The sequence below is a fragment of the Hylobates moloch genome, unplaced genomic scaffold, assembly GCF_009828535.3.
Source record: "Hylobates moloch isolate HMO894 unplaced genomic scaffold, HMol_V3 SCAFFOLD_12, whole genome shotgun sequence".
NCBI classification, from domain to species: domain Eukaryota; kingdom Metazoa; phylum Chordata; class Mammalia; order Primates; family Hylobatidae; genus Hylobates; species Hylobates moloch.
The window spans coordinates 6,083,104-6,155,192 of NW_026652287.1; the positions used below are offsets into that span (position 1 = coordinate 6,083,104).

General features: G+C 42.2%; 1 protein-coding gene across 1 annotated transcript; it reads right to left on the reverse strand.

Moving 5' to 3' along the window:
* Positions 1–1,338: 1,338 nt before the first annotated feature.
* Positions 1,339–47,092, reverse strand: LOC131380768 (splicing factor, proline- and glutamine-rich-like). The gene is made up of 2 exons (XM_058425165.1): positions 46,008–47,092; positions 1,339–1,397 (listed from the first exon to the last, which is right to left on the reverse strand). The coding sequence occupies exon 1, from the start codon at positions 47,090–47,092 to the stop codon at positions 46,229–46,231; it is 864 nt and encodes a 287-aa protein (XP_058281148.1). The 3' UTR covers positions 1,339–1,397; positions 46,008–46,228.
* Between the last annotated feature and the right edge of the window lie 24,997 nt (positions 47,093–72,089).

Below are 72,089 nucleotides of genomic sequence, written 5' to 3' on the forward strand. Positions count from 1 at the left end.
TGGAGTGAGCCGCCGCACCCGGCCTACAGATTATATTTTATATGTTCACTGACCATTTGAGTTTCTGTTTTCTGCTCTTGTGCACTCTCACTACCTTCCTCATTCTTTTGATTAGTAAGAGAAGAGATGGTTGATTGTGAGCATGCTTTCTCATGGCCTCTCCTCTTGGCCTTTGCTCTGCCTTTGGTTGCATTTCTGTTTTTATGTGCCATCTTGCTTTTTTACCTCACTGTGCAAATACACTCAAGGCCGCATCCAGACCAAAAATGTTCTTTTGATTTTGTCAATGTCATTTCTCTCTTAAGCCCTCTACTCTTGAACTTCCAATGACCAATACATGTACTAAAAAGGGCACAGGTGCTAGGCACTGTGTTAAGTGTTTTTATGTGGCTAATCTCATGTAATATCCACTTCAATTCTATGAGACGGGATCTCTTAATTATCTCATTTTGTAAATGAGAAAACTGTTACCCACCACTGTGGGTGAGGGCAGGCGTCAGATGGCCTAAATCAAGTATCTCTCTGCTGGGGCCAGTCCCGGTGTAGAGGCCCCGCCTTGTCCTCTAGCCCTCCATAGTGTGCCTGGGCTAATGTCAGTCACCTGGGAGCATAATGTTGGTTCTTTTCTTTATCTGGTTGGTAAACACAGGGACTTTGGGAGTTACCCCAGCCCCTCTGTCTAGTAACTATGTGCATCTAGCTCTACTCAACTCTTTGATGCCAAGAAAGCAGAAGGAGCTCAATGGGAGGCTGCTTCTACTTTCAGATTCCCAAGCTTTGGGGAGGACTCATCACCTAACCACCATCAGCTTACAGTACTGCATAGCCCTGATTGCTTTTCTCATCAACTCTCTCTTATCTGCCCTAAAGCATGTGGAATCCTTATTCCAGGTGAACAGGAGACAGTATCACCAGTAACATTGTTTTCTTTGCCTGCTGTTTAGATCACAACCTAAAATCTTAAATTCCAGGGAACCAAAACCTTGTAACTGAAAAACATTTATTTTTCCTCTTGAAAGCACTAGTTTTGTAATAACTTTCAATTCTATTCTGAATCTCAAAACCTGGCCATAGACTAGTTTGTTTCTTATGAGCATTTTTTTTTCTTTATGTGTCATCATTTGGAAAAGAAGCCAGAAATAGCTCAGCCGCTTAGTTGTGCATAAAAGTACAAGGAAATTTTGGGGAAAATACATCATATGTTGTTTATTATCTCATATCATCCCAATACAGACGTGCTTCTGTGGCTGCAGGACCGTAAGCTTTTGGGAAGCAGCCAGTTCCAACCACAATATTCCACAAACCCAAACCCACTGCTCTTAGTCTGTGTGGGGCTTGGTTGATTTCAATGGGCCCTCCCCCGGGCAGGAGTTGCTGTGGTTCTTAGAAGAATCATCCTATATAGAAAAAACCAGGATCACTCTCAGACAGAAGACATGTAATTAAACAAGCCTCTTCCTTCCCTAGCATGTGTAATATTCATTTAAATATTTACTTTGAGCAAATACATTTTAATGAATTTTGCATTAAAATTAAATCAACTCATTAAAGCACATTTAAGAGATCAGAAATGTAAAATCAGTGCTGAGAGCAAGTTGTTAATTTCTGAGTCTGACTGACTTGAACCTAGCGGAAAATGGTGCGTGGGAGTGTAGTGTTCCCTTTTCCTAGAACAGACAGCCCTTTACCGTTGCACAAGGCATGTTCACATCCACTAACTTGGTGAACAAAGCAGGGGTGCTCAGCTCCATTATTAACGTGGCCAAGTAAGACTCACAGATTTTAACAAATGTTGGGACATTCAGCCAGCAAGTAGCAGAAAGCAGAGGTGATGACAGAGGGGATCCAGTCCAGCCTCACTGCCCCAACAAAGTGGGAGACTCACTTAGTGCCATGGTCAATCTCCCTTTGCCAAACATTTCCTGCTTGGTTTATTTCCTGCCCCTTTCAGCTCTGTTCTGAGCTAGGAAAGGTTGCCCCCTCCCAGGATATCCTTGTCTTCTGACTTCCAACTGGAATTAATCAACGAACAGCACCAACTAGACCCAGGAGGGCAGGAGGAGAGAGAGAGCAGGGTATTTCTTCCCTGTCCCTTCTGTGGTTTGGTGCCAAGTCTCTGACCATCTGCTGCTGCAGGATTCCAGCTTTCAGAATGTCCCTCCTCCAGGGCTCCAGCCCTGGCATTTGGTGACCCTGATCCTTCCTTTCGCTCTTCAGGCCTAGAAGCCATAACAGCATCCTTCTGTCCCCAACCTCTGGAAGGTTTTCCGCTTCCGCCGTCTTCCCTTACCCCTGCTCACATCTGTGTAAATAGTCCTTTCATGGAAGTACCCCTGGTTGGACCCTCTAGGTAGATGCTGTTTCCTACTGGCCACTGAGACAGGTCTGGCTGCTGACCACCAGGTGGTCACTAGGCAGCAAAGAGCCTGGGGAACCAGCCATGCCATCTCTTCTTCTGCTTAGCTTGGTGCAGAGACCTCCAGGGGGCAGTTAAGAGGCTGGGTGGGGTGCTGGGGGATGGCTGGACTAGTGCAGCCCCTCCTTTTCTGGATTATGCAGCCATTCTGTGCGGTGCCAGGGATGTTCTGAGGGCCTCCTGCTCCCCCCAGGATTAACACAAAGTCAGTATCAAAGTGCAAATTGTTAAAACTTTTAGATTTGAGAATCCTTTTGAAATTTTTAAATTATTAAAATATTCCTCTTTTCTGTTATTTATATTTCTCTTTTCTGCTATTTATATATTATGAGTTCTTAGGATTTGAAATTATACACTAAAAAAGGAAGCATGTCTATTAATTTTATTCCCAGATAGACATAATATTTGCAGTTGGTGTATGTTTCTTTAGAGTTTCTTGAGGGTACACACAGGTGTGTGTGTGTGGTGGAGTTGGGGGGAAAATATACTCATATTTTTAACATAAAAATCAAATCATTCTTCACATATTTTTCTGTAATTTGCTTTTAACCAGTTATCAGTCTTTGTGATAACTTTTTTTTTTTTTTTTTTTTTTGAGACAGAGTCTCACTCTGTCACTCAGGCTGGAGCGCAGTGGCATGATTTGGACTCATTATAACCTCGGCCTCCTGGGTTCAAACGATTCTCCTGCCTCAGCCTCCCAAGAAGCTGGAATACAGGAGTCTGCCACCATACCTGGCTAATTTTTTGTATTTTTTTAGTAGAAAAGGGTTTCACTGTGTTGGCCAGACTGGCCTTGAACTCCTGACCTTGTGATGTACCCACCTTGGCCTCCCAAAGTGCTGGGATTATGGGCGTGAGCCACTGCGCCCAGCCTTGGACAACAAGTTTTTATACTAGAGTATGTAAAATACCTCTTTGAAAGACTGCATTGAATGCTATTTAAAAGACATCACATAGTTCATTTAACTCATCTTCTGAAAACAGATATTTGTGCAATTCCAGCATGTTTTTTCTCCATTACCAATGAAGAAAAATACAGTTTTATAATAAACACGCATATACACTCATATGTATGTGTATGCATCTATATCTCTTTAGACTTTTGTGCAAATATTTCTGTGGGATACGTTTCTGGAAGTATAATTTTGGGGTCAAAGAATGTAACATTTTTATTTTTAAGAAATCATACCATTTTGGCCTTCAAATAACTATAATTACTTATAGTCCCATCAGCACCCTAGGGAAAGGCCTTCTTTCCCAACCACTTAATGACACTAAATAATTTCATCTGTTCCATCCTGATAAAAATAAAGTTGTATTTTGATCAAATGTGCATTTCTATGATTATTAATGAGGCTGAGTATTCATATTCTTGATTTTTTATGTAAATTATCTAAGTCATTACTTTTGTATTGATTTGTTTAACTGTATTGTGGTTTTTTGGATATGAATATTAGCTCTTCATGTTATGCTTTGCCACTGTATTCTCAGCTTGATTTCTGTTTATGAATTACACTTTGATTTTCGAGTTGTTTTTGCCATATAAAGGTTTTGTATTTTATAGTCAGGTCTTCTTATTTTTCTTCTTTTTTCGAGATGGAGTCTTGCTCTGTTGCCAGGCTGGAGTGCAGTGGCATGATCTCTGCTCACTGCAACCTCCGCCTCCTGGGTTCAAGTGATTTTCGTGCCTCAGCCTCCTGAGTAGCTGGGACTACAGGCGTGCGCCATCACGCCCAGCTATTTTTCTGTATTTTCAGTAGAGATAGGATTTCACCATGTTGGCCAGGATGGTCTCCATCTCCTGACCTTGTGATCTGCCCGCCTCCGCCTCCCAAAGTGCTGGGATTACAGGCATGAGCCACTGCGCCCGGCCTATAGTCAGGTCTTCTAATGTTTTACTTAGTGGCCTCTAGATGATGTGTCCTATTTAAAAAGACCTTGTCAACTTCAAGTTTCTTTGTTTAACTGTTTCATGCATAGTTTACAATTTTTTGATCTCAGTTTGATTTTGGGGGAAAGAAGACAATAACAAGCAGCTTCTTAAAATCCCTCTTCCAAATACATAGTTGCCAGCTGAAGGAAAATTTGCTGATACCCTCTGCTGGTCCAGTCTCTCGAGAGGGAAAGCCAATGTCCCCTGTCCCCACCCTACCCAACCCCGTGGTCCCCAGTTACCTCTCTGACATCAGCCCCAGGACTGACCCCGCACTCCCTGCCCAGGCCCACTGGGCTCCCAGCTGTTCCTCTCCAAACTTGCCCACTTGCTTTTCCTAGAAAGCTCTTCCCCCAGAGAGGGACACTGATCACTCCGTAACTTGTGGCATCCACTCAAAGCTCATGTCTTAGTGAGGCTTTCACTGAGCTGCCTATTTAAAAAGGAATTCCTCTTCATCCACTGGAGGCCCTATTCCCCTCCCTGCCTCCTGTGTCCTCTCTAGCACTCGCTGCTTGCTGACGTGCCATGGACTTTATAATTTATCTTATTCACTTTCTGTCCCTGCCAGCCTCTTTGGCTATGGATGGGATAATCCCCTTCTTTCTCCCAGAGGCTAGAATCAGGATTCAGAGTCAGCCAGCTGGCCTCTGCTCTTATAGTAACTGAAAGATGTGTAGTCAGGGAGCACCTGTGTTCCTGCTGCCTCCATTCCATGTCCAGTGAGGCAGCAAAGGCCAGAGCCCAGAGCCAGCTGCGTGCCTGCCCAGTGTTTTTCTCAAACAGTCCCCTTTAGCTCAAGCCCCCTTGACATGGCTTCCGGGACTCAACCCAAGAGGTCTTTTTGACCAATACAGGAATTCTCAAGAAAAATACTAGTCAATCCTCCCAATTAACATGTCTGGAAGGCCAGTGTAATCCTTGTCTGTTCATAAACTAAGTACAACTGGTTCCTTTCACTTTCAGCACAGACAGCTCTTCTGCAGGACTCTGTTTCCAAACTTTCCCCTTCAGTTGGAAAAATCTGAGGGAAGCCGTTCATGAGACACACTCACCTGGGTGATTACATAATTTCTCAGAGAAGACCATGAGAATTTCTCCAAAACTCTCAATTCCAATGTGCAACTTCACAAATCAGAAGAATACAAGAGAGCCCCAAGAATCTCAGAGCATGGAGGCAGGGCAGAGCAGTGAGGCCAAGCACAGGTAGAGGTCATCTTCCTACCCAGCCCCATGGGTGGGAGGTGGCTGAGGTCCCCAGGGCAGGCACAGGGCATCTTTTTACCCAGCCTTATGGGTGAGGAGGTGGCTGAGGTCTTTAGAGTGGGCACAGGGCATCTTCTTACCCAATCCCATGAGTGGGGAGGTGGCTGAGGTCTCCAGGATCTTCCCACTTCATGACGTGGGATCACTGCTTATGTTGCTGTGGCCAGGAAAACTACTGATGGATGTGGTTTTCACAGGGAGCTTCCTTTGATGTCCTCTGCTCTAGAACATGGCCTTTGGGGCTGCAGAGTGCAATTGAACCATATTCATAGAAATCCTTGACAATGTCACTGTTTTAACAGAAATTCTGTTTACTTTGCAAACCATGCAAAGTCCAAGTTAATGAAAGAGGTCATTTGAAGAGTTTGATTCGATTCCCTGATTAGCTCAGACGTGAGCATCATTGAGTAAATGAAAACCATGCCAAACCAAAGCTCACACCAACTACTTTTTTCTTCTTTTGGCTTCAGAAGTCTGCTTATCCAGCAACTGCTCTTTACATAAAAAAAAGGGGAAATTATCAAAATTATTTGATGAATCAGTCACACCATAACTTATACCACTTGGTGAACAGTTTTGGAATATACATACTTTTAAAAAAATAATAAATACTGGAGTATAAATTTCAAATTTCTTATTTATATATTCATTTATGTGTTAATTTATGTTACTATATTGACTTTTTAAATATTGCAAACTAAGCAGTGACAAGAGCAATGGGGCTACCAAGATTTAGACCAAAGTTTCCCAAATTATGTTGTATCAGAATTACCTGGAGAATTTATTAAAGCAGATTACTGTGCTCCTGCCCCAGCGTTTCTGATATAGTAGAACTGAGGTGGGAACTGATAATTTACATTTCTACCAGTTTCCTTCCCAGTTGATGCTGATGCTGATGGGTCTGGGGGACTACACTTTGAGGATTATACTCTTAGAATGATCAGGGTGTAACTGAGTCACTTGAGGGGATGTAAGGCTTACATAAACTTGGTGGGGTTTAGCCTAATAAGCATGAGAGAAGACAGGAGTTTGGGGAGAGAAGGGTGTTAAGGGTCCCTTTCCTGAGAGTCTGTCCGCTGGAATCCTTGGGATTGTTATTCCAGCTCCTGGCTTGATTCCTCCTGTTTCAGATGATGCAGTCAGCAGCGTGTTCCAAGATCTCTTCTCTACTCAGCACCAGCAGCATCTTTACAAATATGAAGGTGATCATTTGGGGATGTTTCGGGTAGTTGAGATTCTTCATACATAAACTAAACAGCATTTCCATATATTGTGCTTTTTAGGTTTCTCTATTTTTTAAAGCTCCTTTACCTATCCTTCACTCATCACTATGATGAAACAGACTTAAAAGAAAGGTTTAGATGATGGGAACAGTCCTAGAGCTAACAGAAGGCTGGATTTGGCTTCTTCATCCCCAAACATGTACTATCTCTCACACACACACGTACACACTCATAAACACTCATGCACCACGCACACATGCACACACACTCCATGCACACACACATGCAGGCACACACTCTCATGCACATGCACACACATGCATGCACACACACACACTGACACACACATGCACACATATAAGCACAGGCTGGCTCCACAAATGGAAATGAACAGCCTTTGCCAGAAGGAGTGCTGAGCAGGCAAAATCCAACAGATTTTTGCAGCCAGGTCTATTTTTGTCCATTTTACAGACTTTTCTTTTTCTTTCTCCTGGATGTGTGGAATGTGAAGCTGCTAAATTACTCTAGATTGGACATTGGGCTGTTAATGGAGCTTGATTATTTGTGAGTCAATTCCACTCTGCCTTCCTTTGGGTGACTCCATCAGAAGAGCAGGAGAAGAAATTCCAATACCCAAAGAGAAGGTTAAGGACAGCAGCAAAGCCCAGGAATGACAGGTAAGAATGACCTTCCGTCTCCACCATCAACTCTGGTCCATTCGGGGCTGTTCTCCCTCTGGCCATCATTTCCTGGCTCCAAGCCACCCTCTACCCTCACCTGCATAGAGTCAGGACTGTGAAGAACAGATGTGTCCACTGCTAACTCCAAGTTCTGCCAACAGTGGGGACTGGAAGGAGACCAGAAGACTGAGGGCAAAGGAACTCGCACCTTCCTGTGTTGCTTTCTGTTCTGCCAGCAAGACCCTAGCGACGGCTGTTCATCCTATGAGCAGCTGTTGGTTCTAGTTTGCTTTTTTTTCTTTTTTCATTCTTACAGCTTTATTAAGGTACCATTGATATGAAAAAAATGCATGTATATTATATGTCCATTTTTATTATTGTGGACACACACAGGCACCCATAATAGCAGGAACACGATCGAGGTAATAAACATATCCATCACCTCTAAAGGTTTCCTGTGTCCCTTTGCTCTGCTCTTTATTGTTTTATAAAAATACTTATCATGAGGTCTACCCTCTTAAGTTTTTATCTGCGCAACACTGTGTTGCTAACTATGGGTACTACCTTGTACACGAGATTTTTGCAATTCATTATTCATAACAATCAAGATAGGGAAAACCTACGTGTTTTTTTGTTCATTTTTGATTTGTTCATTTTTCTTCTCACATGATCAGAACCAACCTCAACTCTCCTCCTCAGAGATACCAGCAGCAGACAGCCAGAGTTCCCCTGCCCCACGAGGGGTCTGGATTTCAAATCTGTGTGACTCTTCCTCCATATTTCCAGATTCTGATAAACTCGTCCTCTTCCATTTGTTTTTCCCTGGACCTAGGTGTATTAGTCAGTTCTTGCCCTGCAATAAATACCTGAGACTGGGTAATCTATAAAGAAAAAAGACTTAACAGGCTCATGGTTCTGTGGGCTGTATAGGAAGCATAGCGGTTTCTGTTTCTGGTGAGGCCTCAGGAAACTTCCAGTCATGGTGGAAGGTAAAGGGATAGCCAGACATCTCAAGGCCAGGGCAGGAGGAAGGGCAGCAGGGAGGTGCTGCACATTTTTTGTTTGTTTGTTTGTTTTTAATTTTTATTTATTTGATTTTTTTTTATTATACTTTAAGTTCTAGGGTACATGTGCACAACGTGCAGGTTTGTTGCATAGGTATACATGTGTTGTGTTGGTTTCCTGCACCCATCAACTCATTGTTTACATTAGGTATTTCTCCTAAAGCTATCCCTCCCCCAGGCCCCCACCCCCCCGACAGGCACCAGTGTGTGATGTTCCCTGCCCTGTGCCCATGTGTTCTTGTTCAACTCCCACCTATGAGTGAGAACATGCAGTGTTTGGTTTTCTGAACTTGTGATAGTTTGCTGAGAATGATGGTTTCCAGCTTCATCCATGTCCCTGCAAAGGACATGAACTCATCCTTTTTTATGGCTGCATAGTATTCCATGGTGTATATGTGCCACATTTTCTTAATCTAGTCTATCATTGATGGACATTTGGTTTTTTCCAAGACTTTGCTATTGTGAATAGTGCCACAATAAACATACATGTGCGTGTGTCTTTATAGTAGCATATTTATAATCCTTTGGGTATATACCCAGTAATGAGATTGCTGATTGCTGGGTCAAATAGTATTTATAGTTCTAGATCCTTGAGGAATCACCACACTGCCTTCCACAATGGTTGAACTAATTTACCCTCCCACCAACAGTGTAAAAGCGTTCCTATTTCTCCACATCCTCTCCAGCATCTGTTGTTTCCTGACTTTTTAATGATCGCCATTCTAACTGGTGTGAGATGGTATCTCATTCTGGTTTTGCTTTGCATTTCTCTGATGACCAGTGATGATGAGCATTTTTTCATATATTTGTTGGCTGCATAAATGTCTTCTTTTGAGAATTGTCTGTTCATATCCTTTGCCCACTTTTTGAAGGGGTTGTTTGTTTTTACTTGTAACTTTGTTTAAGTTCTTTGTAGATTCTGGATATTAGCCCTTTGTCAGATGGGTAGATTGCAAAGATTTTCTCCCATTCTGTAGGTTGCCTGTTCACCTTGATGATAGTTTCTTTTGCTGTGCAGAAGCTCTTTAGTTTAATTAGATCCCATTTGTCTGTTTTGGCTTTTGTTGCCATTGCTTTTGGTGTTTTAGTCATGAAGTCTTTGCCAATGCCTATGTCCTGAATGGTATTGCCTAGGTTTTCATCTAGGGCTTTTATGGCTTCAAGTCTTACATTTAAGTCTTTAATCCATCTTGAATTAATTTTTGTATAAGGTGTAAGGAAGGGATACAGTTTCAGCTTTCTACATATGGTTAGCCAGTTTTACCAGCACCATTTATTAAATAGGGAATCCTTTCCCCATTTCTTGTTTTTGTCAGGTTTGTCAAAGATCAGATGGTTGTAGATGTGTGGTGTTATTTCTGAGGCCTCTGTTCTGTTCCATTGGTCTATATGTCTGTTTTGGTACCAGTACCATGCTGTTTTGGTTAATGTAGCCTTGTAGTATAGTTTGAAGTCAGGTAGTATGGTGCCTCCATCTTTTTTTTTTTTGCTTAGGATTGTCTTTGCTATGTGGGCTCTTTTTTGGTTCCATATGAAGTTTAAAGTAGTTTTTTCCAATTCTGTGAAGAAAGTCATTGGTAGCTTGATGGGGATTGCATTGAATCTATGTTACCTTGGGCAGTATGGCCATTTTCACAATATTGAGTCTTCCTACCCATGAGCATGGAATGTTCTTCCTTTGTTTGTGTCCTCTTTTATTTCGTTGAGCAGTGATTTGTAGTTCTCCTTGAAGAGGTCCTTCACATCCCTTGTAAGCTGGATTCCTAGGTATTTTATTCTCTTTGAAGCAATTGTGAATGGGAGTTCACTCATGATTTGGCTCTCTGTTTGTCTGTTATTGGTGTATAGGAATGCTTGTGATTTTTGCACATTGATTTTGTATCCTGAGACTTTACTGAAGTTGCTTATCAGCTTAAGGAGATTTTGGGCTGAGATGAGGGGGTTCTTTAAATATAGAATCCTGTCATCTGCAAACAGGGACAACTTGACTTCCTCTTTTCCTAATTGAATACACTATATTTCTTTCTCTTGTCTGATTGCCCTGGCCAGACCTTCCAACACTATGTTGAATAGGAGTGGTGAGAGAGGGCATCCTTGTCTTGTACCAGTTTTCAAAGGGAATGCTTCCAGATTTTGCCCATCCAGTATGATATTGCCTGTGGGTTTGTCATAAATAGGTCTTACTATTTTGAGATACGTTCCATCAATACCTAGTTTACTGAGAGTTTTTAGCATGAAGGGATATTGAATTTTGTCAAAGGCCTTTTCTGCTTCTATGGAGATAATCATGTGGTTTTTGTCATTGGTTCTGTTTATGTGATGGATTACATTTATTGATTTGCGTATGTTGAACCAGCCTTGCATCCCAGGGATGAAGCCCACTTGATCATGGTGGCTAAGCTTTTTGATATGCTGCTGGATTTGGTTTGCCAGTATTTTATTGAGGATTTTTGCATCGATGTTCATCAGGGATATTGGTCTAAAATTCTCTTTTTTTGTTGTGTCTCCGCCAGCCTTTGGTATCAGGATGATGCTGGCCTCATAAAATGAGTTAAGGAGGATTCCCTCTTTTTCTATTGATTGGAATAGTTTCAGAAGTAATGGTACCAGCTCCTCCTTATACCTCTGGTAGTATTTGGCTCTGAATCTGTCTGGTCCTGGGCTTTTTTGGTTGGTAGGCTATTAATTATTGCCTCAATTTCAGAGTCTGTTATTGGTCTATTCAGAGATTCAACTTCTTCCTGGTTTAGTCTTGGGAGGGTGTATGTGTCCAGGAATTTATCCTTTTCTCCTAGATTTTCTAGTTTATTTGCGTAGAGGTGTTTATAGTATTATCTGATGGTAGGTTGTATTTCTGTAGGATAAGTGGTGTTATCACCTTTATCATTTATTATTGCATCTATTTGACTCTTCTCTATTTTCTTCTTTATTAGTCTTGCTAGTGGTCTATCACTTTTGTTGATCTTTTCAAAAACCAGCTCCTGGATTCATTGATTTTTTGAAGGGTTTTTTTGTGTCTCTATCTCCTTCAGTTCTGCTCTGATCTTACTTATTTCTTGCCTTCTGTTAGCTTTTGAATTAGTTTGCTCTTGCTTCTCTAGTTCTTTTAATTGCAATGGTAGGGTGTCGATTTTAGATCTTTCCTGCTTTCTCTTGTGGGCATTTAGTGCTGTAAATTTCCCTTGTAGGTCTCTATGGACTTGCTTTATGAATCTGGCTGCTCCTGTATTGGGTGCACATATATTTAGGACAGTTAGCTCTTCTTGTTGAATTGATCTCTTTACCTTTATGCAATGGTCTTCTTTGTCTCTTTTGATCTTTGTTGGTTTAAAGTCTGTTTTATCAGAGACTAGGATTGCAACCCCTGCTTTTTTTTTGCTTTCCATTTGCTTGGTAGATCTTCATCTATCTGTTTATTTTGAGCCTATGTGTGTCTCTGCACATGAGATGGGTCTCCTGAATACAGCACACTGATGCGTGTTGACGTTTTATCCAATTTGCCAGTCTGTGTCTTTTAATTGGGGCATTTAGCCCATTTACATTTAAGGTTAATATTGTTATGTGTGAATTTGATCCTGTCATTATGATGTTAGCTGGTTATTTTGCTCATTAATTGATGCAGTTTCTTCATTGCACTGATGCTCTTTACAATTTGGCATGTTTTTGCAATGGCTGGAACTGGTTATTCCTTTCTATGTTTAGTGCTTCCTTCAGGAGCTCTTGTAAGGCTGGCCTGGTGGTGACAAAATCTCTCAGCATTTGCTTGTCTGCAAAGGATTTTATTTCTCCTTCACTTATGAAACTTAGTTTAGCTGGATATGAAATTCTGGGTTGAAAATTCTTTTCTTTAAGAATGTTGAATATTGGCCCCCACTCTCTTCTGTCTTGTAGACTTTCTGCCAAGAGATCCGCTTTTAGTCTAATGGGATTCCCTTTGTGGGTAACCCAACCTTTCTCTCTGGCTGCCCTTAACATTTTTTCCTTCATTTCAACCTTGGTGAATCTGACAATTATGTGTCTTGGGGTTTCTCTTCTCGAGGAGTATCTTTGTGGTGTTCTCTGTATTTTCTGAATTTGAATGTTGGCCTGCCTTGCTAGGTTGGGGAAGTTCTCCTGGATAATATCCTGAAGAGTGTTTTCCAACTTGGTTCCATTCTCCCCATCACTTTAAAGTACACCCATCAAACGTAGATTTGGTCTTTTCACATAGTCCCAAATTTCTTGGAAGACTTGTTCATTTATTTTTACTCTTCCTTCACTAATCTTGTCTTCTCACTTTATTTCATTAATTTGATCTTCAATCACTGATATTCTTTCTTCCACTTGATCTAATCAGCTACTGAAGCTTGTGCATGCATCATGAAGTTCTCATGTCATGGTTTTCAGCTCCATCAAGTCATTTAAGGTCTTCTCTACACTGTTTATTCTAGTTAGCCATTCATCTAATCTTTTTTCAATGTTTGTAGCTTCCTTGTGATGGGTTAGCTTGTTTAGCTCAGAGAAGTTTGTTATTACCAACCTCCTGAAGCCTACTTCTGTCAACTCATCAAAGTCGTTCTCCATCCAGCTTTGTTCTGCTGCTGGCAAGAAGCTGCAATCATTTGGAAGAGAAGAGGTGCTCTGGTTTTTAGAATTTTCAGGTTTTCTGCTCTGGTTTCTCCCTATCTTTGCAGTTTTATGTACCTTTGTTCTTTGATGTTGGTGACCTACAGATGAGGTTTTGGTGTGGATATCCTTTTTGTTGATGTTGGTGCCATTCCTTTCTGTTTGTTAGTTTTCCTTCTGACAGTCAGGTCCCTGAGCTGCAGGTCTGTTGGAGTTTGCTGGAGGTCCATTCCAGACCCTGTTTGCCTGGGTATCATCAGCAGAGGCTGCAGAACAGCAAATATTGCAGAACAGCAAATATTGCTGCCTGATCCTTCCTCTAGAAGCTTTATCCCAGAGGGGCACCAGCCTGTATGAGGTGTCTGTTGGCCCCTACTTGGAGGTGTCTCCCAGTTAGGCTGCACGGGGTTCAGGGACCCACTTGAGGAGGCAGTATGTCCATTCTCAGAGCTCAAACGCCATCTTGGGAGAACCACTGCTCTCTTCAGAGCTGTCAGACAGGGACGTTTAAGTCTGCAGAAGTTTCTGCTGCCTTTTGTTCAGCTATGGCCTGCCCACAGTCATGGAGTCTATAGAGGCAGTAGGCCTTGTTGAGCTGCAGTGGGCTCTGCCCAGTTCGAGCTTCCCAGCCTCTTTGTTTACCTACTCAAGCCTCAGCAATGGTGGAAGCCCCTCCCCACGCCAGGCTGCAGCCTCACAGGTGATCTCAGACTGCTGTGCTAGCAGTGAGGAAGGCTCTGTGGGCATGGGACCCACCAAGCCAGGCACAGGAGAGAATTTCCTGGTTTGCCGGTTGCTAAGACCGTGGGAAAAGCACAGTATTTGGGCAGAAGTGTACCAATTTTCCAGGTACAGTCTGTCATGGCTTCCCTTGGCTAGGAAAGCAAAATTCCCTGACTCCTTGTGCTTCCCAGGTGAGGTGACGCCCCGCCCTGCTTCACTTCACCCTCCATGGGCTGGTGCTGCACATTTTTAAACAACCAGATCTAATGAGAACTCACTCACTATACCGAGGGGGGAAGGTGTTACATCATTAATGAGAACTCCACCCCCATAATCCTATCACCTCCTACCAGACCACACTTCCAGCACTGGGTATTACAATTAGACAAGAGATTTGGGTAGGGACACAGATCCAAATCATACCACTAGGGAACTGCTTCTGTCATTTACTAGAACTGTTACCTAAGTCTCCCTTTTGCCCATGCAGTCCATCAGTATCTATTTAACCAACTCTATTTCTGTTAAAGTAACCATCATAACTTCATTTTTCCTGATGGATCCAAACTGATAAACTCCCTTTAGCAGCCATCCACTCCCTACTCTGGAAAAGTCTCATCCCGCTTTGAAATAGGCTCTTCTCACTATGCTGAGCCATAACTTTGCTCCTCTGTGTAAGCAGACCCTGTGGAACCGACCTAATTATGTTACCTCCTTTTTCCCCTATGAAATCTGATCTTTTCTTCCCCACAGACCCTTTTTTTCATAGGGCTTGGCTTGAAGTGACCTGACTGCATGAATCAAAGCTAAAGACAATGTGGGATACGCAAATCTGTTCTCAAGGTATGGGGCCTTTTGGCTGCTTCATGGTGCACATTTGTTCTTTATCAGCAGTCCCTAAGCCCTTCCCTTTTCCCAGTAATAACATCTTAGTTTGCTGCAGGCAGGTCTCCTCCACTTTCAGATTATGGATTTGGGAAGCCTCCTCTGTCTTATTACATGGAAGGCTATTGACTCAGGTCTGATCAATTGGATTGTTCAGTTTCTCTGGTCCCAGTGGTTGGTTCATAGATGTCCATTTCAGAGCTAATCAGAGCTAACGAGTAATGATGGGTCCCTGTCTGGGAGTGTTGGAAGATGGACCTGTTCTTTTTAAGGGAACTGGAGTCAGGTAGAATGCAAAGTTGGAGATAATACAGCCATTGTGCCTTCAGAAAGGAGATTCGGTCTAAGAATTAAACCAGCAAGGGGAAACAATGCCAAGAGAAGAAAAGAAAGTAACCAGATGCTGGTGACATTAAAGAAATCCCTGATTGTATTAGTCTGTTCTTATGCTGCTAATAATACATACCTTAGACTGGGTAATTTATAAAGGAAAGAAGTTTGACTCACAGTTCCACATGGCTGGGGAGGCCTCACAATCGTGGTGGAAGGCGAATGAGGAGCAAAGTCACATCTCACACGGTGGCAGGCAAGAGAGAACGTGTGCAGGGGAACTCCTCTTTATAAAACCATCAGATCTCATGAGACTTATTCACTATCATGAGAACAGCATGAGAAAAATGCACCCCCATGATTCCCCATCTCCCACTGGGTCCCTCCCACAACACTTGGTGATTATGGGAGCTACAGTTCAAGATTAGATTTGGGTGGGGACACAGCCAAATCATATCACTGTTTCAAGCCATACCTGAAGGAGTCTCCTTTCTGTATATTTCAGTTATGATAAACATGAATAAACTTCATATTGTTGCCAATTTGAGATGGGATTTCTATCACTTTCAGTTGAAAAAGTTCTTTCTGGTCTTCTCGCTCCCCTAAAAGAGCTCTTGTATTTCCACATGAATGAGCAGAGTTTGTTGTTTCTACTGTGGTGGATTAGCAGCCTGGTCTCCCAGTGCTTTTGACATTTCCTAGTCATAGCCTCGCCCACTACATTTCTTCAGTCTGCATTTGATAGCAGCAGACTCCTCCAGGCCATCAGTTGTACTGAGATTGATTTAACAGAGCTGAATGCATAACACAGGCCTTGGTTACTTTTGCCAAGGAAACGTGGGCCTTTCTCCTTTGTTCTGCAGGATAGAGGGCCCTTCTTATTTATATCTCCAAAAAGAAAAGTAAATGATTAATGAACTGGACTAAACAATAATATAATAATAATATATATTGCACCTTTATGAATATTAAACATGTTAAATTTTTACATATTTTATATTCATTAACCCATTTATATCTCTCAAAACAATTCATGCATCAGATACTAACATCATGGTCATTACACAGATGAAGACACTGAAACACAGCAAGGATGGGCAACGTGCCCAAGTCACACCACTAAGCAACTGGCAGTCTCACCAGGAAGTCTGAACTGAGACCCTCTGTGTGCTAAGCAGATAATGTCTCCTCCCCCAAAGATGTCCTAGTTCCTCTAATCTTTGACAGTGTCACCTTATATGGCAAAACAGATTTGGAAGTGTGATCAAGCGGACCTTAAAGTGAGAGAGATTATCCTAAATTGTTGGGTAGGCTCAATAATAACAAGGGTTTTTCAAGGTGGATGATGGATGCCAAGGAGGGTCAGAGAAGCACACATCAAAGTGAGTCAATGTGGGAAGGACTCACCACCATTGCTGGCTTTACAGATAAAGGCAGCAATGAGCCAAGAATCATGGGCAGCTTCCAGAAGCTAGAAAGGGCAAGAAAACCAATTTTTCTCTACAGTCTCCAAAAAAGAATGCAGCCTTGTCCACATCTTGGTTTAAGGCAGAAAAACTCAGATGTATGACCTGTATAACATAAGACTATAAAGCTTTGCTGTTTTAAGCTAAGCATGTTACAGCAGCAATAGAAAATTAAGACATCTTATCATTATTTTTTAAAAACAACTTTGTTGAGGTATATTTGACCATTTGAAATTCATCCATTTCAGGTCTACAGTTCCATGATTTTTAGTCACTTTACTAAGTCTTGAAAGCATTACTATAAGTCAGCTTTAAAATACTCCCATATGTGGCTGGTCATGATGGCTCATGCCTGTAATCCCAACACTTTAGGAGGCCAAGGTGGGTGGAATACCTGAGGTCAGGAGTTTGAGACCAGCCTGGCCAACATGGTGAAACCCCATCTCTACTGAAAACACAAAAATTAGCCGGGTTTGGTGGTGGATGCCTATAATCCCAGCTACTTGGGAGGCTGAGGCAGGAGAATCACTTGAATCCAGGAGGCGGAGGTTGCAGTGAGCCGAGATCATGCCACTGCACTCCAGCCTGGGCAACAAAGCGAGACTCCATTTCAAAAAATATATATTCCCATAAGATCCCATTTACAATATATCCCGGGTCCCATCTCCAGCTCCAGGCAACTACTAATCTGCTTTTCCGTCTCCATAAATATGCCTTGTCTGAACATTTTACATAAATGGAAACATACAATATGTGTTCTCTTGTGTCTGGCTTCTTTCACTTAACATGGTAATCGTAGGTCCACCCATGACATTGTGTGTGTCAGAAGTCCATTCATTCTTATTGCTGAATACTATTCCACTTACGAATATATTGCATCTTATCTACATACCTATTGATGGAAATTTCAGTTGTTTCTACTTTTTCCTATTATGAATAATCCTATTATGAACAATTTGTGCACAAGTTTTCACATGGACATGTGTTTTCATCTTACCTCTTTTTCCAGAAGTGAAATTGCTGGGTCATATGGCAGTTTTACATTTAACTCTGTGAGGAACGGTTTTTCAAAGTGGCAGTGCCATTTTACATTTCAGTTAATATTACGGTACCACTTGTATTCATTTTCTCATTTACCATTGCCATTCTAGTGAGTGTGAAATGGTATTGCTTGTGGTTTTAACCTACATTTTCCTAATGACTAATGATGGTGAACATCTTTCCATATGTTTGTTAACCACTAATATACCTTCCTTGGTGAAATATCTATTCATATCATTTGCCTATTTTGGATTGTTTGTCTTTTTATTATTGAATTTTTAAGTGCTCATTGTAAACTCTAGATAAAAGTCCTTCATCAGATTTGTATTTTACAAATATTTTCTCTCTGTATTTTTTTTTTCATTTTCATCGCATTTTTTGAAGTGCAAGCATTTTGTATTTTCATAAGGTCCACTTTACCTTTTTTAAAAAAGAAACTATGGGACATTCATTTTGTTGCACAAAACTCTGTCATCTTCACCATTAGACTGCATGCCTCTCAAAGTAGCTCATTGTTTGATGTATTTACTAGCTTTGTTCAATGTTAGGTTAAGTATATCTAACATTCTAACTAACATTCAATGTTAGCTTAACTATATCTTAGAGTTCTTCAGGAGCTAAAGCACTTAAATTAGAATGTTGTTACTCCAATGCTCTAGCTAATTCTGCCAAGTCCCTGCAATGCCTGGAGACCACAGTTCAGGATATATGGGGAAAAGAAAGTTTTCACATTTTTTTCCTCAGTTTTGCCCAGGAATGGTCAGTGCCTAATGTCAAAATACATAGTCCACAACACAACAATATGAATGGACTGAATACCACTGGTATGTATACTTACAAATGGTTAAGATGACAAATGTTATGTGTACTTTATAATAATACAATGTTTTATTGAAAGAAATGAATTAAAACTCACTTGGAAAAATCACAGGAAATATGTTGTATGAAAATGCTAAGATATTTATAACAAAGACCTATAGGGAAAAAAAGAATGACCTGTGTTTTACCAGACCTGTTCATATATACACAGTTGTGATAAAGGAAAAATCACCACCGTATATATTGAGTTTCAAAAGCACACTCAGTGTGTAAGGATAAACATAATTTATCTCTGTTTACCTGATCTGAATCCAACAGGTCATAGTTCTGTCTCAGAGAAGGTCTTACAGAAAGTAGACTGATTTAGCACATTACCCCCAAGCCTAGTATAAGGGCCATAACATGTCATAGTGTTACCGGTGACAGGTATCCGGAGTTACACTGTGTTACCAGTGGCAAATCCCTATGCGTCTACAGCAACTTTAATTCTTGCCTCTTGAGAAGAAAGAATTTTACTAAGGGGCATAAGACAGAAGGAGAGACCGAGGCAAGTCTCAGAGCAGGAGTGAAAGTTTATTAAAAAGCTTTAGAACAGGAAGGAAAGGAAAGAAAGGCGAGAGAAGGAAAGTACAGCTTGGGAGAGGGCCAAGGGGGCGACTTGAGAAACCAAGTACACAGCTCGACCTCCTGACTTGGGCTATTTTTTTTTTTTTTTGACATGGAGTCTCACTCTGTCGCCAGGCTGGAGTGCGGTGGCGTGATCTTGGCTCACTGCAACCTCCGCCTCCTGGGTTCAAGTGATTCTTCTGTCTCAGCCTCCCAAGTAGCCAGGACTACAGGGCCATGCCACCACGCCCAGCTAATTTTAGTATTTTTAGTAGAGACGGGATTATCACCATGTTGGCCAGGATGGTCTCGATCTCTTGACCTCGTGATCCACCTGCCTTGTCCTCAAAAGTGCTGGGATTACAGGTGTGAGCTACCGCGCCTGGCTTGACTTGGGGCTTTTCTACATTGGCATACTTCTGTGATCTTATTGGGAAGCTGCTGATCAGTTTCAGTTGTTTTCTATCTATTAGGAAAAGGCCTTTTCCTGGTGCCAGCTGTGGCTAATCATTACTTTTGAGAAAGGGTTAGCAACAGCCTGACCATCACCTGTGGTCACACAACACTCCTGGCGTGTGTATGGTCAGGGGCGCCCTCTCCTGCCCTGCTCACGCCCGACCAGCCACTTCCTGTAACTATAGGAGGCAGCTGCTCCAAGGTGTGTATTTTGGAACACTTGTTGTTGGTTATGAAAGCTGTTCTCCTTTCATGCTGCATATGTCTGCAACGTGTAAGAAGGCCCAGGCTGCTGCTGTATTTCTCAAACAGGAGAATGTTATGCTGTCTACAGTCTTTGTATTTGTAGATCACATAGTAGGGAATTGCAGGCAGTTTTGGGTCAAACCAAGAGCTGTGGGTGAGTGTTGGCTTTTCCACATTCCAGCTGAGAGATTTGAGCTGAATTATTAATACCTCTGTATCCTGGTTTCTTTGTCTGAAAAATAAGGATTAAAAATGCCGATCGTATGGTGGTTCTTGGGAAGATTAAATAAATTCATATGTGTAAAGCCCTTAGCACAATTCCCAGCACCTAATCAATGTTTTTGGAAAATTATTAATATTTTTATTGCTGTTTTTTCATAAATATAATTATCATTATATTAATAGCGAGAAGCTAAGATTGGAAATGTGGACAAAGGTTGCAGGCAGGCGGTATCCTTATTGCAAAGCATTAGAATAAGTGTTGCATCCTCACCTCCCACATGGTAACAGATCTCAGTAGAGCAGATACAGTTGAGTACCCCTTATCCAAAATGCTGGGGACTGGAAGCATTTCAGTTCCAAGCATTTTTTCAGTTTTGGAATATTTGTATTATATTTATCATATTTGGAAACTGATTTTTTCAGTTTTGGAATACGTGTATTATGCTTATCATTGAACATCCCTCATCTGAAAATCTGAAATCCAGAACCCTTCAGTGAACATTTCCTTTGAGCACCAGTGCTGAAAAACTTCCAGATTTTGGAGAATTGGGGATTTTGGATTTTTGGATTACGGATATTCAACCTGCACTGGCTGCATTTGTTGACCTGGATGACAAGTGAGAAAGAAAGAGCTCCCTGGGCCGGGCGCAGTGGCTCACGTCTGTACTCCCAGCACTCTGGGAGGCCGAGGCAGGCGGATCACGAGCTCAGCAGATCGAGACCATCCTGGCTAACACGGTGAAACCCCGTCTCTACTAAAAATGCAAAACATTAGCAGGGCGTGGTGGTGGCCGCCTGTAGTCCCAGCTACTCAGGAGACTGAGGCAGGAGAATGGCGTGAATCCGGGAGGCAGAGCTTGCACTGAGCTGAGATCATACCACTGCACTCCAGCCTGGGCAACAGAGCGAGACTCAGTCTCAAAGAAAGAAAGAAAGAAAAAGAAGAAAGAAAGAAAGAAAGAAAGAAAGAGAGAGAGAGAGAAAGAAAGAAAGAAAGAAAGAAAGAAAGAAAGAAAGAAAGAAAGAAGAAAAGAAAGAAAGAGGTCCCTGCACCTGTGGGGAAGACATGGGTTGTATTTAAAACTGACACACTAAAAACAAGATCAAAGAGGAGGAATCATTTTGAGAAATTTTTGTGAAAGTGCATACTTTAGGAATAGATGTGATTTTCCACAAAGCCTTCAAGGATTGTATTTTTGTCTCCGGTTTTCAACGATTTCCCCGAAACTATCAAACAGTATCTTGTGAAAGGCAGGATGTAGAGGCCTCAGGGTCTGGGGTCAGATGAAGTTAGGTTGGATACCAGCTCTGACACTTAACAGCTGTGTGGACTTGAAAACATTACTTAGCCTCAAGCTATTTAAATTCTCTCAGTTCCCTTCTATATAAAATGGGTATAATGGTAGAACCTTCCTCCTTGGATTGTCATCAGAATTAAGTGAGGTGAAGCTTGTAAAATGCTGAGCATAGGGCCAAGAACATTGTGACAGCACCGTAATTGGGAGTGACACCCATCCTCGAACACTGCATGGTCCCAAAAATCTGCCAGAGTCTTGTACTCCAAGATCCTTAAGTCTGCTGCAAATGATACCTTACCAGATTTAGCTATAACAATCCTAATAAAGTTCTCCTAGAGGAATGTATTCTTTTAATGCAATGTCTTAGACAGGACTAGGATATTGGAAGTCTTTTCATACAAAAAAATTTATGTCCTTCAGTAAATTTGGGCCCAGTTTTAAAGTATAACCCACAGGCCAAAAATGAAAATTTTGCTCAATTACAAAAGTGTTTTATTGAGCCTTTTTTCTTGACCTGTAAGAGATTCAGAAAGGGGTAAAATAAGGATACGCCACAGGGAAGTTCGCAGTGTGATAGTAATAAGCCCTGTTTAGTTTCTGGGGTTCCTAGGAACACCTGCCTGTTCAGAAAGATTCACAGGGCTCTGCACATATTGTTTATACAGCTAAGTATTATTACCGCAATATTGGTCAGATATTCAGTCGAACCACAAGGGTTATACTGGTGGAGTCAGTAGGAATCCATGTGCAGGATTCTCATAATCTCTCTCCCACAGAGGTCACACAAAGCACACTCTTTCCCCAACAGTAAAAATGCTGAAACATGAATACTGTGTTTCAACGAAGGGAAATCTGTTGAAGACTCAGTGCCCAGGAGTTTGACTGTGGGCTGGTCATGTAGACACCCTCTGTCTAGCAGAGGGTATGGTTTATGTGAACACTTGCTTCTTTCTTTTGAGAAGTCCCCAAATTCCAGACTCCCCAGAGGAAAAGCAGGTGTTCACATAAACAATATCATTTGCACAAGCAGTTTAGGCACATTGGGCGCTCTTATCAGTGAACTATTGACATTGAGTGACAAGTTTCCAGATGAAAAGGGCCAACCTTGACAACAGGCCTTTCTACAGGTGACAGTTTCAGCCCAGCTGCTCTTTCTTTGCTGCACACCATGTGTCGGAGGCTGTCCATGAACCAGCCCCTTCACGTATGTTATATCATTAAATTTAATACATACACACACACCCCCATACACAGGAGCTTTCACTATTTCAGTAAGAAGCAGAACAACTTGACCAAGGTCACACCGCTAAGAGGCAGAGAGACGAGATTAAAACCGAGAAGACTCTTATTCTTATGTCCTCGTTTTTGCTGGTCGCAAAAACCTTCAGTGCGGCAGAAAATTTAGGCGAAGCTTCTCCCAATGTTTCTTTGTCAGCCCTGACAGCAAACTCCTCGTCTCGTTGGACTCCTCCTGAATGAAAGCCCAAGGTCTCTTCCCAGCTCTGAAATCATAGGTCATTTTTACCTCCGCATATGTTCACTGGGGAATGATAGTTAACTACTATTTGATAATGTTCTTGTGAATATTCAAAGTCAGAGCACAAGACCAGTTCCCTTTCCTTGGCCTTGAGGGAGTGTAGCAAAAAGCCAGAAATCACCTAAATTACCTTCTTTTTTGTTCTAGGGCTGAGGAGGAAGGCAGGAGCCAGACAGGCTGAGGTTCCCAAGCTGGGGGCCCTCCCATTCTCTTACCCAGTGTCTAAGCTGCAGCCACTCTCATCTAGAAGACAAAAGTCGAATACAGTGTTTCTAACTGAAGACTCACTTCCTAATGCCTGATCTCATTAGCAGTAGGGTTTAAAAGACCCAGCTCAACATAGCTTTGTTAATATTCGTACTCACCTACTTTGGTTTTAATAACATGTGTTCTTGTAACTTTCTCATGTAATGTTCATTTTTTATTGCACCTTTTAAATGATATTTTGATTTTATTTAGTTAGAATAAAAATGGCAGATACTAGGTCATTATTTCTGTTCAAGTTTCTCATTCAGTAAGATCTTAAATTGCTCTGGTATTTTGCATCCACAACAGAAATAAACAAAATGTGACAAACAAAATGTAGATTACATCAAGTATTTATGGCCCATAAAAAGTGCATCCCATCTAAAAACCTTTGCAGGTAATTATAAGGATGCGAAAATAATGTAACGGTGAGGCATTTGAGATGGAATCCATAGTAATCTCTTTAGAGCAGCTGTAAAAGCATTAATTTATGATTAAGTACACACAATACTCTGTGTGGCCTGGAGCTGAGGAAGTCAAATTCAATCTGAAAAACCCCTTATGAAGAACAGCATTATTTGAGAAGCAAGAGATTGTGGTAGGTCAGTGAATTAAAAAAAAAAATGCATTTTGAAAACTTAAGTCTAAACTAGCTATAGGGAGAGATGGTGGTGGGGTACCCCTTCCAGCTCAATGATTCTGAGACTAAAGGATTTGTCATTCCAGTTTACGCACACACATTTGATATTAGTGTCTCCTGCTCAGTGGAGAGGCCCACAATTTAATCAAAATTTTCAGGCAAAGCTAGTGAGAAACCACTGAATAATATTCTTCAGCTGTTAAAACATATAACAAACATTTCCCTAAAGTGATACATTCTTTATTTCAGTGTTCCTAGCACAAATACTGCCAAAACTGCTGTGCGAAAGATGAGTTTAATTTCCTTATTTCGGATACCTACTGGTGATCTCTTACTGAGTCAGTAAACATATTTCCCTAATCTACAGAAAATAAATATGGGGGCTTGTTGTAATTTGGTTCATATGTCATGATTCCAAAACTGTTATCCAAGCTAGAAAGCACAAGGCAAAATATGCTGCATTTTTAAAGATATTAATCAAGTCTATATTTATGAATAATTCATGGCTTGCCAGTGAAGTGGCAAATTTTGCATACTTTAGCATTAAAAATTAGTCATCTTGCTTCTGTCTATTGGTGTTCTTCAAAGTAGAATATTATCTGAGGAAGGGTTAGAGAGGACATTTAATTAATTTTATTTTGAGATTTAGTACATTATAAGTATTGCTTAATATAGAACAAAAGTCATCAGCTCAAGGGAAACAAATTTGGTTCATTCACTCCTAGAACTGCTTCCAATATACACAAGACATCCCACATGCATGTTGTCCTAGGGAGGTGGATTTGTGTCCACAGTCATGCTTAATCGAATAGTTTATTTTGGTGGTTTCACTGGTTTCCAAATATGTGTTTCTCTCATTGTATTGAAATGCTAGTTTTGTTTTTGTGAATTGCATTGCTTGGTAAAGTTCAGTCTCATATCTTTTTTTTTTTTTGGGGATGGAATCTTGCCCTGTCACCCAGGCTGGAGTGCAGTGGCACGATCTCAGCTCACTGCAATCTCTGCTTCCTGGGTTCAAGCGATTCTTCTGCCTCAGCCCCCCTAGTAGCCAGGACCACAGGCTACTTGTAGTTTGTAGTAGAGACAGGGTTTCACCATGTTGGCCAGGCTGGTTTTGAACCTGTCACCTCGTGATCCACCCACCTTGGCCTCCCAAAGTGCTGGGATTACAGGTGCGAGCCACCGCGCCCAGCTCAGTCTCATATCTTAACCTTATCAGAAGTCAGAAAGGATGAACCATGAACCATGGCTAATTTCATAAGTACTGTGAGTTCTATGCTAATCATGGCATAAAAGGTTTTGAGTAATTAATATTAGTTTCTATCTCTAAGGACAATCTCCTGTACCTGATCATTGTATGCCTGAGCCACTGACAGACAGGGAATCGAGTCTTCAGAGCTCTGTTTCTGCATTAATCCTTCCTTCCCCGCACAATTGGTGACCCTTTGAAGCAGCCGGGTCCAACCTTCTGTGCAGAGTCAGTCACGTGAATATTAAGCAAGACTCTAGGTCAAAAAGTTTCCTCCAACGCTGCATGGCATACTCAGTAAATTCCCAAAAGACTCCTATAGAAAAGTCAAGACTGCCAAACCCACACGCCTTAGCAGCCCAATTTAAGACATTTGGAAAAATACCCAGTATTACATTTAATGCCTTCTCTCTTGAGAAAAAAGTACCAGACATTCTATATGCTTTTTCTCATCATCTAATAGAGCCTCAGCAGAATGTCAAGAATACAGAATTCAGTAATGGAAGGAAAAAAGATGTCAAGAGTTCTCCTGTATATGTAGTTTTCGGAAGGTTCAAGCAGTGTAATCCTAAGCATTAGCAAGAGGGACTCTTTAAAAGTTTGTACAATACTTAAAATTGATGATGCCATTTCTTTTGTAAGTTAAATATGTCTTTTGATTAGGACATACAAATTCCCATTATAAAGGAACTGTTTTGTCATTTAAATTTAAAATTTTCCTTACAACTAAAGAAGAAAATATAAGTACCCAAAGCCCTGTATCCCTGAGATAAACAGTATTAACTTCCAGTAGTTTTTCTATATGTATATTTTAAACAAGATACCATTAAGATAATTTGTATTGCTTTTCCACTTAGTATTATGTCTTAAGCATTTGTGGGACCATTAAAATCTTTGAAAACAGGATTTTTGTTTTCCAAGTTTTAATATAAGTAATACACAATCATTGTAAAGGCAGAGATATGGAAATATACTGGTAAGTGATAAGAGCATCTGTATTTAATCTCCCAGACCCAGCACTGTTCATTAATCCTGATGGCTTCTCATTCGCACATATGTATAAGTGGCAAGCAATATCATTGTGATATTAACTCAAGTGTTAGGAGCACAGAGAGGAGGTGCAGCGGGATCAATCAAGGTCCAGCCACAGCACTATCCTGCAAAGGTTCCAACGTCCTACCCAGCCCAGGAGCAAAAAAGAGCGCATGGACCACGCTCACTGCTACAGATGAGCAGAGGCTTCTATACCTGTGCAGCCTCACCTGCATAAAATCCAGAGCTCTGGACAATGCTGCAGGGATGGGGCAGAGAGCTTCATTCTCAAAACAACACAGGCATTTTTTTTCCAAAACCAATTTTAGTAATGAAAGTTATTGTAGTATTGGTAAACCTCTAAGATTTTTGACCAACCTCTGCCTTTGATCCCAACTAGAATAAATGTATCACATAATAAATCTTGGGCCATTTTTTGCCCTTCCAAGCACTGATCTAAGCACTCTGTTAATGTTTACTTTTATAACCCTCATGGTAACAAATCACTATCATTACACCAGTCTTACAATTGAGGTGACAGTAAGAAGCACAGAGAAGTTAAGTAACCTATCCAGGTTTACACAGCTTGTGAGCAGGAAGTCAGAACTTCAGTCTGGACTATAGAATCCTGGGAGCCAGTGGTTTTTGGTGCCACAGAGCTCCAGCAGCCTCTTGCAGGTGGGAGGGGTGGAGGGAGGCTGGGGATTGAATGGCTTCTGGGGAGTCAGCGTCCCCTCTTCTTCCTCATAAGCTGATATTCTCTGTGTATCACCACCAGTTTTATCAGTACCAATATGCTTTTCACTATATGTAGTTAATTCATGTTAGTTTCTATCTCTAAGAGCGATCTCTTGTACCTGATCACTGTGTGCTTGAGCCATTGACAGACAGACAGTGAATCAAATCTTCAGAGCCCTGTTCCTGCATTAATCCTTCCTTCTTTGCACAACGGGCAACCCTCATAAGCTGATATTCTCTGTCCATCACCACCAATTTTAGCAATACCAATATGCTTTCTGCCACATGTAGTCAATTAATGTTCGCTTTTATCTCTAAGGACAATCTCTTGTACCTGTTCACTGATTTATGTATTTTATAAACAAATATTCATAATTTATAATAATGTTTATATTATTTTATAAATATTACTTTTATAAATATTTGTTTATTTTTCCTTTTTGCCTATATTATGATAAGCAAAGCATGAAACTGTTGTACTTTGTGGGCAATGCCCAATCATGTTTTCTGTTTTTTCCCTTAATATTTACAGTTCCTAGGATGCATACGATCCTTGCAAAACAGTTCACACAATACAAAGCCTCTATCCTCATTAACCAGTTACCAACGATTCTGTTCGAGTAATGGAAACTCATGCTGTAGAACAGCAGTTCTCGGTGCTCCCTGCACAAGAGAATCACCCGAGGATGGCTTACCTGCCCTTTGGTGATGCCCAAGACCCGCCTACAGAAGTTCTGAGTGGGGTGGCCTGGACTGGGGGCCTGGGAGTTTTAAAAGTCTCCAGGTGATTTAAATGTGTGCCCAAGATTGATAATCATATTAGAAAGAGAAAGTTCTATGGATGTAGATGGCTTCACTGACAAAAATGATTGTTCCTTGATTTCTTATTAGAAGAATTATCATGGATGAATCAGGGTTGTCCACATCCCTCTGAAGAAAGAAACCTGAAACCCGAGCTGAAGTTTTCTTTCCCGAAGGGAAAACTCGTCTTTGATGGAAAGTAATTAGGAGAGCTTAATTTCAGAATGTGCAGACTCTTTTTATTTTCCAGACAAAGTCCTGCTCCATTTCCCAAGCTGGAGGGCAGCGGCCCCATCACAGCTCATGGTGCAGCCTCAGACTCCTGGGCTCAGGAGATCCTCCTGCCTCAGCCTCTCGGGGAGCTGGGACTACAGGCATATGCCACCATGCCCGGTTAATTTTCCTATTTTTTTGTAGAGATGGGTTTTTGCCATGTTGCCCAGGTGGGTCTTGAACTCCTGGCCTCAAGGGATTCTCCCACCTTGTCCTCCCAAAGTGCTGGGATTATAGGCGCCAGCCACCACGCCCTGCTTCTGAATGTCTAGACTCTTGATTCTAAGTGGCTGGTGTTTCCCAGAGAGAAGAGGGTTGCAATTATGGGGAGTGGCCAGATTGAGGTGGAGTATTTCTTCCAATAAAGAGTTACACCAACAAATTATCTTGTGTACCTAAGCTGTTTTGAATTATATTTTCTATGTCACTCAAATATTTAGAAAACCTGAAAAATTTGCAGCCACAGGAGCTTTCTTGTACTCAGCGTGGTGGCCACTTAGAGTGTCTTTAACAGATGGAATCAGCATGTCTTTAACCATTTTCACACTTTCATTCATTCACCAAACGTTTACCCAGCAAGTACCATGGAGCAGGGACTACCCAAATCACCAGGAACGTAGAGCTAATTCGACAGGAACCCTGCCTCTAGGTCTTAGAATGCCAATGGATGGAGCAAATGTGCATAGAAACAACTTCAGTTCAAGACTTTATGGAACTGATTGTTGTAACATTTTAAAAATGGGGGGTTTCTCTGATCTGAGCTAATCAAATAAACATTAGACATGGAATTCAGGCTTTGAAGGATGGAATAAAATTTGGAAGAAAGAAATGATGAGTAGAATGGAGCATGCAAAGGGAAGAATGACAGGAAATGTAGATGATAAAGCACAGGTCAAATCCAAGACATGGTAGGTGTTCCAGATTCAGTAGCACTGGAGTGGTGCCCTTGAGTGGTAAGATGAGACACTCCCTTGAAGAGAGAAAAAATAAGTAGCATAAATTTTGAGAGAACAATCCATCTGGGGTTTGAATAGTAAAGGAAGGGGGTCGGGGGCCCAGTGATAGTCTAAAGTATAAGGAGCAAGGAGACTGGAAGAGACGAGAACAATTAAGGTGAAATCAGTTAATTCTTGGCTGGATCCTGGATCCATTAAAAGCTGCTACACCAAACAATTAGGGGACAATTTGAGAAATTTAAATGTGGACCGGGTGAAATGAATAATTTGCTAATTTTGTTAAAGATCAAAATAGTATTAGCTGATGTGGGAAATTCCTTATTTTTTGGAGATGTGTGATAAGGTATTTAGAGTAGAAGTATCATGCTGTGTGTAGTTTTTCTTGAAATGGTTCCAAAATAAATAAAGGAAATATGGTAAAGTCTAAATCTTCATTGAATTTGGGCAGTGCATGTGGTTTTGTTATAGTTTCCTTTAAATTTCTCTGTATGTTTGAAAGTATTTTCTAAAAATCAGCGAAGTTAATAAAAGGGCAACTGCAACTCATATACTGGATACTGGGAGTAGACAGACAAAGGGAGCTCTTGTAAGAGATCAAACATGCTCGGAAAGTCCGTTTTCTTTGCTCCACGAGCTTCTCTGGAACCTTTGCCTTGGCAGCAACAATTTTCTTCCCGATAGTCACTGTTTTTTCTTTATGGCTAAATTGCTTTTGCCCAGACAGTAATTTGCCCAGCCCCAGAGACTGAGTCATGCTTGGTCTGCTACAGCCCTGACTTCCCATTCCTCTTTGCCAAATGCTTTTCCTGCCTCCCTTAGAACAAAAGGTGAACAGTGATGCAATCCTGGCTTATGAGGCCTAAGGGGATCTTCTGGAACCACGATGCTCAGAGTGCTTTTTAAGGACCAGGAGCTTCAATGCCACCTCTGAGGTTGCTGGAAATGTTTAAGGACCAGGAGTGTTAATGCCACCTCTGAGGTTGCTGGAAAAACACAGCGTTGATCCCCACCACAGACCTACTAAATGTCTAAAGAATACAATAAACAGGAGTAGATGTGATTGTTTTATCACTCAATTTGTCAACAGATTTGATGTTGCTTGGTCCTGTCACTGACCTGTGTAGCTAATAAAGAATCAGCCCATGCCTGTGCACAAGAAACACGTCAAATGTGCTATATTGAGGCTCTCTTACTATAGAAAAAAATGCTGGTGTCATAGGAAGTTTGGTCATGCAACACATGATTCCTAAGCATTTGAATTGACTACAATCTGTGATAATTTTGTGACATCCTGTCCACTCATTCATGAAATTTAAAGTGATTCAAAAAGTACTTAATACAAATTCAAATATATATACATACATTAAAATATGTATTTGTATATTAAAGTACATATTTAAATATACATGTATACTTAATATATATTTAATATATATATTTAAATTATTAAGCACTTACATATATATTGCACTCCTTTAATGAGAGACACCTTGAAATGTTTCAAAGCAAGGTTTTGGAATCTCTGCTTTAAGGTGTTTCTCCCTAAAAGGCACAAGGTTGGATCTTAGCTGAAGTTGAAGACCCTCAGAGGTTGTCGTTTCCTATATCTACCACAGAGGGACTACGCCACAGGAGCTCTGTGTCTGAATTCTAGGCCCTTCTTAGCATTTCCTATCTATTAGGACTGAGTTTACTTTCCTTCAGACCTCAGACTGCTCTCCTGCCATGAGGATGTTGTATTTATACGATCAGGCAGACTGGTGGCTACCCAGAAACAAAAACTCAACCATCATTGTGCCTAGGATGCTTCCTGAAATCTCTTCCAGCAGCAGTCAAGACTAGGAAAAACCATCCGTATGTGGAAGGCATAAAACTCCATCCGCAAATTCAGATAATCAAGACGTATTATTTTATCTTGCTTTATTCTGCAATTCTACTTAAGCTCTATTTTTAACTTTCTCTCATCTCTGAGGAATGTTGACCTTACTCAATTTATGAGAGCTTGAGCAAGATTGACTTCCCTGTGATGGGGGTTACAGTAATGCACGCGCTAGAGTTGATGCGATGGGTGAATGAGTCAATACAAAGCATTTGCAAGAGTGCCTAGTACTTGTGGTTGCCATTGTCATAATGATTTAGGGTTGCCACTGCATCTTTCCAAAGCTGTATCTCTGTTCAAATGACTTAGACAGTATCATGGCTCATATGGTATCTTTGGACTATGCAGCCCTCTGCAGAGACAGCCTTTATTCTATCTTGTACTAGGTGACTGGGTCACACAGGTTGCCGCTGTATCAACTCTTGTTCCTTTCTGAGAGGCTGGCTCCTCATGCCCAGAAATTATCCTTCTTCATAAAACACTGCCCCTACTAAAAATACAAAAATTACCTGGGCGTGGTGGTGGGTGCCTGTAGTCCCAGCAACTCGGGAGGCTGAGGCAGGAGAATCACTTGAACCCAGGAGGCAGAGTTTGCAGTGAGCCAAGATCACACCATTGCACTCCAGCCAGGTGACAAAGAGAGACTCCGAAAAAAAAAAAAAAAGACACAAAAATCGCAACCCATAAAGGAGAAAAGATTGATAGGATTGACCACATAATCTCAGGTATCAAGTCATCATCCTTTTATAGAAATGAAAAGATATAGAATAAAGCAAGAATAATAAAATGTTAACAGTAGAATTTAGATGCTGGTAGGTATATGGTTCTTCACTAAAAACTTCTTTCAATTTTTCTGCATATTTGAAATTTTTCATAATAAATAGTTAGATACAATTATATAGGGTGAGCAGCCATGCATAAAATTAGTTCAACATGTGACCACAGATATTTTTTCTCATAGAGCACGTGACATTTTATTCAATTATTAATTTACTATCATTATTAGTCTTCGGCCACACAATTTTTTTTTCCACCAAATTGGAGGTTATTAGCAGGTCATTTGCTTCACTCTCCTGGTCATTTAGGAAAAAGGGTAGAATTTGGTGGAACAGAAACTAAGCTTTGTTACCTATCTCCCCATTCTCACAAGCAAGGCAGGATTCATCCTCTTTCTGTGAGAAACTGAAAACCATTAATCCAAAATTAGAAGATTTGCTATTCAGAAGTTATCCTATGAAAAAGATACTTGCTCATGCATGTTTATAGCAGTACAATTCACAATTGCAAAAATGTGAAACCAACCCAAATGCCCATCCGTCAATGAGTGGATAAAGAAATTGTTATTTTATATATATATATGATGGAATACTACTCAGCCACACACAAAAAAAGAATGAATTAATGGCATTTGCAGCAACCTGGATGAGATTGGAGACTATCATTCTAAGTGAAGTAACTCAAAAATGGAAAACCAAACATCATTTTTTCTCACTTATAATTGCTAGGAGTATGCAAAAAACATAAGAATGACATGATGGACTTTGGGGACTCAGGGGGAAATGGGAAGGGGGTGAGGGATAAAAGGTGACAAATTGGGTTCAATGTATAGTGCTTGGGAGATGGGTGCACCAAAATCTCACAAATCCCCACTAAAGAGCTTACTCATGTACCAAATATGACCTGTTCCCCAAAAACCTATGGAAATAATTTTTTTTTAAAAGTAGAAGATTTTGAGTAGCAGGAGCCAACAGGGTGGCTTTGTTCTTTTCTGTAGTTTTAGTTTTTTTAAACTAAAACTAAACTAAAACTAAAACTAAACTAAGTTTTAGTTTTTTTAAACCTTGATTTGTCAGGCCAGAAAGTGTCTCTGCCATGATTGAACCCTCTGGTCCCTTCAGGAAGCAAGAAGGTGTCCAGAAAACACTACAGGCAGAAATCTCAGCCCCAGCCCTACCTGGCAAAGATAGGAGCTAGGCCAATGACATCTATGATAGCTAAAAATCCAGGAGAGACACTCCCAGTGCTGGAGAAAGCTCAGGTGGGATCCAGAGCCAAACAGAACTGCATAATCTCTTGATTCCCCTTATTTATCTACTAAACAACAAAGGTTTTTGATAACTATGCCTGGTACTTTTATCTTCAGTATATAGATATCTGCCTTCCCCACTAACTTTATATAAAATAGCAAAGCATTTATAGATTTAGAAGCATATGAATTTCACTGGGGGTAAAGTCACTGAATCCTGGAAGAGGTTTTGGAGAGTACTTACAGCATTGTTTTTCAGGAAGTTCTAGACTCTTGAGCACTGAGCAGTCTCCAGGAAGTTCCACACCCTGCTCCCCTTCCTCTCCCTCCAGCTTTTTTAAGCTGGAGAAGTTGAAGAAAGCCCCTCCCTTTGCTCCACTTTCAGGTGATTTTGTGAGGACCAAATATTTGGAGCCTTGGCAGCCACCTTGTGCCGATGAGGAAAGACCAAAAGAATTGCAGAGAGGCCTTTCCTGAGCTCTGACCGGAGTCAATGAACCAATCCTAGAAACACCTGTTGCTTGTTGGGTGAGAAGTTTCCTGGTGATTAGACTCCATCCACTCAGGCATAGCACACAAGCAGATGGACTCACTGATTAGTGAAGAGGCAGTGGACAAACTAATAATTACTGCATGGGCAGAAAGTGCTCTCGTGGCAGTATGTCTAAGATGATGGGGGACATCTAATTCAAACTTGGGGATCAAGGAAGCCTTCCCAGAGGAGGTAAGCCCTGAGCTGTGAAACACAGGATAAGCAAGAGTCATCTCCATAAGGTAGGAGGTAGGGGCCTCAGACCACCTGCCCAGGGTTGAAATAGAGACAGAACACGCCAGTGTGGCTGCCGGGGAAGGAGCGTCTAACATAAGATGAGGATGGAGAGGTGGGCAGGGATCAGCCCAACCAAGAGCAATGGAGAGCCACAGAAGAATTTTTAACAGAAAATTAGATCTGTAATTTAGAATAATCACAGTGAGTACTGTTGAATTGCTGGCTGGATACAATAAGAGAATAGTAATAGCTAATATTTACATGACACTATGTGACAGACTCTAGGCACTTTATAGGCATTAGAACATTAGATTATTTAATCCATATATATTAACAATAGTAGTAGTTAATATATATGATTACTAACAATAGTAATTATGTGAGAGATATCATATATATTATTAGTAATTACATGAGAGATATATGTGATATATATTATATACATATCTCACATAACTATTGTTAGCAATCATGTATGTTAACCATTACTATTGTTACTATTGTTATATAGTATATATCTGTCACATGAATATGCTTGTTGTATATTTACAAGTATATATGGTGAGGGGCATATTGGGGATATCTCATCTCCATATCTCATATTCATCTTGTAGTATGTATATATAGATAGATAGAAGATAGATAGATAAATATCTCACATGATTTTATATGTATATACTCACAGGTGTCCCACAGCCCATAGCAAATATAGGGAGAGGTATATATCATCTGTATCTCTCTCACATGATTACTATTGTTATCCCCACTTGCAGATAAGGAAACTGAGTCAAGTGGACAAACAAGGATCACTGCCCGCCTGAGCCTGAGTGCTGCATGGCACTTGGAGGAACAGCAGTGGCTGGAGGCTAATTTCCTGTTTTCACTTTGAAGGCGACTCTCCCTGGTCAGAGACTCTGATGGGACACAAGTGTGGAGCCTGTGAGTTCTGATGCACAGTTTTACTTGGCAAAGGTTCAGGAAACGCAAGTGGCTGATTAGAAGATATATGATTTCTACTGAGGGCCAGGCAAAAGGCAGTGTCTCACGTATGAACTGAGTTTGCTCTTTTGATCCTAAGAACAGCTCTGTTGAATTGGGGAGGTGCTGTGGACATTTTACAGATGATGAAACTGAGGCCCAGAGAAGTTAAGTGACTCACTCAAGGCCCCAGTGTTACTAGAAGGTGTGCAGTGGTCTTCCAGGGAAGATCCCCTTGTATTAGATGGAAGAGATGATCAGTTCAGAGGGCCCAAGAAAAGACAAGGGCATATGAAAGTGATAGTTCTTCCGGGGGTGATCCTGGAGCACGAAGTGACAAAAGAGTCACATGTCAAGGCACCAATACGGGAAAAAAATACTGTGGGAAATGACAGTCAACCACAAACAGCAATTATAAATCTTTTGTGCATTTTTTCTTACTTGAAAATATTAAAACCATCAGAGAATACGGAAAGCACCACACCTCAACCCAGTGTCTGTGGTCTTTGAGACAAGTGGTGTATTTAAATGCAACAGTGAAGCAACATGTACCTTCCATCAGGCCCCCACGAGCACCAGCCACTCACCAGCTCAGGGGCAGGAGTCCCTGTGCATAAAACCTGTCGCTGCAGTGATTAATAACCATGGTCGCAGACCGTCATTAGGAGACCTCAGTCATTTGCTGCATGATAGAGACGCCAAGTCTAAGGAAAGACATTTCTAAACTGCCTTTGAATGTTTTGCTAAACTCCATTGAATTGAGGAAATATCTGGCATGCATAATCAGTTCTTACAGACCCAAGAACAAGAAAAATTCAGTGACAAATGTATTGAGTGTGCCTGAGGAAGCATCTATTTCACATCCACAAGAAACCATTCATTCTTATACTGCACAGCTTAGGCTAGACAGGAGAGAGATTGATGCTGATTATTTCTGTCGTGGGAGAAGGTCACATGCTAGGCAAGTTATGCCCACCAAAGTCACCCATCCCCTGGATACAGAGTTCTGATATCCATCCCTAGACAGAAGGGCTTTACCACGTCAGTTTTTTCCACTTCAGATCCCTGAGGAAAGAATCATGGTGGGAGACAATATTTGTCCTCCTTTCAATCAGGCAACAAATCATGAAAAATGTGCAAAACTAAAAACTCAGGACTGGCAGATGTCAAAGAGCATGCTAAGAGATAAAATTATCATCATGTCTCACCTCCTTGCTAACTCCAATCTAACTCCTTTAAAATATTCTGAGTTTACGACATGTGGGACACTGGACTTCCAAAGCACACATTGTCCATGTGATTCCTTTCAGGGATCCGCTAGTGGTGGGTGGAGAGTTTCATAGGTTTTGGCTTTGCTAATAGCTCTCTGATCACACTTCCCCTTGCCTGGTTTGCCACGTTGGAGGGGTCTTCAATGAGACTTGCGTGGTTCTAGTTTCACATGCAGAAAGTGCATATGGTCATCAATTCAAATGTGTATTTCTTTTGTTAGATAATTCACTCAGTAACCAGAGATGATCAAGAAGGTTAAAACCGGAAGATAATCAATTGCTGATAATGACACTCTTCAGGGCAGGTGAACCAGTGTACAGATGACCCAGGCTGGCTCAGTTTACCTGTAGTGATATAGTGATGGCCAAAGACAGGCAAGTGTGTGACAGTAAAGCCATCTCTATTGTTCATGAATTGCATCAAAGCATAGATCATCATATCCTATTAATGAGGGTCACTTTACTACTCAAATGTGAGTACAAGAACCCTGATAATTCTCTCTGTGCTTTTACCCACAGTTCTTCCACACCTGGATCCCACCTCAACTGAACCTTACAAAATCTACTTTGGATTTTCCAATGGCATGAGTTGGTAAATCATCTCATTTTTGCATAAGCAAGGGTAACTTGAGTTTCCATCACTTGCAGCTGAGAGAATACTTGTTCTTGAATTTTATTCACAATGAGGTGCTGGATGTTTTCTGTTTGCCCCATGAACTCACTCTCTGCCTTCCCTGTGTTGCTGTCTACCCTTACTGGTTCTTTTTTCCTTTCTGCCTTGGTTTCCAGTTGGCTCTGGCCAATGATAGAAGACGATAAAAGAGCGAGGGAGAATAAAGTCATGTGTTTATTTCTTCAGCGTTCTCCAAGCAGGGTTGCCAACTGCCTGGGTGTGTTTTGCCACAGATCTCATAGCTTCTCTCAAGGCAGCCTGCTCCATCTGATTCTCCCCCTCTGAATTATAACCAGTTTTCACTGAGCACTTACTATACTCAGGAACAGTGATAGCTATCTCGTATACATTAGTTCCCTAAGTCCACTTCTACAGGAAATGTTTGTTAGGATTATTGCTTTTTTATAAATAAGGAACTTGAGAGGGACAGAGAACTCTAGTAACTCATCAAAAGTCCTGTGCACCTCTGTGATCCCCTTAGAGGCTAAAAATCTGACTCCACCAACACCCAACTCCGGCTTCTAGCTTCATATTTCCCCAGTCCCCCTCACCCTTCACATTCCCTACTCAAAGTTACCCAATAGCTCCCAATCACTCACCAGATGCAAGTTCTCAGTTTTCTGGACTGACTTGATGAAGGCTGGTATTGGTTAGTCTCCTGCTCACCTGCCCAGCCAGCCTCATCTCCTGTCTCTTGCCTCATTCCAGTCCTGAATTTAATGCTCTAAGGATGAAGAATCATTCCTCCTTTTCCAGTACCCATTAGAGTTTCCAACTCTGAGCTTTTTTAAATTCTAGATCTTCTTCTTGCAATAGTCTATATACGTTGCTGTAGAGACCTTAACAAAGATAACGGCACTAAACTAAACATGAAGAGAAGGATGTGATAGACATAACTGATGGAGTATAGTATAGATGCTGATAGAATATAGAGCCTGCTCAACTGCAGAGGCAGGAAGGAAGAAAAACAGTGATAGGATGATGAAGTAACCAAAATCAGCATGGAGACTTGGAAGAAAAGATGAGATAATTGCTGCAGTTTCCTGAAGTGACTCAATTTTTCCTTTGGAGATGGCACACTGAATATCCGTCTTCTCTCTGTGATTGTCCAACCTCCCTGCAATTAGGTGGGGCTTTGCGACTTCTTTTGCTAGTGGGTTGAGCAGAAGTGAGATCTCTGCTGGGCTCAAGCATGGAAAGGCCGACTCCTGAACTTCCAGCTTCTCTTCCCAGTGGCAGAAAAGCAGAAGCCACAGTCAAGAGGGAGGAGCCACAAAATGGAACCAGCCTCAATTGCCAATGCTGAGCTCACATCTTATTTTGCAAAACAGAACTCAACCTGTGATAAGATAAACCAGTGATAGTTTGGAGTGTTGGCAATTCCAGCATGACCTTCCACTCCTGAACAGTACCTCTCCTCTAATAGCAGCAATTATGTGCGGAATTGTGTCCCCCTCCCTCGCTGAAATGTATATATTGAAATACCAGCCTGCAGTGCCTACAAGGTAAAATCCTATCAGAAGATACAGTCTTTAAAGAAATAATTAAATTAAAATGAAGTCTTCAGGGTGGGTCATAATCCAATACGACTAGTGTCCTCGTAAGAAGAGGAAATTTGGACAGAGGTAACTGTGCACACAGAGGAAAGACCATGGGAAGATGCAGAGAGAAGACAGCCATCTGGGAACCAAAGGGAGAGGCCACCAAAGAAACCAACCCTGTCTGCATCCTGATCTTGGATTTCCATATTATGGAAGCTTCCATGTTATGAGAAAATACATTTCTATTTTTTTTAGACACCCAGTCTGTGTTCTTTTGTTATGACAGCACCAACAAATTAATACAGCACCATTTTTTCCCTTTCGTTTTGGAGAAACACCACACCATATTCAGCCTATGCTGTCAGGTGGTGCTGACTCCCACCCTGGCTATGGGGTGAGCTAATGATCCAGGATGGCCAATCAGAGCCTCCCACCCTACTGTCAACAATGAGTGCTTCGGGAATGAGCCAGCAATGACATCCAAGTTAATAAGAACTGGTGAGCACTGCGTGGAAGACTTCATGTTTTAAGTGTTGGAATTAAGAAATGGTATCTCCTGTAGCGATGACCAAACTCATAGAATATGTCCAATATCACCAAGACAAAACCTTCTTGGGACTGAGGTAAATTATAAAGAAAGAACAGAACAAAAGAGCAAGGATACAAAGAGGAAAACAATTGCTGACCGAAGTGTTTCAATTCCTGGATCCCATCCTGACTGAACCCTCAGATCAATTCCTGGACATGAGGCAGTAAATTAGCTCATTTTGCTTAAGTAAGTGTTCTGTCACTTGCAGCTGAATGGATCCTGCCTGATTAATACAATAGAATTTCATGTAATGATAAGAACCAAATCTAAAATTCTTAGCAGACACTAAGCATTTTACATAGATTATTATATTTAATCCTCATAATTATTTAAACTATGGGACTACTATTATCTTCGTTTTATAGATAAGGAACATGAAGCTAGAGGAGATAAGTTCTCATTGGCTGAGCTGGAATTTGCATGCATTTGCCTCTAACTGCACAGACTGTCTTCTGAACCCCGTCAGACTTTCACCCTTCCTTTTTTGAAGCTTTACAGACCCCACAGGTTAATGTCAGTCAATACCTTTATTTTGTAGATTAGCAAACTTAATCATTTGAAAGTTAAATATCTTGGTAACAGTCAAGGTCTAACACAAATCTGGCAGAATTAAAAGTCCATTCATTGAGTCCACAGGAGACTGCTCCTTTAAAATTATAATTTTCCTGGGAAATGCTGAACTTGAGCTCTTAGAAGCTAAATCCTTCGTTGCTAATTCTCACTGCAACAGCAATCAGGACACTGCCCACATATGAGCACACACAGGAGAGGAGTGACAGCGATGACACTGGCTGCCAGCGGAATTTACTGAGTGCCTTCTGCATGACAGCCACTGTCCCAGTCATTCCCTGCACACTGGCTAATTGAATCCTCACATCTCTCCTGTGATGTATGTCATGTTAAGTCTCCCATTTTATGAATGAGAAAAATTGAGGGTAGGTAACTTGCCCAAGGTCAGACCACTGGTAGAGTGTGTGGAGGGGGTCATGGGGAGGGGAGAGGGTTGCCGACCTCCACTGACCCTGAACCCTTGGTTGTGAAAGGAGCACCTCCTTCCCCACAGCCCTCTCTCTAGTGCTGGACACTAAGAAGTCTAGTCTCCTGCCTGCAAGAGTTCCAGGCTTTATAATTGCCACAGAATCCTCAAAGCCTGTTCTATCTATTTCCCTTTATGGGCAAGATTATCACCAGGGAAATGTGGGAGAGGGGCTCTATGATCCCAGAGTGTCCCCAGAATGGATGGATGGCCTCTGTCATTACACACCAAACCCTGGGGTATAACATAAGCCCTAGCTGGGATGCTATTTTCCAGGCAGAGAGAACTGTCATTTCGGTGAATATTGTCTAAGCTCACCAGGGCCTCCTTCTGGAAAATGAATCTGGCCTCTCAGTTCCATTCCGGGTAGCAGCTGGTAGGACCACTTATGTGGAAGGCTGGCTGGGGGCATCACTATGACATGTGGCCCAAGAGAAGGTAAGGAATGAGGTAGGAATGGATGCCTGACACCAGATGCTGCAGCTTTTCCTTATCAGAGCAACAGCCCCAGGACACGCCACATTTAAAAGTGGTGATGCAGTTTGTCCCCTTTTTTCCCTTATCCTTACATGTTCTTGGGGATTATGGCAGCCATATAGGCTTGGGATTTGAGTGAAAATCATTTTCAGGCCAAAGTTGGTGACCTGAGAATCACTAGCCTCTCAACCCAACACTTCCTAAGACCATTCCTAATGAGCCACAACATGCTTTAGGTATACTTCATCTATACATATTGACAGACAAGGTTCATTTTAAGTCAATTTAGTTGAACAATTATGAGCCCCCTGAGGCAAAGGACAACATTTATCTCCTTACCACCCAAAAGCCATGGCCAAGAACAATCTCTCACATGTTTTGGGGGTCAGAGAATGGCAGAAAAATGAATATGCATTATAAAAAATCATGATCTATGGTATTAAGAACCTGGATAAAAATAATTTGTTCTTATATTTGTGTGTGTGTTGTTCTTTTATGTGTGTGTGTGTGTGTATCCTACTGTATATGTAGGATTATATATATATAGTATCATACATTTCTATCTATCTATCTATCTATCTATCTATCTATCTATCTATCTATCTATCTACCTAGTAAGATATGTATCCTACTATTAGGATCTAGGACAAAGAATAACATTCTAGCCATGAAAATACATAATAGGCAACTAACTCAAAATTAGTTATTTAATCACAGATTTAGTAGATATATACAAGATCAAACCTAGGGGAATAAACATATAACAGGAGAGTCAAAACGAATTTGTGTAATCAGGAAAATCCATTCAAGAAGTGATATTTGTTCTGAAATTTTTTAAAAATAAGTGAAATCAACTGGATGAGTGAGTAATCAGAACATTCTATAAAAAGGAATCAGAAAGAAGGAACGACACATGCCCCGGATGAGAAGTCCAGTGCTTTTCAAGAACTGACAAATAAATCACAATGGCCGCTCTGCAAAAACAAAATAAAACAAAGATTCTTAAGAATGAGGGTAAGGTGAGATGAGGCCAGAGAGGTCAGCAGATGCTGGGACATATTAAATCTTTTCAGCTATTGGAAGAATCAAGATTGTTTTAGAAAAGTAAGTTGTGAGCCACAGAAAGACATTAAGTAAGGAAATACTATAATCAGATTTGGGTGCTGTAAGAGAAACCCAGTAGGGAACAAAAGATGAATTGAGATGCACTGGTTAGTTTGAACTGGAAATTGTGCAAAAGGCTGTAATTGAAGGACATTTATGGGGTAGAGGCAGCAGACCATGGCTGGAATTGGTCATGAGATGAGAGAACTCTCACCGGAGAATTCCATTTTTTAGCTGAATACAAGGCAGAGCCATCCATTGATACAGGAGACCTGGAAAATGAGCACGGGGAATGTGATGAGTTCCATTATAGGTGATGTGTGATCCTGATTTTCCATGATATCCGTAAAAGATGGACATTAAGAAATAATTTGTAGTAGGATAGCCATGCACTCAAGTTACTATTTTCAACTACTTACTATGTTCAGGGCGCTGTTCTGTGCAAGATGAGAATGCCAAGACAACTTGTCCCTGGATTCTGCCCACAACAGAATACAGAAAGGGAAATGAGGCATGGATAGCACAGATACAAGATAAAACCATACAGATCTCCTGTGAGATTCCTTCCCTCTTCCAATACAATCAAATCTTCCAGTGAGAGGTATCAGAGGAAGCTTCTCAGGGGCAGAAGAGAGAAACAATAGAAGGCCATATATAAAGGGCTGAAAAGATAAACAGCAGAAAGCCTATATAAAATGCAGATTAACCGCCCTACTTCTTCTTGAAGAGTCATAAAGGGGTTGAAAATATTGTTAATTCACTGAGGCTCATGGAGAAGGTGAATTGACGGTTTAAATTGTCACACATGGTCCATCCTTTTCATCTGTGAAAGTTATTCATTTCTCAAGGTCAAGGAAAAGATTCTGTTCAATCTCTTTTATCTTGGCTGTGTAAACTAAAGGAGGAGTCAGCAGTTTAATAGAATAGTTGTTGGGTTTAATCAGCCTTTGGTGGCAAACTCAGTTTCCAATTATAGTGAACAAAGTTTTCCAAATGTAGTTTCCTGTAATAAACATTCGTAGTCTCAATAATAAAGCCAATAGTTCTTGAAGCAGTTAAAATGAACTTTCAATATAATAAAAAATTTATTTTCCTATCTAAACAGAGAAAAATTCAAAAGCTATAATGCCATGATATGGACCAATTAAGTATGGCATATATGTCATGATAATAAGAATAAACTATCTGGTAATCTTCCCTCTTCCCTATGTAAACAAAGGCTAAATATTAGTGAAGAAAATCCTTGAAAACACTTGTGTCAGTAACTTCTTAAATTTGGTCTCAAATGTTCTGTCCAACAAACATAAAACAAAATGTTGAGTCCTTGTCATTAGCTTGTATTTTAACCCAAGCTGAATCAAATACATTTGGGGTAGCTTACAGCAATGTATTGTTCTACTAGCTTATGCTGTCTCTAATCACTGCTTATTTTGTAAGGAGCTACCATATTTGTCAGCAAGCAAAACTCATCCTTACCAAAAAGCAACATATTTACCCCATGTCTAGTGAACTAAGCCTATTGAAGGCCCAACAGGGAAGGAAAGAGGAATAGTGGATTTATAGACCATGGTAATATCATTAGCCCCTGGTGGCAGAAAACGGAAACACAAACATCACAGAAAAGATTGGTGATTTCTATCCTTGCGTGCTTTTCTTTTTCTTTTGTTTTTTTCTTTTGAGGTGGAGTTTCACTCTGTCGCCCAGGCTGCAGTGCAATGGCATGATCTCGGCTCACTGCAACCTCAGTCTCACAGGCTCAAGCGATTCTCCTGTCTCAGCCTCCCAAGTAGCTGGGATTACAGGCACCCACCACCAGGCCCAGCTAATTTTTTGTATTTTTAGTGGCGACAGGGTTTCGCCATGTTGGCCAGGCTGGTCTCAAACTCCTGACCTCAGGTGATCCACCTACCTCGGCCTCCCAAAATACTGGGATTACAGGCGTGAGCCGCCGCACCCGGCCTGCTTTTCTTTACTTGAGAAATAAGGTATTAGCCACCCAGATCATCAGAGGTAAATTATGGGCTATTTTCTGACTAGATTTAAACTGATCACTGCCATAAACCATGGCTCAGATAGGAACAGAATTTCCAGGAAGCTCTTGAAACCATGGTTTAGGCTGGTTTCTATGACAATTATTTTCCCCTTTGCTGCTTGTTCATGTGCTCATAGCCAAGCAAATACTGGCTTTTCCTACATGCACGAGAATGACCATGGGGTACGTTTAATTTTTTGTTTTACAGGTTTTGTACTGATTTATACAAAAATATTGGCTTGTCAATATGCAACACAACCTGTGTGGGAATTCAGTCAAATTTATAGGTTTTTCTTGTTATTGTTGCTTGATTTCCTTTGCTTTCAAGTAAAGGCATTTGTTCTTATTTCATACAATTTTATGTTGAGACTTGCTTTTTAGTCACCAATATTTCCTGAACTGCAGTGCTGCCATTTGCTTTTATAGACCACAAATAAGTGATATGAATCTACTTAGCAGTATTTTTCTTGGCATTTTTTTGTCTGCTTTGAACCAGTATTTACTTAAGCCAATATATTTCTTTTAGTTATGTGATTTTTACGTTTCTCAGAGCTAATGGACTATTATTTTATATTTCAAACAGTTTTCTGCCACATTCCAATCTAGATTATGATGTGTCTGCATGGGTATAATAATGCATTTCCTCTATAAAACCTTTTTAATATCACTTTCAATGCATCCACTGTAAAAATTACTCAAATCCTCCTACAAATGTTCCACATTAAATAAGAATGTTTTATGTTCTGATATGCCTGGAATGCTAGCAACTCAAAAGGACAGCATTCCACAGACTTTCACAGCCCACTCTGCAGCTAGACCTGCCTACTCCCCATACACCCTGAAAGCTCCCACTCATACACCCAACCTCAGCTTGCTTTAGTGTTCGACGAGGGCTGAGTGGTGGTTTTCCTCGGGCCTTCCAACACTTGCCCTTGTGGCAGTCGGCCTGGGCCCTTTGTTGGTCAGGAAATCTGGCAATTGACAAGAAGAGCAGGATAAAGAATAAAGAAAAGACACTCGGCTAGTGTCTAATTTTACGGGCTCTTCTAATTAGGGGAATAATCATGATATTTTCTAGGAAAACAAGTAGGGATTTCTTAGAATTGGGATGCCACCCATTTTTATACTAAATATACATTGGTGCTCGTGGGTGTGTGATTTTGGATGGTAACGAGAGTACAGTTCGGTCTGGGGTAGGGCATAAGTCAAGTCCATCACCATATCAGATCCAGCTGGTCTCAACCAGCTTTGCCCTCCCACCTTGTTTGTTGGGGTCTTATCAGCCCAGGCTTGTCTTTGTCCTTGTCACTAATTCTAACAGCTCCTTTCCTGCAGTTATGTGAAATTGAAATTGCTGCTTCGTATTTTCCCGCTTCTCCTGTGACCACCCAGCATTCCGATTTAATGGGTGTTTCTTTAATTAGGGGGTTGAACAATCATTAGGTGTTCCAGAAAAAGAGAATAATATGGTTTGGCTGTGTCTCCACCCAAATCTCACCTTGAATTGTAATAATCCCCACATGTCAAGGGTGGGGCCAGGTGGACATAATTGAATCATGGAGGTGGTTTCCCCACACTGTTTTCATGGTACTGAATAAGTCTCATGAGATCTGACGGTTTTATAAAGGGGAGTTCCCCTGCACGTGCACTCTTGCCTGCAACCATGTAAGACGTGCCTTTGTTCCTCCTTGCCTTTCGCCATGATTGTGAGTCCTCCCCAGCCACGTGGAACTGTGAGTCCGTTAAATATCTTTGCTTTACAAATTTCCCAGCTTCAGGAATGTCTTTATTAGCAGTGTGAGATCAGACTAATAGAGAGGGGATTTCAGAGACCCCCCATGAATGCCCCCTTTCTCCCTTAATTGGGTTTGCCCGGAAGAGTCATGGGCCTGTCACCCTGACTGGGGTTTTGGCTGTTTTTGCTCTGTATTTTGGGTTTTCAGTTATCCTGGGTTTCTTTGTGTAGTTCTTGTTTCAGCTGTTGTTTGGGTCTTTCCACCCTCTGACTACCCAGTGCTATTCCTATCCTACCTTGGCCTGGCTGAGATGTTACCACGGCTGCCTTCTCCCCACTGCAGGCAAATGGAACTAACTTAGAAACCCAGTGAGCTGGTGTCAAGCTCCTCCTGGGACTAGAACTCTCCAGTATGCTGCATCGGGGCACACTCCCAGGATGAGTGGGTTGTCCAAGCCCAGCCCTCCTCTCTTAGTCCTGTTGAGGGTTATCTTCATGTGCCCAATTTTGGAGACAAAAATTGATTCTTCATTGCTAGCATCTCTCTCTTTGATTGTCATTTAATCACGGGAGATTTTCCTTATTCTATTTTCTTTTGAAATGCCTTCCTGGCTCAGGACGCCCTGGGGTGCTCCACTGAAGGAGACTGCTGTGACACTTTGCAAGCAAGCAGGCTTGCTTTCTGAGGTTGCACTGAGCCTAGGTGTGTGTGGGGGGGGACTGGGCCCTGCCTCCAGGGTGGGCAGATGCAGAGGGTGCTGCTCTGGGGTTTGGGCAGGGGAAGAGGCTGGTGTCTGAATGCTGTTCATTCACTGGAAGCAGGGTCAGGAGAGGGGTCAGGCTCTGACTCCCACCCCCTGCAGATCAGGCCAGAACAGAAATCATCTGTTTGGGCCGTGGCAGAGACAACTTGCATGAAAGAAGAGATAGCCCACTGGACGCAAATCAGCGGGAAAGGCTGGGGGAAGACGGAAAGTTTGGATTTCTCCTGCCCCATGGTGCAAAGCCCAAACCAAACCAACTAAGAACCTGCTGTTGCGGGAACAATCCTGCGGGGAAAAGGGGGCACTTCCACCTAAATAGTTAGCACAGGCTTATTGTGTTAAAAACTCAATGAGGCAATAAGGGTAAACAGTGAGCGATTACCTTTCTTTCAGTGATGAGTTTCTGGTGTGTTTCCGCATGTTTGAGTGTTTTCCCCTACACATTTATAAACGCAGGTGCACGTCCATTTATACAAACACTTGTATATCCCTTGTTCACACGGTCGTGCACGCTGCTGTTTTTCCTCTCAGTGTATCTGGAAGATGGTTCCGAATCAACTGGATGGGACTTTTAATTTCCGAAGGCACGAGCTCCCCCGCAATTTAGAGAGGAAGAGGAGCGCAGACCACCTGTCCCGAGTGACCGTCAGCAGGGAGATGGGGAAGGGCTGGGCCCCTCTCGGTGTCCCGGGTTCCCGGCAGAAGTCTCCAGGGCTGCGGGAGTCTGCAGACACGGAGTTTCCGCGCCAGAGGAGCCGGTCCACGAGGACAGGCAGTTCCAGCTCCTGGTAAGTGCGGCCCCATCTCCTCTCCGTCCCCGGCGCCGCCAGCAGCAGCCCGGGAGAGATTTCCCCTCCCCGCCGCCCGCGCTCTCTCTCCTCCTGCGCCCAGGCCGGTCTCCGGCTCCGGATCCGGGCGGCGACGGTGCAGATGGGGGCGCACAGGGACGGTCCTGGAGCCCGGGAAGGGTGGGAGATGGAGACCGCGGTTCAGAAAAGTTGTCAGGTCTCCAGCGCGGGCAGCGGCGGGAGCTGGAGCCGCGGGAGAGACGACTCGAGGGAACGCAGCCCGCCTGGCACAAACGGCCACGGGCGCGAGGGACTCGATGAGCTGGGAGGACGCGGCCCCGGCAGGTGCGGCGCGCTGGGGCCGGTGCTTGGCGCCTTCCCCGGCACAGGTGAGGCGGAAAGGGTATCCGTGGCGTGGCCTCTCTGGGTGCGGAGTGAGAGGACGCACTAAACGTGGGGTTTGGATCCGGCGGGGGCGCTGGATAGGCGGACACTGTGGGGCTCCGCGGACTGTGTCGCCTACCTGGACCTCCCGCGGACCACGTGCAGATCCGGCGCCAGGGGGGATGTGGTGGAGGGGTCGTGTCCCTTGCTTTCCCCCTCCCCAGGACTTGGCGGGACTATGAGGATGGGGACCCTGGTTCTTTGCACTCCTTTTTCCCCAAACATGGAGCTCCATGCCTCCCTCACTTCAGTTCAGTTAAACTAAGATTGGGAGGGTCCCAGGGAGGAGCCAGTCCCCCTGCACCTGTTTCCCTTCCAGCCTGTGGTCCTGAGAGCCAGGCTGCGCCCACCGGGGAGCAGGTGTTCACAGCGAAGCTCGCAGGGGGGCCCAGGTTGGCAGAAATGTGGGATTATCTCGACAGATACCTGAGATCCGGTCCAATGTGGTTTGAGGATTGCTAGGAGGGACTGGGGGGTCTCTGGCGAGTGGGTACAAGAATGTAGAACAGAACTGGGCTTTCCAGAAGGCCTTTCACCCCACTCCCCCATCTTTCAGCGCGGATTACTTCATCTCAGAGGGAATTTAGTGGCTACATTATGCACATAGCACAGCGCCTGAAGCATACGAAAAGCTTAGCAGCTGTTAACCACTGCCATAATCATCATGCCCACGTAGGGCCCAGGTAGAATCAAGCCGACCCACAGGAGTGGGAGGGGGAGGCTTCCAGGTCTGGGGAGAGCGACCCGCGCGCCCTTCTGCGTGGTTAGTGGCACGCGTGGTTAGTGGCACGCGTGGTTGCATGGATGGGGTGCCAAGTCTCACCTAAGGCTGGGAAGGCGGCTGCGCCTCTGTCCGGGATTCCAGGGCGCCTGAGAGCAGCAGCGCTAGGAGAATGTCATTTGCCTGTTTCCCGCGCGCGCCTGAGCTGTGTCCGCAGGGCTGGGCTCTGAGCGCAGTAGCGAGACCACCTGTTGGTTAAACTTACCCTGCGGTGCGGGGTCTTCTTAGGTCTCTGCTCTCAATGCGGAGAGCTCTCTACCTTAGCCCGCTTACAGACAGATCTTTTAAGCACAGGCTGCCTCCTGCCTAAAGCTCTTTCAGCTCAGCTGGAAAATCACCAGGAAGGACGTACTACCAATTTCAGTGAGAAAAAAAAAAGGTTTTTGCTTTTCAAAAGTCATGTGCAGCCTGAACTTCTGGGATATCCACTCTCCTTGAGCCTGCAGGTTCCCTCAGTAGCCAGATGGAACGTACGAAACATGTTTTTTAAATACTGCCATTTTCTTTCAAGGCTTCCAGTTAGGCAGAGGTGAGGGTGGGGGTAGCAAATATCTTCTCTTTTTTTCCTTTTATTTCAATTGCAAAACAGATCTCCAGTATCAGGGTGCAGAATAAAACTAGGTGAGGAGACAGAGTGACAGGGGCTATTGGCGGTGGGGTGGGCAGAGAAGCTTCCCCAAGGAGGTTTACTTGGGAGCAGATACTTGAATGAAGTGAGGGAAGAGGCCAGAGAATACCTGGGGAGGAGCTGTCCAGGCGAGGGAACAACCAGTGCAAAAGCCCAGAGGCTGGAATGAGCTGGGTACGTGGAAAGAAGAACGGCGAGACGGCCATGTGGCTGGAACTGAGTGAGGGTGGGAAAGGGGTCCGGGATGCATCAGGGAGGTGGGCAGAGTCCTGAAGCTGACCATGTGGTCCAGGCAGGCCACGTGTGTCTCAGATTGGAGCTGGCCCAGGTATCCACTCTCCTTTCTCTTCTTCAGGAGCAAACTCCTGATGTTTTCCTGTGCACGTGATCACCCAGAATAAGGACTGCCTTTGGCAGCCTCTTCTGCAGCAGGGTGTGGCTCTGTGACTGGGTCCTAAGATGTTTTTTTTTTTTTTTTTTTTGAGACGGAGTCTCACTCTGTGGCTCAGGCTGGAGTTTAGTGGGCTATCTCGCCTCGCTGCAAGCTCCGCCTCCCGGGGTTCACGCCATTCTCCTGCCTCATCCTCCCGAGTAGCTGGGACTACAGACGCCTGCCACCACGTCCTACTAAGTTTTTGTATTTTAGTAGAGATGGGGTTTCACCGTGTTAGCCAGGATGGTCTCGATCTCCTGACCTTGTGATTCGCCCCCCTTGGCCTCCCAAAGTGCTGGGATTACAGGCGTGCACCACCACGCCCGGCTAGGTTCTAAGACTTAGTATGTAAAAGGGGGTGGCACCTGTAAATTCCAGGAAGTGAACTTCAGTGGAGGAAGTCGCCTTTCTTTGTCCCTATGTCATGGCTGGAAAACGAACCATTAGTAACGACAGGAGCTCTAGCAGCCATTTTAGACCATGAGGTGTTCCTTGGAAATGGAAACTGCACAGTGGAACAGCAAGAGAAGTGAAGCCTGGGTATCCACTGCAGCTACACTGCCCCCTCAGCCTTGGCTGATGGCTTCTGGACTTTAGGAACACAAGAGAAAAATTAACTTATATTTTGTTTCACGTGTGTGTGATATATTTTTTTTTTTTAATTTTTTTTTCCTGTGACTTACAGGTGAACCTAAACTTACATGGTACCCCATGGTAAGAACCTACATTTTATTCTAACCCATCGGGAAACTATTGGAGACTTTTGAGCCAGGAAGTGACAGAAATTGTTTCATTTTTTAATAGACTCATTCTGCTGCTATAAGCGAGGAGACTGGGACCAAAGGAACCAGAATGGACACAGGAAAGGTCAGCTGAGGTTATGGCAGGCATCCAGGTGCATGAAGATAGTGGCTTGGACCAGGTGGCCCTGGTGGAGAGAACAGGAAATGATCATCTTTAATATGAACTAGGATGAGTGTGATTCATAGAGGTGAGGAGAAAAGTCACAAACACATATATACACACATGCATAAGCATATGTGTATGTATATACGTATATATTATACATTTGACTTAGAGACATAGATCTGATTTTCCCATATAATATTTTCTTAAAACAGGTTATTTCATAGTTCCTATCTCCTTAGTTCACTTCCCCATGTTTCCAGTAGTTTACTGAACAGCACCTCAATTGTTTTTATAGAATCCATCAGAAAGCAAGAATTAGGAAGACTTTTTAAAATTCTTATATTTACAATGAGAATAAATGAGGCAGAATAAAGTGGTGCAACTTTCTATAATTCATCCCAGTGAATAAGTTTGACACCTGGTATTAAAGGATCTGAAAATATTGAAGCTTCAGTGAAAAGCGGATTCCTCCCAAGCAATTGTTAAAGACTTCTTAAGGAAAAAAGATCAGCATTGCCTTTATATGTGTTATTTTACATAAGTATATCCCTCTGTTTCTCTTAATTCCAACATATGCTTTAGCTCATGGTTGGCATCTGAAATAGCATTTGATTATACACAGGGCAACATAGAGAAATAGATTTAAGAAATGTAAAATAAGGCTAAAACAATTGAAAGGGGATCAAATCCAGGGGAAATGTTGCACCAGGGTGTACAGATTATGGCCCTTTGATGGTTCCTGGGAGGGAAGTAAAGCTTTAACTCAGGGTTTCCTAGCAAGAAGGAAACACAATTTATTACATGTTTCTCATTGTCCATGAGAAGAAAACATACCAGCTATAAAGGGGCCATGAAGGTGTTCCTGCCATTGAGATCTGAAAGAAAAACATTATGAACAGTTTTAGAACAGAAATAATTACCCTGTAGGCTGAGACTTCTGCAGTTCACTGAAAAGCATTATGGAGTCAATTTTCTCTTATTTTTTTTCTGAAATGTTGTAGTTGTGTGCATTTTTTTCCTCTGGATGGGGTCCATAGTTTTAATTATATTTCCAGAAGGGTGAAAAGCTCTCAAACTGTTAAGCATCATTTATATAGAAAATAATGCAGTAGGCAGCATTCTCCAGGCCATAAAAGCTGCAATAAATGTGGCAGCAGGCTTCCCAAAGCTTTGCATTTATATAGGTTTCTTAGCAAAGTTGAGGGTCTGACAATTTTATTTTTATTCCTTACTCTATTTACTTTCCCCCTTTGTTGTCTTTATTATCAGCATATGCTTCCTTCAAATGACGTCATTATCACGATGTTTGTTTTAGAGTAGTTATTAAAAGCATGGGCCCTGGGGCCAGAAAGCCCACCTGTAAATTCTGCCTTCACCACTCCCTCACTGTGTGCTGTGGGATGGGTGGCTTCCTGTTTCTGTGTCTCATTTTTCTTGTTTGTAAAATGGGGCTAGTAATAGATAACAAGACAGCATTGTGGTGAGATTTATGTGAAATGGAAAGCACCTATGTCCGCGTCGGGCACGTCGCACATGCTCAGGAAGCTGAGTCCTTTCTTGATGTTGCCTTCACAATCATTGTTATCACGGACTTTCCTTTCGACATGCCAGAAGACATCTCACACATCAGGTTACTTAAAATGTTGGGCATTCTAATATTTTTGTTCAAATATTTATAGCCAACAAATAGAGAAGTTTACAATTATCCTCACCTCCAAATAACTGATCCTGATTTAGGACTGTGCACATTTAGCTTTCACAGTCAGTGTGTGTGCGTCCGTCCCAGAGAAGGAGACACCACTGTGTACAATGGGGAAAACACAGACGCCTCAATTCATCTGTCCACTCAACGTGTCCCTGCCCAGCAAGAGGCCAAGTGAGTCTCAGAGCCCCTCTGTTGATTCCTTTCTTTGAGACTCTTTTCATTCTTGTCTTTAGAGACAAGATGCTGTGTGTGTGTGTGTGTGTGTGTGTGTGTGTGTGTGTGTGTGTGTAGTTGTTTAACTGTTTTTACAACTTGGTACTTTAAACTCAAGATCTTCGACTGGGGCTCTGCAGAAACGGCAGCAATCTGCCGCAATACTGAAGGAAAAGCCAGCTGTGCCCAATATATTGCAATACAGAACTTTACCATCTTTATGGGAAGTTTTGGTTTAAAGAGACTTTTTAGGAATAATTTGATGCTAGGTGCATTCTGCTTCCATGTAGACTTTAGAGATTGAGCCCTTTTTATATGAGGCTTCACTGAACACTCAAACTGAAGTCAGAGATTCCCTGAGGGGAATGGCAATGGCAGAGTTTTAGGTAAGATGCAACTCTGTGTGACTGGGTAGTCATTTCTACCTCTGCCTATCCTCACCCCAAACACACCTTATTCCCAGAGAGATTAGAAACATAATCACCAAAGTCAGATGAAAATACACCTTCAATCCGCAGCTCTGGAGAGTCATTCCATTCCACAATCTCTCTGTGGAAAAAAATGTCAGAGTAAAAAACATTCTGAGTTTTGTTAATTTCTTTCTCTCAAAATTATGGTTCTGATTCTCCTTGCCAATCTATCTGCACACACACACACACACGCACACACACAAACACGTGTGTGTGTATATAATACATACAATTTCTATTATTCGTAACAGTTACATTTCAATGAATTGACACATACTGAACCATTGCTCCTAGGGAAACTGCAGAGATAGGTTTCTCTTAGTCTTTGTTTACAAAGTTTTCATCAACTGATCAATATATAATTTTATGTGTACTTCTGTATAAAGATACTCTACTTAATATAGATTATTGATTCATTAACATTGAATTCACAGCTGACAGCACTACATAGCTCATGCCTGAGCAAAGTTTATCTAACACAAACAGTGAAGTTAACACAAAATTAACACAAAAATGAACACAGTTTATCTAACACAAACAGCAAAGTTACTCTCAAAATGAACAAAAATAGGAAAAGCATGGAACTGAGAAGGCCACAGAAGGACCCTTGCTTACAGAGCTGGACAGGAAGGGAGGGCACTGCCTTTTTTGACCTCAGGTTGGATGATTCACATTTTTTTGCTGCTCTGCCCATGTACAAAAATGACTTCAGATGTTCCACAAGTATTGATTTGGGGGTTAAAAATAAGGGTTAGTGAGCAGCCAAATTTGCAAATACGGGATGTCAATAATGAAAATTGACTTTGTGTGTGTGCGTGTGTGTGTGTGCATGTGTGTGTGTGTACATGCATATATAGGACTGACAAGTGGCTGGCCAAATTCAAATTTATATTGATTAGACTGTAGCTACTTACAGCTTTTCCATGGTCCCATAAGATGCATTCCTATTATAGCTGAGGAAATTTAACTGTTTTCTACCATAAAAATTTTTGTAGTCATCTGCAATAAGGAAGTGGAATCATGTAATAAGGATTGTCCGCGTCCTTGAAAGAGGCAGCTCTTAATAGTTTTGTCTTAGCCTTTAGGGTAGGAGAGTGTATAGGACAGATTCTGTTGAGGATTTTCATGGAAAACTCAACTAGGAAAAGGAACAGGTTTGGTTACTTTTTCAAATTAATGAGCCAGGCTCTTTCATTTCTGTCTTTGAGGTATAGGAAGGAATTCAGAGTGGTGTTACCGAGTGGATTCTGAGTATCTGGCAAAATTGGAGAAGTTATAATTTATGGAGAAGTTATAAATTATGTTTATCCATATAAAAAGTATAAACTGAATGAAAGGACTACTGGTGTAACCTCTTTTGTCACTGGAAAGTTATTGACTAGATATTTCAGTCTTTACAAAAGAATTCCAGAAAGATAGATGTCTTCGTTATCTCGTCTGTAGTTGGTCAATTTTTATAAAATAAGAATGTGTTCATCACTTTTCTTCTTCCCTTTTTCTCTTGTTCATAAGGATTTGACATTCTGTGGTTTATCCTTCCCTCTCTTAAGGTAGAAGCTTCTTTTTTAAAAACCTAAGACATGAGACTTCATAGGCCTCCATAGACTGTTTGTCCACATGCCCCATGTAATGGGAGCTGTGTAGGTACAGGAATGTCCTTTCACAGTGGCTTCTGTGGTGCTGCTTTCCTCTCCCAGCTTCAGAAAAGGACGCCTGGCACCTCTGAGTTCCTCACTGGTGGTGGCAGCAGGGCTTTGACATCCCCAGTTCTTATATCCTTACATAATCCATTGAGTGTAAGAAACAGTCTTCTGGTAGCTCCTGCACATGTTCTGAAGGCCACTCTTTCTTGCATCGTCCTATACTCAGTGATAAACTGTGTTGCAGGGTCCCCAAAACTACCCCCAGATTCACTTATTCTCTGTAAGAACTCAAGGGATTCAGCACACAGGCTTACCTGCAGCTGTGAATTATCACAACAAAAGATGTAAAGCAAAATCAGCAAAGAGAACAGGCTCACGGAGCAAAGTCTATAGGTCGCTGGCACAAGCTTCCAGGAATCCCCGCCCACTGCAGTCATCCAAGGGGGGGTGCCAGCTTTTGCATCCTATGGGAACAGCATTGTGAAATGTCGATCAGGGAAGCTCATTAGAAACACAGCACCCAAGGTCTTTGCCGAGGTCTGGCTCCCTAGGTACTTTCTGCCTATCATGTACCCAAATCCAAAACTCTAAGGAAGAAAGCAAGTGTTCAGCATAGACTTCTTTGTGCGAAGAGTTTTATCACAGCGTACCACTCTTCTTAGTGAATGCTGGAAACTCTTACAAAATCCAAGTTTCCAGAGAAGAGTCAAAGGACAACCTTATAAGCGGATCTTTCTAAGGGTAGCAGTCTCAGGCCTCTCCTACATCCTTTTCTGCACACATAACCACCCTTGACCTAGTCAAAGATTAAGTCCAAAGGGCGATATAGAGAATGTTAATTTCCTTAAGCAAATCAGGATCACTACGATGTTTCCTTGTGTTTTGGACTTTGGTTGGGCAAATCCCACTTAAGATTCTGCAGAAGAGACCCCCTGCCCTCCTTATTGACCTGTTAACAAAAAAAGACTGAAAACAGAGCACAGGCTGACATACCGTTGCCATGACTACCTGTGTGGCAAACATCTTAATGGCATTTCGCTGAGATGCTTCAGGTATTGGGCTTTGGAAAAGGGGTGGCTGAATAGAACTAAAGACCTCGTGGCACTCTGCTCCAAGTGGTACAGGAAATATCCAGTTAATGCCCTCAGTGATCGCTATTCCTTTTTTACCAAGGATAGTAGATGAAATGGGTTCATGCTACCATGAGTTGATTTGGATACTCACAGAAAGAATGGTGCCTTCGGGCATTATTCAACTTCCACAGCTCCTGCTCCCTCTCAGCCATCGTGCTGTCTCCGCCACCATGACACGGAATGGCTCTCACCAAGTGAGTCAAGTCCATTGCTAAATTTGATGGCTGCTTCTGACTGGTTAGTTCCCTTGAGGCCTCAATAACATTTGACATTAATACTGATGCCCTTTGCAAAGCTCTCTGTGGCTGTGTTTCTCACACTTTGATCACAGGGTCTGTTTATCCTTAGATTGTGGAGAACCACCCCACCAAAAAAGCCATTTTGCTTATAAACATTGATATTTATTAGAAATTAAAATGGAGAAATTTCATGATGTTGTTTCTCCAGTTTGTTGCAATATCACCTTTCCAGTAGCGTCTGGAAACCTCCATTCTGCATTCATGTGCTCATGAGAATGAAATCAACAAATAATACCTTAGTATCCATATAGAGATATTTTGGCTTGTGTGGACCTCCTACAAGGGTCGTAGGAGCCCCGGGAGTTTCTGGACCACACTTTGAGAATCACTGTTCTATATAATTCCTGTGGCTGCTTTTAACACCATGGGCTTCTGTCTTCCTCCTACCTTCCTGGCTCCTCCTCCTTATTAGGTTTCCAAGGGAAGGTGAGGGTTAAAGACACACATAGAGGGAGAGGGTGGCTCAACAGCAAATGCAGGTATGTATGTCCAGCGTAAACCTGCTGAGGTGGAGGACCAGCTTAATGTCAGTGCCCACCACTGCTTACAGGCTGGGACACTTATAGGTATGGGCGGGAGGGGTCTGGGCAGTACGGCTTGCTGCCAGGGAAGATGTTGATAAGACGTTCCCACAATGAGAAAGTTGAGACCTTGTTCCCGCAGAATGTGATAGTGATGTTCCTTGGACTTTTTCTCAGCAGAATGTGATAAAGTCAGGCAGTTGGACAGGCAGGTTCTCATGGCCCGAACCCTCGTGGAATGTTTCACTTTGACCAAGGTCTGAGTAATGGCAGGGAGCTTATAAAATGGTGCATTTTGGATTAACAGGTCTCAGTCTTGGGCTCCTTGTTGTCTGACGGATCCTAAATGTTGGCCCCTGCTCTTCCAGGTTCTCTTCTCATCATGCATGTTCTCTGGGTAATTTCATTCACTCCTAAGGCTTAAAACGTCATCTCTCTGCTGAAGGCTTCTAAATCTCTTTCCCTAGCTGGGAGCCCTTTTCTGAGATTCAGATCCATGTGTAGTTTGATCTAGTAGGCACTGGTACTTTTGTATTCCACAGGTGTCTTTGGCAACTATCTACTTCTTTCTATCTTCAGGGCTATTCTTGCAGGGTCACTCTAGAAGTCCCTAGCAGGTTTTACTGTCCTTGTCCCCGCCTGCTTTTGTCCATTCTCCATCACTGTAGAGAGATATATTTAATCAAATCTTCTTATTTGTGATTAGGTCATGTCAGTGCCTTTCCATTACTCTTTGGATAAAGGCTAAGCATTTTAAAATGCTTAATGGCTTTTTGTGATATGACTCTTACCTGAAACTCTCCAGCTTGTGTTCTGCAGTTTGTCCCTTCTCTTGAACTTCATCTTTCAGTCACGCTGAACTTTCAGTCTCTCCTAATGGCTACGTGTTCTCATCCTCTGGGCATTTACCTCTGTTGTTCCAGGAAATGGTCTTCAACATCTTCAGACACCTAGAAGGTTTACCCCTCAGTGGGAAAAAAGCTTCCAACTCCCAGCAGTTCCAGCAGAAGTCCTGGGGCTGGAGAGCTGTTCCTGAGTTCCCTGTGATCACATGCCACACCTGACGGCATCACTGTATCCAGGCTCCAGGTGCATAGAATGTTGTGAGGTCGTGACTGATGCATTATGACCAGTCTTGGAACTAGGGTTGGGGTGGGGTTCTTCCCATCCAGACCACAGGGACTGAAAATCAGAAAGGGGTGAGGCCTAAGGTACAATTAGGATGTTTTTCAGAGAGAAGTGTGGATGCTGGACAGGAAGAACCACAGATGCCAGATATGGGTACTGTTGTAACTCTGTTCTCCATAAAATGTAATTTGCTTTTGCTTGATACTAATCTTTTTGCCCTCATACTCTTGCATGTGGAGTTTATCTATCCACCTCCAACAGACACTCATGCACCTCCCAGTCACTTCTTCTTATCCTTCAAAACCAGCTCAGACGTGTGCTTTTCCAGAGAAAGGATTGATGTTCTTCCCTCCCAGGCTGACTTTCCATATGCAAAGTACACATGGAGACACTGCAATGCATTACACACAGCATTTGATTTGTGGGTCTGTCTTCTCCACCACATGAGCTGACCAGAAATCATGCCTTCTACGTTTCCACATCCTCAACAAGTAGTTAAGACCTGGCACAGAGCAAGTAGTGCTTGATTAGGTTTGGGGAATAAGGGATATAGTTTTTTTGTTGTTTGTTTGTTTTTCGAGACGGTGTTTCGCTCTTGTTTCCCAGGCTGGAGTGCAATGGCACGATTTTGGCTCACCGCAACCTCCTGGGTTCAAGCGATTCTCCCAGTTTCCTCCAAGGCTTTTGTGCAAACTGTTCTTATTGTAACTTTGGTTTGGAGATTGCTAAGGCAATCTTCTATTTTTTTCTTGAGTTCCTCTTTACAGGTTTTATTCCACAGACATTTCCTGAAACATTACTAATTAAAACAATGATGAAGCCTGCTTTGGGTACTTAACAGGACTGTCTACTAGGGGACACAAGAGAAGGACATGACAGAGCCTGTGACTTTTACCAGCCATCAGTTCAAAGGGAAACTTGCAGACAGCCTGCAGCTGGTTAAAGGATCAAAAGGAAATACTTCATCTGAGCACAGCCTCTGGAGCCTGAGTTCAAATCCTAACTCATCCCTTGTTAGTTTTCTGCCAGTGGGCAAACTTCTTAACCTCATATGACTTAGTAGATGCAAAGTACTTAACTCATGCTTCATGTATAGTTAGCAATTAATATTTAAGATTAACTTCATTACCTGTTTGTGATTATTTCAAACTCATTTATCTCTTCTTTTTCTAAACTCTGACAATAGTTAAAACTGTATTGGCCGGGCGCGGTGGCTCACGCTTATAATCCCAGCACTTTGGGAGGCCGAGGCGGGCGGATCATGAGGTCAGGAGATCGAGACCACAGTGAAACCCCGTCTCTACTAAAAATACAAAAAAAATTAGCCAGGCGTGGTGGCAGGCGCCTGTAGTCCCAGCTACTCGGAGAGGCTGAGGCAGGACAATGGCGTGAACCCGGGAGGCAGAGCTTGCAGTGAGCCGAGATTGATTATGCCACTGCACTCCAGCCTGGGTGACAGAGACTCTGTCTCAAAAACAAAACAAAACAAAACAAAACAAAAAAAAACTGTATTGAGTACTTTTAGCAGTGCATAATGTATTTTCATTTATGCATCAGTATTTATTGTGAGCATAAGTCTTCTCTTCCCAACTAAATTATTTGTTCCCAGGGATAATACTGTGCCTTCCGCTTTGGATATGTATTGGCTATGTCATGTGTGTAATAGGGGCCTTTACATAATTAGTTCTGACAGAAATGATACTTACATCTTTTTTTTTTTGTACTATAAACATAAGAGTAATATAATACCATGAAAAAGATGGCAGGAGTGACAGTTAAGCTCCTGAGCTGACACTGTTTCAACTTTTGAGAAGCACCCATTAATACATCAACAAGTGTTATGGCCATTTTTAAACAGTCTTAATTTCTTTAAGGTAGTTGCATTAATCTTCTGGCACTGTCATAAAATACCATAGCCTGGGTGGCTTAAATTTTATTTTCTCACTATTCTGGAGACTGGAAGCCCAAGAGCAAAGTGCCTGCTGATTAGTTCCAGGGCTTTCTTCCCAGCTTGCAGACAACCACCTTCTCATAGTGTCTTCACGTGGCAGAGAGAAATAGCGAGCCTTCTGCTATCTCTCCTTATAAGGATCCTATCAGACCACGGCTCCATCACGACCACCTGCTTTAACCTTAATTACTTCCTTACTCCAAATTCAGCCAGATTGGATGTTAGGGCTTCAACCTATGAATTTTGGGGGACACAGTTCAGTCCATAGCAGAAGTCTTTCCACAAGAAAAAAGCAACATGATTGTTCTATCCCCCTAGTTTTTGTAAGCCAGTCCATACAAGAAACTGGCTTCCCCAAGTTATCCTGGATGACTTGTATTTTACCTTTTTAATAAACAAATTAAATTACCATATTGATGAGGAGTCGATGCCTAGATCAGGGTTGTATACTCACCCTGGGTCCTGGTATTCAAATGTGTCATGGGGATTCTGTCTCCATCTCTGGTGCTGCTTTTCCCAAATGTTGGCCTTGTTCTCACACAGTTCCCTGAAGGGGTGACAGGAAGGCCAGGCAGGGCACACAAATGAGGCAAGCATTCTGGGCATGGGGCAGGAGGAAATGGTGGGGACTGCGGTGAACCTTAGGACAGAGGCCCCATGTAAAGGGCTCAGCAGCCACTGAGGGCCATCTGACTAGTGCCAGGAGAAATGTATGTCCCAGTTTCCAGATCTTTTTATATTTTCAAAGAAAAGCTAGAGATCTGGACTTTTTATGTTTTCTGTGTTAATTTCATTTTTTAAAGATTGACAACTAATTAGATGTTAAAAATTGTGTTAGATTAGAAGAAAAATGTCATCTAGCAGGGGATCTATTTTGGATCTCTAGTCTAAGCTTTTGGAGGAAATTGGTAAAACTGCCAAGATCACATTGGTGGGGGATTAACTTCTGTCTGATTTTTTCATTGCTACTGAGCTTATTACTGAGGACCCAGTGTCATAAAGTATTTCTATTAGATCATTCATGGCACTGGTTTCAGACAGTCTAATCTTACAATGTTAAAAAAAAAAAAAAAAAGAGTCAATTCCAACAGTAACTTTTTTCTCCAGAATAATTGCCTAAATATCTGGAACACTCTGAAGGCACTCTTGGTTTCTCTTTTTTAACAAGATTACTGAGTCGAATAAGTCAGATTATATTATTATTTTACTATTTTGTTTAGGTTTGGGAATGAACAATGGTTAATTTTTTTCTGCTTAGCATTCCTTTGCCCTTCCTGTCCTAACAGTATCTGAGAATGCTATAGAAAAACACCACCTGTCCCCTACTTTCCAGCTTTGTACTTCAGAAAAACTGACCTTTTTTTAGGCCTCGGTAGGGGGCCTCCTGGCATAGGCTGGGCTACTCAATATATTCTCCCCTCAGGCCACAGTGATAGGGTTAGGGACGACACATGACCCACTAGAGACAATGACATGCAGCATGGCTTATTGCTTCTTCTACTGTGACTTGTGGAAAAGGAACCCTAACCAGTTCTTGATGGACTGAACAACATTTAGGATATGGTGTTCTTGTCACCATGTGGAACTTAAGCAAAAAGCCACACCATGGAAAGCGGGACTGAGAAATGAATGAAAAAGCATGTTGGTGCCATTGTTTGCACCTGAATCCATCTGAGCCTGAAGCCAGTCTACTCCTAGTGACTGCATGTTTTATAGAATTCTTTTAAAAGAATCCTTACTGATATACCTAATGGCCAAAGGAGAGGAAGATCAGTCTCAGTTAGTGAGAAGTCCAAAGCAAATGGACTCTGTGGATGGTCTCATCAAAATGAAGTCAAAGGTTAAGGGCACATTTAAGTTGTCTCATGGTGTGTTTTTGGTGGGTGGATAGACTATAAAATCCCATTTAACATAGAGAAAACAAATTGAACCTCAGAGGACTCAGTACCTACCATGGGCTCATGCAGGCCTGGGGCTCCAGCTCAGGTGTCTCAGCTTCTCAGGGCATCAGCTGCCCCCTATTCAGGTAGTGACAGCTACTAGGATTGCTCAGTGAACATCCATATACCAGATCCTAGATTCAACAGTTAATATTTTACAATGTTTGCTCATCACATATCTGTCCATCTGGTCCACTGTCCATCCTTTAATCCGTCTTATTTCATGTTTTTATTGGAGGCCATCTTACTTTGATGCACAGATTTATATTCATTTGGCAAAGATATAAGACTTCCCACTAGGCATTTGGGATGCAACAGTGAGCAAAATACCGAAATGTTTCCTCTCAGGAAGCTGGACATCTTTGGGGGATTGATGATTGATAGAAGAGTAACCAAACATATACACAGGACATTTTTACGTAGCAATAAATGCTTTTAAGGAAACAAAATAGGATGAAATGACTGAATCTCTAAGACACATTCCAGCTAGGAAAACAAAAAACATTCTAGGTATTTTAACAGAGGGATTTAATACAGGGATCATTGACCTAGGTGTAGAAAAGCTAAAAAAGGCTTAATATTTCTTGAGAAAAGAACGCAGAGGCTAAGAGTTGCAAGAAACTGTTACCACTCCTATGGTTGGAGGGACAGAGGGAAGAGGTGATATTGCTAGTGCACAAGTATGGGGACTGTTTGGTGGAAGTTAGAACCATAGCCGTAGCTGTCCTGGATGATGTTGCTGGGGGATCTGAGAAGATGGTGAGGGGAGCTCTCAAGGAGTTGGAACCACAGAGGAGACAAAGCCATTAGCAGAAAATTCTGCAAGAAGCAGGAAGAAAAACGCATACTCAAGTTCTTCCTCCTCCTTCTCCTCCAACCATGCACCAGTGCCTCCAAATTGGCTGAACCTGCTGAGAGCCGGTGGGAGAGAGCCTGGGAAATGTATTTCGGAGGCACACACAACAGAGGAAGGTGTCTGGGGGCCCAGGACAAACCGGCAGTTGACAGCCGCGTAGGGGCTTTTCAGAAACAAGTCTGGTCAGAAATGCGACTTTTTCTGGGGAAAATTTGACGAGAAGCGAGAACAAGAAGAACTGTTTTCTGGGAATTCCCTCTATGGGAAAGTCATGGTGGTATCGACTGTAGATTGGCAGATGACAGAGGCCTCTTTGAGGGGGTGACAGATGGCTAAGGATGCCCGACCAGGGGCTGACATCTCTGCACACATCCTGGTGGAGAGGTTTCCAGGCTGAGCAAGGAGCCAGTAAGACAGCACGGAGGAAGGTGTGTCAAAAAATCAGAAACCGATATTTCAGACAAGCGTGGTTAGAAGAGTATGAGGAACCTTTGGCCCTTTCCTTCACCCTAAGCAGTGACATCAACACCACCACCCCGGATGAATGTCACTTTACTTCCTGAGGCTCCTTCAAGCTCTTGGCAGGCAAGACCACGGACCCAAGAGGGTATGGAACTGTGTATTGTCAGCGACTCCGCATGGCTACATTTTGGTATCTAATGAGGCATTGATCTTGCTGGAGATGTTTAAAGTCTGGCCAGGTGGCCCATTGGAAGGAGACCTGAGCTTGGTTCTCTGTGCCTGAGTCGTTGGCTGTCTATGCTACAGGAACTGCCTCCGCTGTGGAAATGCCATGAATTCTTTCCCCGTTGGCCGTGCAGCAGGTAATTAGCTTTATAGAGATGTGGGGAGGATATGGCAGGCCTTCAAGTCTGCGGGTTGTATCAGGGGCCCTGTCACACTGCCGGAGTGTTTGCATTCAGGGCTTCCTCCATCCTGACAGAGGCACATTTCCAGGGATGATGTATGTGTTCCAAGCACAGCTACAAATGAGGCAGTTAAGTCCGTGGAAGCGCAGTGGGCCACAGTCTCCCGCCAGGGTTCCCAAGACCCTGGGAGTGGCTTCCTTCCAATGGGCCATTAGCTTTCCCCCAAAGCTCTTTGAGGCTTCTCTGGAGCCAGCTTCTCTTGGCACCGCCAGGCTGGAGGAAGCTTCTCCCATAGTGCTTGTCTGGCAAGCCTCACAGATTCGCTCTGTCTTCCTCTGAACCTCTATGCTTGATTCTCTCTGTAGCTCATAACCAGGCCAGTAATGAGATGCCCTGTTGAGCTGGGCCTCATTAAGACTTTCTTCTTCTCTCTTCCCAGGACATACTTTATTCAGCTGGGTGCTGAAAAACAATCTTGGAAATTAGGAAACTGAATGAGGCCTCGTTTCACGCTCAGAATGTGGGTTGCAATAGTCACTTCCTCTGCTGCTGGGAAAGAAAGAATTATACTACCTTTTGAATTTTGGATTAAGGAGAGAGGTGTTGGCTTGTCAAACCACCATGTATTCCTCAAGACATATTTTTGTGGCTTTATAAAATTCAATATGGATTTCTAAATTCAAATATATTTTGTTGCAATCTGGCCCTTGGACAAACTGAGGCCCTGGCAACTGATGTTTATGGCTTCCCATAGAACCTTTCAGATAAAATTTACACAGCATTTTACTGCAGCTATTTCACATAAAGCAAAGGATTTTGCCAAAAACTGAAAGAAAAAAGAAACTGCATTCTTAAGTTTTTGATAAATCAAAAGGTATAAAAATATCTACCTAAATGATAAATGAGATGAGAAACCCACCCGTGATGGGAAGAAAGCCTATTTCAGCTTTGCCTTTACTTCAAGTTCTTCTTTCCATATCTGGAATGCAATCGGAATTTTAATCTTCCCCTGGATTCCTCCTGGATTTGGGGAGAAGATAAAACCTGAAAATCTCAAATCTGCATGTGTTCAGCCGCGTATCTTCTGGATACGGAAGGATCACACTGCACAGAGTGCTACACTTGCAGGAGCCCCGCTTCTCAACCCCCATCGCTTTATGAATGAATTCACCAGAAAGGTACCTGGCCACTTATACAAGGGGAAATAAACCAACTAAACATGACATTGGATTTTTCCCAGATTCTTTAATGGTGCTTCTGCATCACTTTACCTTTTCAAATATAAGTTACAGCAGATATTCTTCTGAGAATCATCTCCTACGGCATGACTTCCTCTTTGCATTTTTATCTGGACCCTGTCCCATCTATAGGGTTGCATTTTTGATTAGAAATGTTGCTGAAGATCCCCTCAAAATAACAAATATGTGTGACGTAATTATATATGCTTTATATATATTTTACATATACACATGTACACTTGTGTAAGGAATTTATTAGTTTGGGTTAAATAGTATTTTATATATGCTGCTTCATATAACACATTGCAAATGCTTCCCGTGAGATTATATTATCTTCAAGTCATGGTTCTGATGGAGATTTAATACCCTATTTATAGCGTGTCTGAGCCACATTTATTTAATCATTTTAATGATGGATATTCAGATTGCTTTCAAAGCCTTCTTGCTGTCATAAATAATGGTTACCATGAACATCTTGGCACATATATCTCTTTCCAAAATGTTTGATTATTTCCATACAAGTTCTTAGATGATGAATTAGAAATATACACTTTAAAAAGTGTATCCTGATTTATTTATGCAGTCCCTTATTAATTAACATTTAATGCTAATTATTAATAAAGACAAAAGCAAGGGGATATTTATTATTTAAACATGCCAGTAACCCTTCTAATTGCTTTAGCATAGGAGCTCATATGATGCTCGCAATCACCCAGCAAGGTTGAATCTATTATCATCCCATGTCCTACATGAGAAACCTTGAATCACAGGAAGATGAAGCAGCTTCCCAGGATGGTTCCGCTTATGAATATCAGATTCCAATACAGGAACATGGCTACAGCATATTTGCTGTTTATTTGGTTTGATGTTATAAGTGATAACTGTAGTTAACATGCTTGAGTTTCAATTTTTTTTTTTTTTTTTTTTTTGAGACGGAGTCTCGCTCTGTCGCCCAGGCTGGAGTGCAGTGGCGCGATCTCGGCTCACTGCAAGCTCCGCCTCCCGGGTTCCGGCCGTTCTCCTGCCTCAGCCTCCTGAGTAGCTGGGACTACAGGCGCCCGCCACCACGCCCGGCTAATTTTTTGTATTTTTAGTAGAGACGGGGTTTCACCGTGGTCTCGATCTCCTGACCTCGTGATCCGCCCACCTCGGCCTCCCAAAGTGCTGGGATTACAAGCGTGACCCACCGTGCCAGGCCGAGTTGCAATCTCTAGGCACCCTCAGTAGCATCTATGAGGCACGACTTTTAATTTTTATAGAATGGAAGATTATAGAAGTGTAAATGTTCTCTCACAGCATTATTCACATTTTAATGGAAATGATGGAGATATCTGAATGTCTCCTTAACAGGCTTCCCAAGTAGATGTAACATAAAGGGATGATCGAAATAAGCAAAAAGTTCTCAAGTATCAGCATGCCACATTCCACAGGAGGTATGTCAAAAATAGTTTTGGGTGATGGGCAGCTTACTGTGCATAAGGTTTACAAACAAACGATATTGATTCCTGTTTTTCTTTCCTTTAAGAAAAGGAAGAATCAACACTTTCAGAGATGGAGACTGTTGAGCCACAGTATCAACTAGTCGATGCTGAATCTGACTTCTCCCTTTCTACACTGCCTGATAGAAGTCATTGGGGAATACTCTGTACATGAATTTTCACTGTTGGGGAAAACAGATTCTGGAAGTGATGGGTAGACCTCAGTTTGTATGCATCGCGTTAATTACTATTTCTTTGCTTTTCCTTTTTTGTGCAGTTGCAGAGTCAAGGGATTGGATTGTGGATTGCATTGGTGGTTTTCCTCAGTTTCCTCATCTTCTCCACAAGTTTCTATATATCGAATGCAGAGTGGCCCTTCTTCAAAGGACCTCCTACAGAACCTGCTAAGGAACTCAGTCTGTAGCTCTGCGTGGAGCCATGTGTAAACACTGAACTGAGACCTGCCACCTCCTACTACCTAAGGGCCCATTTTCATCTGAGATCATCCCCCAGAAACTAACTCATGCTGACTTCCATGTTTTTTAGATTAGATACACGGAGAATTTTCCTTTCCCTTAGAATTAAAATCCTGCATTCTAATTTTCAGTAAGCTTTTTTATTTTGGAATAATTTTAAATTTAAAGAGAAGTTGCAAAGATAGTATAGAATGTTTCCTTATACCTGTTTTTATTTAGAGTGATGTTCCCAGGAGAAATGATAATGCAGCAATGGACAAGGACAGGAACAAGAGACAGTCTTACCATCTTCTTACAATTTGTAGATGGGACAGTGGAAAGAGAAGCCACATTGGGGTTGGGCATGCAGAGATCTGGTCCTAAATCGGTGTGACTTTTGCCAAGTCCTTTTGCCTCACAGAGCTCTAGGTTCTTATCTGTCAAACAGGAACTAGACCATCAGATCCATAGAGATTTAACCAATGAAGGACCCTTTGAAAACTTCACACGGCCTGTGTCAATGTGAGGTTGCTGGATGGTTATGACAAGAAATCACATTAAATTCACTGTGGTAACATTGTTCATGAAATGGGATAATGTGTTTCAGCGATGAACCACCCATGGCCTTACTACAGACATATTTCCACTTTGAAAAGGTGTGTGAGTGTATGTGTCTGTGTGTGAGACAGAGATTAGAAAGTATAAGTGTGTGTGTTTTCATTTTACACATCTTACATTTTCCTTTAGTTTGTTTGAAAGCCTGTTTTGTTTGTGGCTTCCATTCCTGGAGGTCCCATGAGTTGTTAGTGGTGAAGATGGAATAGATGTGTCCCACCCTGGGGACTCCTGCCCTCAGGGACTGAGCAGCTGCAAACATCTCTCTCTCTCATCTGATTCCACTGTTTTCTTCCACATGTACACATGAGAAATATTGTTCAATCTAAATCAACTCATATGCTTATTTACATAAATTTACCTAAAATGGAAACTTGATATCACTTCTGTAAATGAAAAAATTAAACTTTCTGGCTTTTAATAAAGTGTAACAATAATAATCATGCCAAAATTACCCTTCCAGGGTTATGAAGTTCAAGTTAGGGATGAAGATTCCTGAGGGCCCTGGTCCTAGGTCATAACTGTTCCTGATTAAAGGGGAGACAGAAAAGTGTTCAAAAGGGTCAAAGACGTAGTCCCCTCAATTGAGACTTCCTTCCAAAATTAGTCAGAAAGTTTAAAAGACAGTTTTTCTTCATTTTGTTAATTACTTTCACATATTAATATAGATTAACATTTTATATGGTAATATGTTTTTGACACTCCTCTCTAAAATGTTCTCATGGGCTGGCAGTGGTTTCTTAGATTATGGGAGCCCTGCTCTTTACTGAATTTTGTCCTTCTGTCATAGGGTAAAACTTTTTCTTCTGTACAGAGCTGTCTCCAAGTGCACACCCATAGATTGGTTTGCTTGTGGAATCCTAGCATATCAGAAATGAAGGAACCTCAGAAATTGCTTTCATCAAACACCTCATATACAGAAGGCAAAATGAAGGTTCAGAGCAGAAATGATTTGTCCAAGGATGCAACACTCATCTGCAGCAGAGGGAAGCTGAGCTCTGCAGACCCACCTAGCACTGCAGAGGCGGCCCTCTAGGACAAGGCTTTATAAAAAAGTGACTTTATGAGTTGGCTCCATAAAAAAAAAGATACAGATTGAGAAATTGTTTAAACAGTGATCTCTATATAATTACTCTTTAAAAGTATGGGCGGGGAGCAGTGGCTTACACCTGTAATCCCAGCACTTTGGGAGGCCGAGGTGAGCAGATCACCTGAGGTCGGGAGTTCGAGACCAGCCTGACCAACATGGAGAAACCCTGTCTCTACTAAAAATACAAAATTAGCTGGGTGTGGTGGCGCACGCCTGTAATCCCAGCTACTCGGGAGGCTGAGGCAGGAGAACCGCTTGAACCCAGGAGGCGGAGGTTGTGGTGAGCCGAGATCACGCCATTGCACTCCAGCCTGGGCAACAAGAGCAAAACTCTGTCTCTAAATAAATAAATAAATAAGTATTCCTTCCCCAGTCTTTTGATGTGTGGAGCCAAGGTTTTTATTTGCAGAAGTCTGCAGGGCTGGCCTGATCTCTTTCAGTCATAAACCATAACCTTCCTAACGGGTCATCTGCAATATCCAGTTGTGTTTCCTCGAATGCGGGGAAATGACTTAAAAACACTTCAGAATCAATCGGAGGAAGGGACCCTTCCAGAGCTTAGTTTTCCCTTGTGTTTTAGAGTTCTGTTGCCACATCTAATTGTCAGAAATGGTTTTAGTCACGTAGTTTTGTGGAATCTTTCCACAGCATTTATGCTCCTTTTCGTAGAAGCGGCTCAATCTGCTCAAGGATTTATATAATATAGATTAAACGAGGGCAGTGTAATAATGACATAACAGAGGCTGGTACTAAGCTTGCAGCACCTCCGACGGGAGCATAAACGCCCTGGCAGCTGGAGAGAGCGCCCCCCCACTGGCCATGGAGGGGAATGGAGGGTGTGGGATCACCTGGCAAGCAGGTTAAGTGGAGGTTGTTTCAAAAGCATCTTCTCTAATCTTTCGGGATACTACAGATTATTTACATGAAACTCAATCTGATGCTTTAATAGATCAATGAGATCAAAGTTAACAAATGGATCCTAGAAATTATACTATTTTTAATATTCGTGAAGTACCTGCTCAGCCAGGTGTTGATGGAGGACGGAGGATTAAGAGGAAGCCTTGAGTTACAGGCACCGAAGCAGCTGCTGTGTGGATTCAGATCTGGGCAATACCGCCCCAGGGCTTGTTCTTCCAGCATGTCTATTACTCTCTCTCTCTCCGTCTTACAGGCAAATTAGATTATGTTTCCGGGTCAATACATGGAGGGATTAACCGGGATAGAGAAACATGGTTTTAGGGTGTGAATCTCCAAAATTTCTATGGTTCAAATGTGGGATCTCACATGATGGTCTTGGGCAAAGAGAATATCGTTGATTCTCCATATTTAAACACAGGAGAGCCTCTCACTCCTCCCAAAGCTAGGAAGGGGATGGAGATGGCCCAGAGACATTCGAATTGGAACTCAAGATCAGTACTGGAGACCCCACGCTGTGACATAGATATCATGGACAAGTTCCTTCAGTGTTGGAGCTTTATTTTCCTATTTGATAAAATGAGAATTATAGCTTCTGTGGAGGGCACGGGGGTGGTCTGTGAGGATCACAGGAGATAATGCACATCAAAATGCTTTGAAAAGCATCAAGTACTGAAAAATGTCCAGCTTAGCTATTAGTAATAGTGATTGTGTTGGGAGTCTGGGCTTTCTCCTATCCAGTTAGAAACACTTTTATTGTGTTATTTTTAGTGTTACACCTGCACATGTTTGTTTGAGCAGGTATTAATGGTATAAAGATGCCAGGCTCAGGCCCGCAGTGGGCCAGTTGATGTAATTTGTTCTATAATAGCGTAACTTGACAACAGCTAAATGCCATAAAATGAATTGAGGATGGGGGGTCGGGGTGAAGACACTGCCTAACTCCTCACCACTGTTGGGGAATGATATCCAGCCTGTCACCCGCTGATGGCAGGTTATGTAGGAGAAGCAAATCTATTAAAATAGAAGCACAGCTGCATGTCCATGATTACTTCTCTAAAGTTATTGTCTAGCTCTGCACTTGATCCTCCTCTGATAATACTCAAGAAATAGAACACCAGAGTTTGCTTGTTTTAAATCTGGTAATTAACGTCTGTTTTGCTTACGCTAATGGTTTCCCACGGGAAGGATGCGTGCATTATTAAATGTTGCTTAAGGAAAAGAAAACGTTTTGTGTTGGTTAACAATTTTTGACTACAAATAATAGAAAACGATACCAAAGCTGGCTTAAGTAAAAAAGTAATTTAATGCTTCCTATAAATAATCAGCCAGGGGTAGCATGGCCAATTTATCCAGTAGTCTCAATAGAAACCATGCCTGAGGTCCGTTGTACTATTAAAGGGTTCATGAAAATATTTTAATTTTAATTTAAAATTAGAAGAAAAATCACTACAATAATATTTTAATAGAGTAGGAATCCACAAAGCAAAAGCTTCTGAAGCACCCAAAGTCATTAGCCCTGAGGTGTAGGCCTGCCTTCAGCCTTCATTTGCTAGCAAGAACACACCGAACTCCTTTGACTTCCCCCTGCTCTCTCTTCTTTTTTATGCCATGCTGTTGACATTTAAAAATAGGCTTTTCCTTTGCCTCCTGCCATCATTTACTCTGTTCACCTCACTCTAGCTCCCTACTCTCTTATTTCCCCATACTCCAAAGCTGTGTGTGCAGCAGGATCTCTGCCCTGGGTCTTCTCTCTGTTTGAATGAAGTACGTTTCTTTCAGGTAAGTTTCTCATTTCGCTTGCTCCAGGAGTATTCTTGGCTTCTCAGAGAGACTTTCTTTTATATGTAAAAAGGATAATGAGGCCAGGCATGGTGGCTCACACCTGTAATCCCAGCACTTTGGGAGGCCGAGACGGGCGGATCACTTGAGGTCAGGAGTTCGAGACCAGCCTGGCCAACACAGTGAAACCCCATCTCTACAAAAAAAAATATAAAAAATTAGCCAGGCGTGGTGGCAGGCACCTGTAGTCCCAGCTACTCAGGAGGCTGAGGCAGGAGAATTGCTTGAACCTGGGAAGTGGAAGTTGCGGTGAGCCGAGATCATGCCACTGTACTCCAGCCTGGTGACAGAGTAAGACTCGGTCTCAAAAAAAAAAAAAAAAAAAAAAAAAGATAAAGAATGAGTCAGTGAAAGATGGATGCACCAGCCTAGACTTCAAAACCTCTGGATGTCAGCTCCTATGCGAAAGAGTGAGAATCTCACCTGTAGATGACCCAAGGGAGTCTCCCCAGTGCTCATTAGCTCCCCGTCACGCTCCCTTAGCTCTCCATGCCCAAGCCTGAGCCAGTCACTGTGGAAAGAGGCAGGAACACACTGCTTGGCTTAGCTGTTATCATCTTAAGTTTCCTCTCTCAGCAGAGGTTGGGTTCCACATGGGCAGAACTGAGAGTCGGAGAGGGATGGTTCTTCAGCGGGAAAGAAAATACAGTTACCAGAAAGGGAATCAGAGTGAATTTACCTGCAGAGCAAAGACAATGCCTGTTTCTTAATTTCCCACTCTAGAATTTTCTTTTGATTCGTTTTGTGCATCTGTATTGCTTCACATCTTGATTCTGGTAGTTGTTCATATTTATCACAAATGAGACCGTTGAACATTTTAATATTTTTTTCCTTAAAGTGAATTAGTAGCATCTGTTGTTTTTTCTTCAACTTTTATTTTACGTTCTGGGGTACATGTGCAGGATGTGCAGGTTTGTCACGTAGGTAGACATGCGCCGTGGTGGTTTGCTACACAGATCAACCCATCACCGAGGTATGAAGCCCGGAATTAGCTATTCTTCCTGATGCTCTCTCTCCCCCGCCACCCCACAACAGGCCCCAGTGTGTGTTGTTCCCCTCAATGTGTCTAGGTGTTCTCATCTTCAGCTCCCACTTATAAGTGAGAACGTGCAGTGCTTAGTTTTCTGTTCCTGCGTAAGTTTGCTGAGGATAATGGCTTTCAGCTCCACCCATGTTCCTGCAAAGGACATGATCTCTTTCCTTTTTATGGCTGCATAGTATTCCATGGTGTATTTGTACCACGTTTTCTTTATCCAGTCTATCATTGATGGGCATTTGGTTTGATTCTTTGCTATTGTGAATAGTGAGTAGCATCTATTTTAATTTTAAAAATTAAAAGAGTTCTATAAGTAAAGGAGACTATACAGGCACATAGAACGAATAACGTTTTGACATGTTTTGGAGAGAATTAGTTTTAATGAAAATGAGAATGTGAGAAACCCCAGGAATCTATTTCGCCTTGCAACTGAAGAGACTATGTTATCATAATAAGGAAGATTGTGTTGTCACAGTGTTTTGTTGAGATCACTACTGGATTTTCTGAAGCACTTTGAGATAAGAGAATGTCTTCCCAGGGGTATCTGCAGAGTCTAAACTTATCAAAAGACTGACAGATGAAATATCCAGGGAGCTTGTACAAATCAATAAGAAGAAGATGAGGCCCTTGGCATATATGTGTGAGAATGCTTCCTGCAGTGCTGTGTCTGGGAGATGTGTGCTTCAAGGCAACCTGGGCACCCACCAATGGGACAGTGGAGTGGTAACAAAGGGCTATTGGCAAACTGTCCAGCATGGTGCCATAGTTAGGAACAAAAGAGTGGATTTAAAAATAGAAACAGAGGTAGGTGTTTTTAAAAAGGTATTGTACTGAATTAAGAAAGAGGCAGAATGAGTATATTATTTACCCCAAATAGCAATATATATTGTGACAGAACACACAGATATCTCCACGACCGTAACAAAATACATGCGAATTTTATGTAAGTGGCTGGTGATAAAGAAATGAAAATGGTAGTAGAATGTGGGGGTTATTGTTTGTTTGTTTGTTTAGACAGAGTTTCACTCTTGTTGCCCAGGATGGAGTGTAGTGGCGAGATCTTGGCTCATTGCAACCTCCACCT

Coding starts and splice junctions, on each gene's coding strand:
- LOC131380768 (XM_058425165.1), bottom strand. CDS start 47,092: ATGGAGCTCCATGTTTGGGGAAAAAGGAGTGCAAAGAACCAGGGTCCC.